Source organism: Centruroides vittatus, unplaced genomic scaffold (genome assembly GCF_030686945.1).
Source record: "Centruroides vittatus isolate TY-2023 unplaced genomic scaffold, ASM3068694v2 contig_3131, whole genome shotgun sequence".
Classification (NCBI taxonomy): domain Eukaryota; kingdom Metazoa; phylum Arthropoda; class Arachnida; order Scorpiones; family Buthidae; genus Centruroides; species Centruroides vittatus.
Window position 1 is genome coordinate 86272 of NW_027122018.1, and position 72089 is coordinate 158360.

Below are 72089 nucleotides of genomic sequence, written 5' to 3' on the forward strand. Positions count from 1 at the left end.
TGTAGTTTCACTGTATTTTATTTCGCATTAAATCTTTTAATTAACAAACTTCATCTGACAATGTGTCATTGACACAGAGTTATTTAAAACCCACCAAACTTATTCCCTTTATCCATCGCGAATCAATCAAACAGTACAAAACATCGAGTTCAATAATCTTCTTATCACTTCAGTATTCTGTAAGTTATCCGTTTTCTAAAATGATTTGAATTTATTTGTTTTTAAAGCAAAATAATAAGCTTAAGTGAAACTAAAAGATTAAATTGAAATTCCTCGGAAATAATAACTTTTAAACGTTTAAATTCAGCTATTTTGTATGGCATCTCGAAAGCGGAGCATGCATTCGCCAGAAGGACCCGAGGGGTTATTTCTCGGGTTAGTCTCCTAAGTAATTTCAGGATAAAAGGAAGAAAAAAATAAAATAAATTTGAAGAGATGAAAAAAAACGCATGAAAAATATATATTTTATTGTTTACGTACTTTCACCGTAAACGATGTTTCTGGAAAAAGTAATGAAAATAATATTTTTGCTTTAAGTATTTTACCGAGACAATAAAAATCATTCAAGTGAATAATTATAAAATTTGAATAAAATGCTGTATAATTCCTATTCTAATTTATTATACAATTAAATTATTAGATTTTTTTAAAAAGCTTTAAATATTTATATAAACGATGCATAAATGGTAAGTTTTTTTTATAATTTTCTACACAAAATGTCGAGTGATAATTAATTTTTATTATTATGAATAAACTTTATAGTGGCGCCCTCTAATGATGATAATTCAAATTAATGAATAATTTATGTTTAAACTTTTTCATTCGAATAATAAATATTTAATTACAACGTTTAATTTAATTCATAAGTATAATCTTAGTTACATGCTATTATTATATCGAAATTAACCGAAATGATTAAATATTCATATTATTCATATATATTAGAATATTAATATGTTAATAGATTATAGATTAAAATAAATTCATTGAAGAGCTATGATAGAATTTTTCAACCTGTTGTAAACTGAATTACTATTAATAGAATACGTTTAAATCAAATTAGAATTTAATTAAGGTCTAATTCTGCAGAACGCGATTTGTTTTTGGTTTTTTTAGAATAAAACATAATTTGGCACATGATGAAATGATGATTCACAGCTTGATAAACTGAGAATATCAAAATTTGCACATAATTCATTGATAAAAATGTAGATTGTAAGCATTATATACTTCCTTTGTTTTGATACTTAATGGCGAATATTTCGTATTGAATGACGTAAATAATCATGATGAAAATTTAAAATTATGGTTAATGTTACCTATGGTTCCAAGATGGCGGCTCGTCTCTGATTCCAGCAAATATAAGAAGGGAAACAGTGGAGACGCACGTTCTAACCTAACCTATTCTAATAAATTACCATAATTATTACCAATAAAATTATTAGAATAGGTTAGGTTAGGTTAGAACGTGCGTCCGCACTGTTTCCTTGCTAGAATCAGACGAGCCGCCATCTTGGAACCATAGGTAACATTAACCGAAATGATCTATCCCTCATTGAATTTCTGTATAAATACATAATTAAACAGTGAAAATATTTAACTAAAAGCACTACATAAAATCTTATTTCTCAAAAATAAACTGTATCTAAATCAATAATTTTAATCAATTTTTTTTTTTAATTCACTTATAGTCAAACAATTTCTATTCTTATTGATAATTTTTTAAAATTAGCTCTAGGAGAATGTTTTCTGTATGAGGAATTTTAGTTCGATATTTCTTTTATTCGATCAATACATTGCATTTTCAAATGTTTCATTTTAAAATTATATTTTAAAAATTTGATTTGGATAAAAGAAATTTGAATAATACGTCGTTTGAAATCAAAATGTATATGTCAAAATAAATTATAAGTTCACGAATTTCTTAAATTTTATAAAATAAGAATATTAATAAATTCTGAGATGTATTATTTTTTAAATTAAAAAATAAAATTTAATTTTAAATACTTTTATAGTTGAAAAAACAAAGAATTAAATGCATATATTTTAAATTGATTTTTTAAATACACGTACAGTAGCTTACAACATAATTTTATTAATTATTCCTTCAGATAAGTAAATTATTCAATTATTATACATTCAAAAACAATTATATTTTTCTTTACATCCATCATATAACATGCTTTGGTAGTCGTGTTTTTACCAATTATGTTGCTTAGTAATATTAAGAGGTTCCAAGTTTAAGCATATTTTAGTATTAAAAAAAAAAAAAAAAAAGGTTTGAACTTTGTGCTACTTCATAGAAAAACATTGAAAAATAATATATAAATCTACGTGGATCCTTCGAAAATCTGGAATGATTTGCGAAATCTGACAAAAACAGCTGTTGTTGAAGGACAAATTCTGGAGTCAAAAAGAATTAAAACATGAGATTGTAGCAAAGAATTGGTCACATTTATGAACATGCTTCATTGCAAAATTAAAACAATGGCATACAGTCACTAATTAAATCAGTCAAAATATAATCTAAGTCAAATCGTCAAATTATATACCTGAAATGGAAAAAAAATATAGGCTACAATGTATTTGTAAGTATATTCGAAACGAATTAAATTTAATATTAAAAGAATTGACTGTTAATGTTACTCTAGGTATACAAAATGGCGGCTCGTCTCTGACTCCAGCATACAGAAGCGAGGAAACAGTGGGGAATTCTAATAATTTAGTTGCTAATAATTATGATAATTTATTAGAATAGGTTAGGTTTAGAAAACGTGAGACAAAGAAACAAAGAAATTAAAAATTCCCAAAAATGAAATTTTATATTTCATTTCATTTCTGGGAATTTAATAACGTTTTCAGTTTCCAGAATTATCTGATTCTATAAAAGTTGTATCAATTAACTTTTTACGGAGTTCCAATTCTATTTCGTCCATAAAAAAACATTTATTTTCTTAAAAAAATAAAACTTTTCGACTGTATCTTGTCTAATCTTAATTTATAATCTATCTATAATTAAACAAACGCTTTTTTTTATTATTAAGTTCAGATAATTAAAGAAGAGAAAAGGAGAACATTTATTATCGAAGTGAAAAATAAAATGTTTGTATCATTTGGCAAAACGATTTGTCAGCGATGCAAACTTGAAATAGTACAGAGAAATAAATTTTTCAACAATGAAACTGGATTTGATATTCCAAAATTTATTTCTTAATTATTCACAATGATATTTCTTAATGATTTGGTAAAGGTATTGTAAAATAAATATAAATAAATAGGATTTTACTGTTATGAAATTTGTTCCAGGAACATAAAACTATAATTGATCAATTACTACTTCAACTGGAATCTTTATCATTTCAATCTTCATGTTGATCTGGAAATATTTAAAATTTTTAACAACTCAGATCTGCATAGAGCTTAAATGAAAAAGGACTGAGCATTCAATAAGGTGTTAGTCTATTACAGTATAAATCCAGGTTCGAATCATTCAGACATCCGTAATTTGTCCAAATAGTATGGGCTTCGCTTGTCCTGGCTGACCGAATTACTGATCGTCTTAAGTTTAATTAATCAATCAAAATAACCATTTAATTCATCATTAAAAATACACGCAACTTTATAGTATTAGATAGTCAAGAGCAAGAAAAATTTTCACTGAACCTAACGATTACATATGTTTCATCCGAAATGTCGTGATCCTATTGGGACATACATTGAATTATGAAGTACATAATTGTATCTCGTCCTATGAATCTACTATATATATTCGAACCAAAAACAAACAAAAAAAAAACAATTTTTCGGCATTTTATTCGTAAAAATGCTTTATTAAACTAAAAAAAATCGTCATTTCTTAATGTAAACCCATTGACCACGTGATGACAGTCGACAGAACATGGCGGTGATGACTCGATTGTCGCTACTCTGATATCTAGGTACTCTAGTAGTAGCCTATCTGTGTACGCGATTTTTTTCCCTTGCGAAAAGACTATATTTAGCACTGATTACTAATGAGAAGAAGTACAGCTCTTTTTGACTAGGTCTGGTGATCTACCTTGTGTCTACCTCTGGGAGTGGTGACGATCACTTGTTAAAGAAATCCCGTGGGAGTGTCTTGGTGGATCGGCCACGTATCTGCATTAGACATTCTGCGGATGCAGCACTGGGATGCAGCATTCGGAGAATGGATGCCTCATGGGCCGATGATAATTGTTCTTCCCAATGCTTTCGTATTCCCTAAAAATAAATTATGCAATTATTTTCATTTGTGATTCTGTACAAGTTTGAATGTCTTAAAATCCGCCGGTGGATGTCCGTATAACGTGATATGTGTAACCAAATGTATATGCATACTACATCTGTAAGACACCCATAAGAAGGCCACACGGGACAGTACTGAGACATTTCTACGGCCGGGGGACATGTGATGAATGAATTCGAATACGAAAGAATATACGGATATCTATGAAAACGTTATTAAAATATCCAATAGTTATTAGGGAAGATTCCACCATAACAGATAATTTTACTCCTTACTGGTCAAAGAAGACAAGTATTAAATGAGTCTACAAGCATGCTAGAGGAAGCTTGTAAGCATAAAGGACGGCCGACATTCTAAGAAACCTTTGATTGCTGATTTTTGCTAATTTTCATTTTATGCAAAGTTATCATAGCATTATCATAAGACGTGAGAAAAAATTGAATTTAGCAATTGCAAAAGATACTGGTTAATGTTACCTATGGTTTCAAGATGGCGGCTCGTCTCTGATTCCAGCAAATAGAAGAAGGGAAACAGTGGGGACGCACGTTCTAACCTAACCTAACCTATTATAATAAATGACCATAATTATTACCAACAAAATTATTAGAATAGGTTAGGTTAGGTTAGAACGAGCGTCCCTATTGTTTCCTTGCTGGAATCAGACGAGCCGCCATCTTGGAATCATAGGTAACATTAACCAAAATGCTTAACATATTGTGGGAAAAATTGCTGAAACTTTCTTGAAGAAAATTTGAAACCAGCATTATTGTCAATCAGTGTAAAATGAGTAATTATTAGTCTTTTAAAACATAATGTTAAATTTATTATTATTATTTTTTTGTTTATTATTAAACGCAGAAAACCTATCTTATTTTTCCATTAATTTTACCATATATTTTTTCACATTACAAGTATTTATTATATAGCCGGCTAGATGGCCTAGGCGGTAAGGCATCAGCCTACCGCTCTGAAGACTCAAGATGGATCCGGGAGTGTCGAAAAACTTCAAGTAATTCCAGCGGATGATTTGTCTTAAATATATCATGTCTTATTCTTCAGCACTCAACGCCCCATTGTAAGCTTAACTAACCCACGAAGAGCTTAAAAAAAGTTATTTTGGTGCCCATAGGGCGAAAAGAGTGAAAAAAAGCAAAAAGTATTTTTTATTATCTACCGATTTACACCTATATTCCTGTCTCGTAAAAATTGATTTGTCCAATTTACGACTTGTTGTCACAGCGAAAGAACATCAAGTTATGATCTGTCATAATCTTCAACGGGCATTTCAGACTGGGTTAAAAATTACTACTCGAACCTTTTCTTAAAATTTTTCTAGTTCTGTGGACTCTAAGAATGCTTTTGTTTTATATTTATCACCAGGTTCGTGAACGGAACCAGCATGTCCTAATCATTAATTTTTCAGCTTATTTCTGTAAATTTTCTGACAAGACTGACTCCAATTATATTCCCCTTAAAACTTCTGGCTGGTACCTTTACTACATTGATCACCAGGCTGTCTCTCCAATTGAAATGAGTTTTAAGTACTGTACCTTGACTCTCACTATATTATTTGAGTTAGAGATACTGATCAAAATTCTCATTGTCAAATATACAAACGTAAGAATTGTACTGTTACAATACAATGTAAATTATAGAAGTAGAGATTGTACTAATTATAAATATTTGGCTACTTCTCAAGTAATTTTCGGGAAAAAGCATATTTAGCTTCTTTAAATTAATCATTTGGTAATTCCGAATCAAGTTCTCGATCTGTTGAATCCATCTACAGGTGTGTTGAATTCTTTTATGGTCTTAAAAACAAAGCTCTTTACTAAAATAGTTTTTCGTGTAAAAATTCGCTCGATTATATTTGACTAAATACATTTCAATTCCGTTCGATATTTCTTTTCCTGTATCTTATGCGAATTTTAGACATTTACTTTTTATATCTATCAGGATCTAAATATTAAATATTCAAGATTCTTCATATTAGTACGTTATTTAATATATTATAATGTTTACTCCTTTTTATAAATAATTAATTTTATTTTTGTTATTAAACTTTTTTTATTTGCATAAGAAAATTGGTAAAATTATTTTATTTGTAAATAAAGTACTAGAAGCATATTTATTATAAAGATACAGAATATACTAAAGTAAATTGTAAAAACACTGTATGTAGGAAAACGAAATCAAATTATTTCAGCCAGGTTTCTACTCTAGATCAAGTGAACTTGTTTTAATATAATTTTGAAGAATAATAATTAAAAGATAAAAATATTATATTAGCTTTTAAGGGTTTAAAAAGTAATTAAAATTTAAAATATTTATTATAACTTTCACATAATCATTGAGATTATGTGACAATCTGACGGACAATATCGCTACTTTTTATTACGTTTCATTTTTAAGGTATTTTTCACATTTTTCACGGTCAAAGAGAAAAAAATGCGAGTCGCAATAAATTCTGTGCAATAACTAGCAGGATGGCCAATGCAATTAGAATCCATATTCTGGGGAATCCGGAATCGAATCTGGGGTTCTACTCTACTATACTTGCAATATACGACGGGATAGGTATGTCGTCATTCCGCTAGAACTTCTCACCGTAGCTAAGTCTGCAAGTATAAAGTTTTTCTTCATAAAACTGATTATTAAAGCCAAACGAATTGCCGATTTATCGGGCTATGAGCGCGATGCCGCTATTAAAGCAGTCGAAGCAGACAAATCAAGAATACTAGAGAGTAAAAGAAGTACTATAACGCATTTCGAAAACGAACTAGAAATCTTTGAGGCTACGGGTGAATAAACACATAACGTCTTCTCTTAAATGCATTGAAGACGATTCCAGCCACATCAATTGAATCGGAAAGAACATTCTCGGTAACAGGACTTTTCATTACTAAAATAAGAACCAGATCGAGTGATTGGAGTATTGACCACCTTTGCTTTCTAAATATTATTATAAAAATTTACAATAATATTTTGTATTATGTTTTATTTAAATGTATTATACATTAATTCATCGTGGAAATGGAAAATATATAAACACTGAGAGAAACTTTCGATCGTATAAACATATAGATAAGTATACGTATTAATAAACTAAAACTGAGTTTAAAAATGTGTCGGCAAGGGTGGTTGCGACGGCTTAGCTTCGGTTTGCCACTCTGAGGAATCCGCGCTACGAAACTGCTTGGATTTTTCAAAGCGCTAGTGAACTTCGGGATTTCAACTAAAAATGACGCGCCCGTCCTCTCAGGATTGTGCGTTGTGTGGTGATTGCTGGACCCGATTGAAGAAGCTGCGATTTCTTCCGTAGATATTGAAGTGGTCGGGGTGACTATCAGCTTTTGGTCCCTGCACAATGTGCCTTTCAGGCCTGAGTGCTGAGTAAAGTTAGATATACAAAAAATCATCTTACGGGCCGCAGTTTCCCCAATAATAGTCTAAATATTATAGATCTTTTTTAAAATTATTATTATTTTAACTCTTTCCGTCCTGTAGACACTAAGAAGGCCTCTTTTAGCAAGCCCATTATGGGTTTAGCCAGGCCCACAATGGAGAAGCCGGGTTGAGAGTGACGGGGTTCGACATATCCGGACGGACCACTCCCCTGAAAAAATTTCTGGGGATTTATCGACCCAGCCAGATTCGAACCCAGAGCGATAGGCTGCCACTTTGACCGCTCGGCCATCCGGCCTAAATATTATAGGTCTACATATAATAAGTCTTTTTAATTCGATAAAAAAAAAAATTGGCCGGATGGCCGGATGGCCGAGCGGTCAAGGTGGCAGCCTACCGCTCTGGGGGACCCGGGATCGAATCCGAACGGGTCGAGAAATCCCCAGGAATTTTTCGGGGGGTGGTCCGTTCGAATATATCGGGCCCCGTCCCTCACCACCCGGCCGCCCGATTGTGGGCCTGGCCGAACCCATAATGGGCCTACTAAAAGAGGCCCTCTTAGTGCCCACAGGGCGGAAAGAGTTTTAAAAAAAAATTCGATAAAATTAATATTATTGTATATTAAATTTTTTATGTTGTACAGTCAAAAAATTATTAAACTATAGTATATTCATTACATAGAAGCGATGTATTAAACGATTTTCAAAATATTAAGTATTTAATGTTTGATCAATATTTCTAAATTTATATATGTAATTAAATTTGATAAAAAAATTAATATTAATTCTGTTTGTAATATTAAAATTCTATTCTTCAGTTGCAATAATAATTCTACCGTTTCGTATCTTTATTTAAATTTTTTTTCTGTATAACACGTAACCAAATATATGTAAACAAACGACGATGCTGCTGCCATCTTTACTTTATTAAAGAAAATATTTCAATTAGTTAAAATGTTAATGTTTTTCTCTTTATATAAATAATTCATGCTTAATAGAATATAAAAATTTGAGTTAATTATAAATAATTATTATTTATTTTGCATAAAAATAAAAACCTACGAAAATCACGTGATAAACGTCATAACTAACCCAACCTAACTCGTAACTGACCTTCGGGAATAGCGAGTATAATAACGTAACTGATTATGAATTAATGTCAACAAAAATGTCTTAAACGATTACGTATTTATTAAAAACACTATTGAATAACGTATTTATTGTAATTGAGACGAAACACTTATTTAAATAAATCGATTTTACGGAGATACAACATGTTATTTTAAGATACGGTTTAGAAATTTCTATTAATTCTCGAACTCGCAACATTAGTAATCGCTATTGGCACGATAATTATAATTTGTTTTAATACACGTTAGATAAAAATATTCTTTTCTACCAGTGGCTCCATCTAGTGCTTTTGAAAAGTGGTATTTGCTGCTTCATTGTTCGTAGAGGAAACGTTCTTTAGTGTAGAGTGACGATGGCAGATCCTAGTGATACGAGTTTATCATTCTACACCAAAGCCACTCCTGCCCAATGGTCATATGTTTTATCGAAATATCAGGAAGTGTTGAAATTAAAAGCCGCTCAAAGAAGGAAGAAAGGAGGTCCCGAAGAGCTCATCCGGTTGGATGCATGGTAAGAAGGACATTCACCCTCAGGCTTCCTTTCCTATTTGTTTGTCGATTTTTCATAGTATAAACATTTTTTAACACGTTTTTCTATTGTTTCCTTTTCCTACTCTTCACCACTTTTCATGTAAATATATTCTCTTCAGATTATAAATTTTAATTCATAAATGGAAATTTTATACATTTTTCTCCTTTCTCTAAATCTTCCTCTTATTCTTTACTGCTTTCTTTTACTTTAAAGAATGTCAACATTTTCCAATTTTGTTTTACTCTATAAAACTTAATATATATATTTGTTTTATTTATTTTATTCTTAAATCTATATTTTACATTGACATAAAAATATTATTATCATTATTATTATTTTCTTTTTCTTTATAATATTTTTGACTTTTTAAAGATGTTGAACAATTTTTAGTGTTTTTTTTATTAAAGTTAAAACTGGTGTAATGTCAGATAAACATCATTTTTTAAGAATTGTTAAACATTTTTTTTTTACATAATTATCACAATTTAATTATCACGCATTCATTTTTCTTAATTTGTTCAAGTTTTAATATTTTAATTGACGACAGAGAAGTGTAAAACTTTTATATTTACGCGCACAAACTTTACTTTGCATTCGAGCGATGTGTTTTACTCTAAAATTGTTTATTAAGTAATTTCTCGATAATAATTGATTACCGCCGAACGGCTATAAAGCATATTTACTATTGCTTTTAAATAAAGGAAGCAAGATGTAAATCTCGTGATTACTGAACAAGAGCAAAACATAATACTACTTCTCGAAAATACATTAATTTCGAGTAGTAAATTTATTATGACGTAAAATAAAATTATTTACAATTCGTTATCATCTGATGATTAATTAAATAGCAAAGATTTTGTATTCAAATATTCATAATTTTTTATTTTGTTTAAATTTTAAATTATTAGGATCTTCTTCTATTTAGGAATTTTATTTGCATTATATCATTATTTTTAAATTAGTGTATATTTGGGTTTAGGCTACTATTATTGTTGTAATTTTTTAAATTTTTTATTTTTAGTATTGGAAAAAATAGAGCTAAAATTTTAACTTTACTTTTTAAATTAATATGCACTATTTTTTCTTTTTTTATTATGATGTTTTATACAATGATTTGGAATTACTGCAGTAGAATGATTTAATGCTAATTTATGTATTTCAATCTACTAATAATAATGCATAATCTGGCTACTACTAAATTATTTTATAATATAATTTTTTAATTCATTCATAGTTATTCAATTTGATTATATTTTCATTTTCTTTCTGAAGTTTTTTCTTTTTTGTTTTTTGTTTTTTTTTTTTTTGTATCACATTCTACTTTAATGTTTGGACTTTATTAAAATAACTGGAAAATCTAATATTATGCCTAAATATTGTAACAAAGAAAGGAAGTAGAACTGTATTCTGAAGGAAAAAATATTGATATTTATAGCCTGATATTTACAAATATATAAAATGTACACTACGATCTGTAATTTGATTAAAACATTTTTAACTCTGTATTTTGTATAAATCTCTATATTATAATAATCTGCAGTTAAATATATATATTTATATATATCTCAAAATATTTTCTCAAGGTTGTTTGTATTGCATTTATTTTTAGTTTTGTTAATATAAAGAATTCATAACAAAAAGATGTGCATTAGAAAATCATATTCAATAAAGCTCTTAAGTGAATCTATTTTAAAAGTAACATATGAAATTACTTATCTAATGTTTAAGACATTAAATAAGCCGATATTTATAATTTTTTTAAGAATATTTGTAGTATTATTGATTTTTTTCATTCCATGTTCTTTAAATAAAGATATAGGCTACAAAAATCTTTATTTTCAAAAAATTGTTGTTCAATGTAAAGCAAATAAAAATGCTTAAGTATTTTTATTAATAGTATGTTTATAAGTATAGAACTTAAATTAATGCTATTCTTATATATATATTTATCTACTGTCTTTCATTACATAATATTTAAACACAACTTAGAGATTAAAGTTACAAAGAAAACTTAATTGTTATTGATAATTTTTAAATTATATTAATGTTTTATTATTTTTTTTTATTTTGGAAATATATTTGTCTTTAATTTTGATTCACTTTAACTAGCTTATAAATATACAGAGATGAGATATCTACAATAACATAATAGATAAAAATTGGATACAAACATACATTGGAATAAGACTTGAAAATGCATTAACACAGAAAACATTTGATAATCTATAATTTGTTTCATTCAATAGTTTTAAATTTCTCAATAAATATTTCACAAAAGATTTTAAAATATTAGAGTTTTTATCTATTTGGAATAAATACGTAAACTAGTAGAATATAATCTGAGTCCAACTGTTAGGAATTTTCTTTTTATGCGGCACTCAAGCCATAACAAGTCTTTAGAGTAATGCATAGGTTATATAATAATATAACACTTTCAGATTGTTTTGAATTATATTTTGTTTGAATTCACTAAATTGTAGATTATATACTCTCTTCTTTACAACCTTGGTATTTTACTATTTAAATGATGTAGAGGTACTTTTTCTTTATATATATGTAATTTTTCTTAATAAATATTGATTTAGATTAGGGTAAACAAAATTAAATCTATAAATCAATTTTTTATTTTCTTTTGAAGTATTCAATATAAAAAAGATACATTAATCATTTACTAATGGATTTTAAAACTGTTAACAGGAATATGGTAACTAATTTTATCAATTATATTGTAGTAAGTAATTAAGTAGCTAATCCTATATATATATTTGGCATTTATAAATAAAATTCACAAAGACTGATTGCAAATTTAAAGAATATATTTCTTTTAAGGATTACATTTATATTGAAATAATATATTAGTCAGAAAATTATTCTTTAATAAGTAGGTACAATACATGCATATGATAGAAATTTCTGCATTTACAGATACATTGCATTCATTTATAAAAGACATTTTTAAAATTATTTATTAGTGTTACATAACAGTAATAAATAATAATAAAATAAAATGTGATAAGTATTTTTTATGTTCACTAGTAATTGGGTAAATATTTATTGCATCTTTTCAGTATAATTTAAATTTTTTTTAAAGTGTGTACATTTTTAAAATTTTGTTTAGATCTAATGTCATACAATGTAGGAAAATCAATAATTCATATAAAATAATTTTAAATGTATTATTTTCTTTCATCTAACATCAACTGTAATTGTTAATCAGTTTGTCTAAAAGAGATATTTTCACAGTAATCATTTTGCTTTTTAATTCACCAATAATGTAGATTATTTCTTTATGATTATTTTCTATGCAGATTTATAAAACATCTGCAAGATGTAATTGCATAGAATGGCCAGTTTTATCCAAATCTTGAACAATTTCATGTTTAATAATTAAAATAACTCTTTAAGCTGTGTTTGAATTATTAGCGTCTACAATAAAAACTGCATTTTTATCATTTATTTATGTACAACATTCACTCAAAGTTGGCCAAAATTTAAAATCAAAGATGTGGCAATTAGCTGACCAATCAGCACTAGCCTCCATGATATTTCTAGAAATTATTCCAATGGTCTCCAACAGTATGGATAAAAGATTAATACAATAGTAAGGAAGAATGCAGCATTATGATATGTTGAGAAAAGATTGCCCAGATTTAAATAGTGCATCAGATTATTAGACAAAGGGATCAAAGAACATGTATGGTACAGTACACGCTACATACCGAAATAGAGATATAACAACTGTTATAGGAGTACTGCCTCCTGGAGTGTAGAGTTTGACAATAATAAAAGAAAGACTTTTCTTTACACATAGTGTGTTTGTTCTTTCAATTAGAAGAGCTTTTTGTTACAATGTATGGAGAGAAGTCATAAATAAGTTGAAAGGTAGAATTATTCTGGATCCATGGATGTAAAAATTACCATATGGTAACCTAATTGACCTATATTTTTTTAAACTTATTTGAGCAAGAATTTAGATTTTTGGCAGGTTTCCAGCTTTTTGAAGATTTGTCAATTTTGACTTTAATACTTCTTTTTAAAGTTTTAAGTGATAAGATATTCAAAGCCATTTAGACACTGTTAAATTTAGAATTTTTTAAATGACTTATTGGTTTAAACTTACATATAAATAAAATATTAATTGAAACACTTTTTTTTTTTTTTTATTGAGATTTGGAAGCAGTTAAAAAGAAACTTCATATTGTGATTTGAGAATTCATTTAAATTAAATGAACTGCTGAATCAGAATATGAATTCTTAAAACTAAATTAAAATACATTTGAGAAAAAATTTCCTTGTATTTCTCTTGTAGTATTGATTTTTAATAATTTCTTTTATATTGATTTATATACTGTATATGAATTTTTTTAATACCAAGGATGGATAATTTTATATAACATATGAAATTGTCTTTAGTATTTTACATGATTACATCTTTGTATTTAATGTTTTTATCCTCAGTTCCATTTTATAACATTTACAGAGTACAAGAATTTATTGTACAAAGTATATTGTAGAAATCAACAGTGTGAAATATTGTAGTCTTATTGAGAGCATTCTTTAATGATACACAAATATAGTATTAAATCTCATAAACTATGGATTAAGTTATAATATTGATTAATCCAAAAATACTTCATAAATTTAAAAAACTAAATAGTGTATTTTCCAATTCCATATGTAAATAGTCACATTTCTTCTGAATGACAAAGACTAAGCAAATGAGGATGTCATCCAATATGTTTTATAATTCTTATGTATATACAATTGTAATAAAATATATTAGATGATATCCTCATCTGCTTAATCTTTATCATTCAGAAGAATTGTGAATGTTTACATCAGGAATTGAAAAATTAGTTCTTCACTTTTCTGAATTTAAGAAGTATTTTGAATTAACAGATATCACAGTTAGCATATTTATCAATTAGTATCCATTTGTCATTGCTCAATAATGTAAAGCAAGTCTTAATATGTTCTTCATGTATGACACTAAGAACACTTGCTATATATGGTCCTATAAAATATTTTTTTAAAAGATGAGATGTTTCTTCCTGTACTTTAGAATGTTGCAAAATAAAATTATAGTTCATCTAGTTTAATGTATAAAAATTATTATTGTGTTTAGGAAGATCAGATGTATAATTCTGAACAATAAAAAGGCTGTCAATTCTCAACAACCTAAATATGCTTCTCTAATTAGGTATTCAATCAGTTTGAAATTATTTTTGTTAAATAACAATACAGTTATTAAACAGAATAATGACAAAATGAATCATAAGAAATAACACTTCTATTTTGTCGATATAAAGTTAAATGCTTTTGAGATGATCATTACAATGACTTGATTTGTGTATACACTACACTACAATAGTGGACCGGACACCAGCAGTGGTGGGTTTCTTGTTTGGGGGGTGTTTTTTGTGGTATGGCCTAGGACCTTTTCATGTTGTTCTTGGTAAATTGAACGCCTATGCCTACATGAACATTTTGGACAATCAGGTTCTTCCTATGCTCTGCCAATTTTATGGGATGGATGAATGTTACTTCCAGGACGACAATGCTCCATGTCATGTTGCAGCCTCTGTCAAGCAGTGGTATCAAGATATGGATGTCAACTGCCTTCCCTGGCCTGCTCAGAGTCTCGACATAAACCCATTAGAACATTTGTGGGACAAGTTAGAGCAATGCTTACGGACCAGGTAACCATGTCCGAAATCTATAGCTGAGCTGGCAACATTCTTGAAGCAGGAATGGACAAAAATGCCCATAGCTGTGTATCAAAACCTTGTTGAAAGTATGCCCAGAAGGATTGTTAGTGTAATTGCAGCACATGGGAGACCCTCCTCCTATTAAAGCATGTATTCTTTACCTTATGCCATCACATCTTGCTGTCCGGTCCATTATTGTAGGGTAGTGTACATAAGTTATCTTATACAGCTTAACTTAATAATGTTTATTCAATAATTTTTTACCACTGAATAAACTTCTTCAAGCATCTATACTAATATCTTGATGATAATTTTTAAAAATCCTGGAAGCAAACAGAAAAATACTATAAAATTTAATTATTTTACTAAATGTAAAGTGATGCTGAAGATTTAATAAACTTTTCCAAGAAATTATTGATCTTTTGGGGAACCAGCTTGAAACTCAGTTGAATCAATCTGAGCTAAGCAATTATTGACAATTTTGTTAATTTTATGATATTGTGACTCAATGTTTCCATTGTTTATAATGTAAATAAATTGTTGGAAATTGGTAGATCAGCATTGCTCAACTAGCAAAGTTTTGGGCTTTAGATTAGCAGTCACAATCTATTATGTAGTCATTACTCTTTTTTCTAATGTATTGATTGACACAATAATTTAGATTATTGTGGAATTTTTCTTTTTGTTATTGTTAAATGAATTATTCAGGCCTCTAGTTTTCTTAGTATGCTTTATTATGAATTAGATAAAGATAAAACCAATAAATTTCATTATTTAAATAACATAACAAAGTTCGATCCTACAGAATGCCGTTCTTTGCTGGAAGAGAACAAGATCACATTAGATCACACATACAACTTGGTGTGCTTCCTGACTGTAATTATGCACTGACATCCTATGAATTTCCAAGTCTCAACAATTATAATATCATTTTCAATTTAAACAGAATCAAAATAGCATTAAACATGTTGGTAAACGTATCATGCTTATTAACTGTTATCAACAAATTATCTAATGGAACTTAATGAATGCTCCATTAGATAATTTGTGAAACTATGTAATTAGTTTTGATTTGGTCTTTGATACTAAATTCATTATGTGGTAATGTATTATCTAAGCAATATACTGTGGAGGATGCATTTCAGGAAGACTTTCTACGAGAAACTAGTCTCTATTGAACAGTTACAAACATGAAGAAAACCCTGAAAACTCCATGGCTAGCTCTTAGGTGAGGTGTTTTGGTGATTTTTATCTACTCATTCACTGGTAGGCATGTAGTTCGTATCATCAATGTGCTTGTGTGTGCCAATGGCAATAAGTAAAAATATTTATTCAGTTTTGAGTGAAAATAAAAATAAAATGTGCCTGTTGGGTGCAGCACTCATTTCTAATAATAATTTTGTAGTATGGTATAAAAAATATTTTGGAAAGGGGACAGTTTTCTGGTACAAAAATATTGAGGGGCTATGTCTCCTCTGCCACTAATGGATTTACATCCAACATTCATACATCTATAATTTAATAAGTAATTTAACAGCATACAATTTTAAGTTTCTTTACACATTAATTCTTAGTACAATTAATTATATTTAAAAACTTATATTTTTGTAAAAATTGTTCTATAGATTTAAACAATTCTTATTATCATTAGTCTAACGATTTATATTAGTGTGAAATCTGTTTATATTAAAGCAACTTCATATTTTTAGTAGATTAAACCCAAAACAAGAACTTGAAATATTATAGGAGTTGAAAACACATTACCCATATGTATATTTAAGATCTGTTATCTAAGCTAGAGATGAAAGGGCTTAAATCACAGATTGAGTTAAGGTAGTATTGCTAAGATGATATGCTTTGTTTCTAGAATATGTAAGTAAAATTATTTCCTAAAGTTTTGGACTGTTGCAATAAAAACAATCTTACTTTTTGTGGTACCGGAAATGTAAAATGTTGCATTTTATCATTCAAATAATTGAAAATTAAGGAGTTAGCTTTGTACCCTACAATTGTATAGTCATGGCAATGACTCTGCATCAAGTGAAAGTCACTGACTGATTATATATACAGGAATTAGAGTTATCAATTTTTGGCAGTCAGTTTTTTTGCCCCCAAATGCCTATGGTAATTCTGAATATCTCATTTGAAAGATATATTTTTTTAGGTAGTATGTACAATTTCAGGTTTTTCTATAAAGAAGTTGCCAAAATATAAGCAATTGAAAAGTCCAAAAATAGACAAAAAAGCAGTTTTTTTTTATTCTTTTACTTCATAAGCAAGAAACGAGAAAATTCACATCCAGGCGTTAAGTGTTAACGAATATTGCTATAATCACTAGCGCTTTCGAAGAAACTATTTTCGTCGAAAGCGCTAGTGATTATAATCCCTTTAATCACTGCTACAGCACTCCAGCCACAGCATTATGTTAATGCAGCTATCGCCCCATTAATTAGAAGGGCTTTTTTGTTATCTTCCAGTCAAACAGCTGTCGACATTGAACTTAATGCCATTCGCTCAGCAGTAAACGCAGCGGGGTACACTAATGCCAAGTACAGGTACCTCCTAAACAAGGTCAAAAGATTGCTCTTTCCTCCCACGGCTTTACATGTTCCAAACGAATGCACGGTAGTCCTTCCCGCATTACCGTACTGTGGCCGAGTCACCATACGTATTTGCCGTGTTTTTAGGCAACGCGCTCTTTCTTCCAGTCTCCCCACGGCCAAATCTTAGGAGGCTACTGTGCAACGACAGGGATGCTACCTCCGTACTAGAGAGGTCTGGAGTTTACTCCATCCCATTGGAAAATACTGCTTCCGGTATTCGCACCCACTATGTTGGCGCGACAACCAGAATGTTGGCCTGTCGTATTTCCGAACACCAACTTTCCATCAGGGCAGGCAAAGCAGACACCGAACTAGCAAGAATGGTGTTACAGCACCCATACACCCCGCTATGGGACCAGGTGATGATGCTCAGGCATTGTAATAACAGGAGCGTCGTGTTTATTTGGGAGGCCTTTCTTACCACTGCACTAAATCCGTGCAACACGCCCACGCTTGATTTGCCTGTTATATGGGTTAACTTATATAACAGATTAAAACAACACCTCTAGCTCCACATTTCAGTAATTTATAGCGCATGCGCTACGTCACCACGCGCGCACATTTAAATTTCTTCTCGCTCTGTTCCATCGGTGAGTGTGTTCCAAAGTTCTAAAGCGGTTTTTGCATTTCGAAAATTTTTTGATTTGAAAGAGGATTTTATCCGTTTTTATCCACCTGAGGAAGTGACTGATATACTGGCCAAGAAGAGGGCTTCCTATTCTTTTGTAGGAACCTAAATCAGTTTTTTCTATTTCTTCCAATACTTAATATGCTCTTTGCAAACTTTGGACTTTTTGGCTTTTGGCAAAAATTGTTTGCGTCTTGGTCAACATTGTGATTAATTTTGGACTCTTTCATAAACATTTGTCACTCAATCTTTTACTACTTGAAGCTCTGTTGGGGAGATTTTACTACGTCTCATTTGCAAATGTGTAGACCTTTCCTTTAGCAGACTTTTTTTCCCAGCGTTCCTTCAGAATTTTTTTATCTTTACTTCAAACTTCAAATCTCTTTAAAGAATGTCTCATGGAGTTCACAATGGATCTTTTAGGTTGAAATGAGTTTGGCTTTGCCCTCACCTCCACAATCTACAAGATTACATTTGTACTCAGAAACAAACAGTAAGAATGTAAATTTTTAAAAATGTAGAATTCTTACTACATCAAAAGTGAAACCAAAATGCTGGAAAACCTTTGAGCTAATTAAGACTTATTTGTATAGCTGATTTTATTTTTTCTTATTTTAATTTTAAATTGAAAATCTACATTGTTGAGCTATTTGTAATGACCAAATAGCTCAACAATGTAGGAAGAATTTACATTATCTTGTTTTGTGTTGACACACATGACATTATAGGGACCTTGACACAATAATTGTTATAAACAAATTGAAATGTTAGTATGAGTAAATTTTAGTATTTATTTGCTTGTTTTTGGTCATAAAAACACTGTAAATCATAAATTCCATTACTATAGTTTAGTTGTTGCTATGTACTGTATTATCCTTCTTATATATACTATAATTTAGACACTATAACAACAAGTCAACTATGTAGACATGTCAAAATACTACAGATGTGGACATATGTAAATAAAGTAAAACATATTAAGAACATTCCAAATAACAAACTGCAAAATTTGGTCTCCTAAAATTCATTAGAAAGTTTACCGTATTTACTTTTATTAAAACACATGTTAAAATTTAAAATTTCTACTACTGTCCCAATTAAGCATTTATATTATGTATTAGTTTATTAGTTTGGTTTCCGTTCTTTGATATTTGGTCCAAAAAAGTGGTTGCCCCAACTAACCAGTGGCCCAATTAAACAGAATTGACCATACTTGGTTGTTAATACAGTGGGTGATCAGTTAAAGAACAAATCGGATAACGAACACTTTCATGAAGATTTTTATGTTTGTACAATGAACACCTCACAGAACAAACAGAAGAAGAAGTGATGTAAAATAGTGAATACCCCTTGTCTTCAGGCAATAATTCAAAACTTTTCAGAGTGTAGGAGACGTAGACATAGCTGCTCAACTCGGTATATACTGATTGGATTGTATTTGTGAGACTGTCAGGCGGGCACTCATTAAGTTTTGTGTCTGTTTTTATTTTCGAAAGGTGAGAGTATAATATCAAAGGTAGAGAGTGGGCAGAAGGTGTCTGATGTTGCTGGGCAGTATGGCTTGAACAGGTGTACAGTAGGCTGCAGCTAAGAAAGATACAATATAATCAAGAAGACTCAAGCAGCTAAAGGAGTAACAAAAATCACATCCGAGAAATAAAGAACATTGAAGAGCTCATACTGGAACCTGAAATGGATCTGACGACAGTAGAAAGCCAAGAAACTCTGTAAGATATGTTTTCTTCTGAAAGAGAGTATTAATGCCAATATCTGCTATTAAAGATCTTATGAAGAAGAGGGAGGATGTCAGAAGAACAGTCTTAGAATGGCATCCAAACCAGGTTGAGGTTAATAGGCTTGGGGATGTCTACAATTACAATGCTATTAATTACTTCTGAAAAATCCTGAAGAAGAGAGAAAAGCAATCAACATTAGACAGATTCTTTAAACCACACAAACAAAAAAAAACATAACTGATAAAAATGCAAGACTGTGTATATATGTATTTTTATTATTACATATAAATAAACATAGTAAGAAAGTATATATTTTTTAATATATTATATAGTATATTAAATAAACATTTAAAATAAAAAAAGGCTCTTGAACAGGATTACAATCTGCTATGGTCGCAAGCACATATGCTCAAGTGCTGCAATGATAGAAAAATAGTTTTAATCTGGGAATCCCTCCTTACCACCACGCTAGAAGCATGCAACACTCCCACTCTTGATCTGCCCAATATTTGGGTCATGTTATTCAAGCATTTAAGCGCGTTTAGCGTTATCTAATATACGATTAGCGTGAGTGCGGGTCTGCGCATGCGCGGCCTCGCTAGTAGTGGAGCCAGATGCTCGATTGGCTTTTAAACGTTTTGAACTTTCGCTTTACGTTCATAATGGCTTTGGTAAAGCTTTATGCGTTCTATTCTGCATCTGATTTGTTCCTTTTTAAAGTTTTTTGGCAAATTTATGCACTCTCCTGAAGACGGCGACAGTAAGGTTCGTCGAAAGTACTTGTGGCAAGCAAATGTAGATATAACGCTGAATTCAGTGAACTTTTCGCAACGTTTATACTGTATTTGGCATGAAAATTGTCATACCGATATTTAAGAGATGGAAACTGCGAAAAGCCTCTTTTACAACTTTCTGAAACTAAAGAAACAGTGGCACAAGCAACTTGCACAACTTCACTTCTTGCTAAGCTGCAGAATGCAAAGAGTGGTACCTAAGTCTATTTCCCTAAATTACAAGACGTTTCCACCATGCCTACGGCGGTACCTTCCAAGTGTGGAAAGATCTCTACTCATAAAGTTGATCAGGAGTAAACTGAAGTGTCTCACAGAAACAGAGCTCAACCTCTACGCAGCACACCTTCAGTTCACCGAGGTGTGTCACCCAACTTTACTCTACGAGCAGCTGGGTAAACTCCACAGTATAGCTTCTTATTCCGCCCAGATGTTAGAAAAGAAATTAAGCAGCAAGCTCGTATGGTTAGAACGTTCGGCGCGCAAGCAGAACAAGGTGGAGACAAGTACCCATATTACAACTATACGGATGAAAACATGCCCAACGATGTGCACAGAGTTCTACAGCGGGGACCTAAGTGCATTCCTCCCCCCAGCAATAATCTTTCCCGGTTGATCCCGGCCACATTAACAGTGCTTAAGTCCTGCCAAATGGATGCTGCATGTCCACAAATGGAGCTGTCTATACTCTCGAGTCTTGCTACGGCAAAGCAAAGCTCTGGTAAACCCAATGGCGTCGTGGACTATCGAGCGGTGGAGCGTTTTCTTGACAGAGCCAGCCTGAGACTTCTCATCTCCGACAAGGACAAGAGGTTTGTCTTGTGCAGAGAAAGTGACTTTCTCACCAGGGCCAATGAATTTCTAACGCAGTTGCACTCCTCGGAATTGAGTGAGGACCCAACTCCAATGACACTACAGAAAGCAAGAAGAATCATCGCACTACCAGGAGTTTCCACAACCCTAACTGGGCCTCTTGATCCTCCTCCCAACGTTGCATGTCCTAGGTTGTTCTTCCAACCAAAAACCCATAAAGCAAATTGGCTGCTACGCCTGCTAGTAAACAAACTGTCTCATCCCACCTACTATTTAGAGAAAGTGCTCGCTAAATTTCTGCACGCCATAGTTCCAAATAAACATTTAAATATTAAACTCAAAAATTGCCAAAGGTCAAAAAAGGTTGAGAAACACTGCCCTAATACATAGTATATTTATTCCTGTACCCTTCCATGCAACTAGTTGACAAAGAATTAAAGTTTGTTAGCATTTTGTTTTGGAATGCAGGTACATTAGGAAACTTCAACCAGACCAAAATGAGGGTTACAAAAATATTATTCCCAATCTCCACCATGACAGTTAAGCCTGATAGCATATGGATATCTATCCCTTTCCTTGGGCATGTAACATTATGCCTTCCCCATCTCTAGCAAGCACTGCTGCTTCCTTTCACCAGACTCAACTACATGTTATGCAATAACAAGGACCACTATTCCATGCTTGAGGAGTCAGGCTTATTCACGCTTATAAACTTCCTTAAAACAGGACTCTACTTATAGGGGTAACCTCCAGAATGATTGGAAATAGAATAGCTGAACCCCAAGACAACATCCAACATGATAGTCATTCTACAGAGTTAGCCAATGGATTCCTAGAATATAACTGGGAGCCCCTATTGGCAGAAACTACATGATTCCATCCATGCATGAATCAAAACTCTCTATTTGAAAAACCTTATATATTCTAACTAACAATATCTGTATAACCATATCACCTTGAACTTCTAGATTTGTGGATTTCACTTTTCAAGGCTGTTAAAAAAAAGTAATAGTAGTTAAATGTCTCCTTTGTGTGCTGCTTCACCCTGCTGTTGTGGTTTGAAATTAGTCTACATGCGGTATAACTTATCTTCTTGCTTTTCATCCCTATACAGTGGAACCTAGTTAACTCAAACCAGGATAACTCAGTTATTTTCTTTCCTGGATTATAATCATGTACAGTACATATCAAATCAAGAGGGAAAAAAATGTTTTTGCTATTTCAGTTGTCATTTTCAGTACATAATTTAAAGATATTTAATTTCTTAAACATGAAAACTGGATTTCATGTTTAAGAAATTAAATAAAAGTTTACAAGTTATGTATGTGAAAGATTATCTGTATAATTAACCCAAACTGAATGAAAATCTAATGCTTTAATAATTCAAAAATATTCATAGAATTTGATATGAACTGTTTCATTTCTCTTTTCTGCTTTAATGTTATCTTTTAAATGATGACTTTTTTATTGTTTATTTATTTCTATTTTATTTTATAATTTTAAAATTATATTCACTGTTTATAGGACTTCTTTTGTGAATAATAATAGCCATTATCATTAAACAATTAGGTAAAATTTTATGGCATTATATACATAATTCTCTAAATTGATTTGAGGCATGACTTCATAAACAATGAACTTGTGAAACAAGTTTAGTATTTAAAAACAAAATAATATGTACTATATTACTTAAATTATATCGGGAGTCCACTGTATAACTATAATGCGCATGTCGGGTGGGAAACAACACCTGCGTTATACTGAGCGGTGCGGGGGCGACACAATAAATTTACTCAGGATGATTTGAGCTATATACTGAAACATCCCATCAACTACATACATATTATGGTATTCTAATAAAAAAACCAATTTATTTATTAAGTGTTTTATTAAAATTCACATAACATAGTTATACATCTTAATAAGTACATACTGTATATGTATTATTTTATTTATGTACATAAGGTATGCTTGAAAATACAGTACTGTATGTAAAAACAAACACTATCTATAACTTGACTAAAATCTATGTATTCGACATCATTTCAATTACAAAACATCACTTAAAAAAGTGAGTAATTTTTGTTTGTTTGCTTTTTTATAACTTCTGTATCATTTCCCTTTTGAAAAATGCTAATTGAAACAATCTGACACAGCTAATATTTTCTTGTGATTTAGCCCATTTTATAATAGTTTCCATGCCTGTTATTGCTTTCTTGGTTGTTGGCGGTATATCAGCTATCCCACTGGCACTTTCTTCATCATCTGTTTCTTGACAATCTTCGTCACTGCAAATGGATTCGATAATCATTTCATCAGTCATATTCTGACAAATATCTTCTCTGGCATCCACATCTAACCAATCAGTCAAAGAATCATTAGTTATTTCTGGCTCATTCAATATTTCCCAGATACGAGAAATTTCAGCCTCAGTGAAGATATTATCTGAAGCTGAATCTGAATCTGTTATGGTTTGATTGAGATCAACTTGATTATTAGATTCATTTAATTTTTTCCAACAGTTTCTAATTGTCTATGATGTGATTGCCTGCCAGGCAAGTCCAATACTGTAAGACACGTCTTTGAGATCCATTTTTTTTTAAATATGTTGACGTCAATGTCTGATGCTAATAATGACTTCATCATTTCTCTTCGGTAATTTGTTTTCAAAGCATTAATGATGCCTTGTATAAGAGCAGTAGTATTTTCTGGAAGATTTATTACTTTTATTTTACCATCGTCAGACACAAGGTTATCAGCCGGTGGATGAGCTGGGCAATTATCTAAGAGAAGCAAAACTTTTGGATCTAGACTCAATCCTCTCGGAAATTTTCGCACGGAGGGAACAAAGGAATTGTGAAACCAGTCATGAAATATGTTAGAAGTCATTCAAGCTGTCATGCTGTTTTTATAAACAACTGGCAGAGATTTTATATTGGATGACTTGAAACATCGTGGGTTTTGACTTTTACCTATAATGAGTGGTGTCAACTTGTGATTACCAGCTTTATTTACACAAAATAAAGCTGTTATCCTTTCCTTGCTTAGTTTTAATCCAGCCTTTTGTGGGTTACTTTTTAGATCTAAGGTTTTACTTGGCAACATTCTGTAATATAATGTAGTCTCATCACAGTTATAAACTTGTGCATCAGTATACCCTTATTTCTTAATGGAAATTGTGAACTGTTTGAAAAATTCTGCAGTGCCTTCAATATCACTAGACTTTGCTTCACCAAAAATGGAAATCTGGAAGATGCCATGTCGTTTTTACCAACGCCACAACCAACCATCAGAAGCCTTAAAATTTCCTTCTGCTTTTAAGCTTACATGGAATTTTTCAGCCTGCAACATTAAAGCAGTTCCAGATATGGGAATACCTTCACTTCTTTTTTACACAAACCATGCATAGAGGCAATCGTCAACATTTTGATTTTTTCCAAGTCTTTTCTTTTTTCGAGTAAGCCCAGCATCTTGGTCAAGCTTATCAACAAATGATTTCAGTTTTGTTTCCTCTGCCATCCAACCCCTTACAGTTCCTTCAGGTATGCTGTATTCTCTTCTTATGTTTGCTTTCGAAACTCCGCTCTTTAGTTTAGCAATAATGTCAAGCTTTTCTTTTACTCATCATGCATACAATAATTAAACACTATTCAAAATACATGCAGGAACTCAATATATACACAATTACTCAATATGCAGTAACAATAAAATGCGCTACTCGCTAACGCCACACGACGTGTATAAACGTGTTTGAGCTTATCGCGTCGCAAACATTGCCCTTGCCATAAAGTGTGCAGTATAGCGAGCAGCGCTATAATGAAGGTCCACTGTATTGTTACTGATATAAACTGCTGGTAATTATGAACAATTTCATAATAATAATAATTAAAATTTTCTAGAAAGCAGGTTTATTTATTAAAAAGAAATGTGCAAGTGTATAAATCTTAATTCAGAAGTCCTTCCAGATCCTTAATAATAATTTTTATTTTCATCCAACTAGTTGTCAATTCATCTTCAAAACAAATTTTCGTAATTTAGAAAAAAAAGCACCTAATACTTATTTATAAGAAACTTGAGTTTAATTTCAAATTTATTTTGAAAGTAATTAATTTGTTCAATCTCTTGCAACACTATATTTTCCTTTCAGATTATGAGCATATGATTCTGAAGCTAGAATTGATCTATTTTGAAAATTTTTGAATTAGTAATTTTCATCAGTAATGGATCCAGAAATACCCAAAGGAATGAAATACTTAAAAATTAAAAAGTATTTCAATAAGTAATAAGTACTTTTTATTAATATGTGCATGATGATTGTATTGTAGAAGGTCTGATAAATCATATTTGCCAAAAGAACTTAAAACACTTCATGCCAAAATCACACACAAAAAGTAAAGAAAACGCAACTGACTTTAATTTCAGTTTAACTGAACAAAATTCGGACAAGTACTTCAACAATATTACTATCATTCTTAGGTGAAAGTTCTGACACTGAACACAAAAAACTCAATTGCTTTGAATCTTATAAATGGTATACATGTCACAAATTTGAAAGGATGACATTATTTAAACATTTATAAGAAAAATTTTATAACAGAACAAGAATAATTTTTTAAATTTTAAATATATTAAAACTTTTTACTATAATTGTAGAGAATGAATGATCTATTTAAATTTAATATTTTACACACTATTACTATTTTTAAAGATTTACTGATAATTACAGTGGAATTGGGGAAAAAATTGGCCAAAGGAGAATTAATTGCTGGTTATAGGTAATTACTTTTATTTATTGAATTCTACACCAGTAATATAGTGATTGTATGAAAAAATTTGGATTGGGTTAAAAGTTTTGAGTATGGAGATTTGGTTAAAAATAAAGATTTTGTACATTGATTTATTGGCAACTCATAATAAACTATCCATACAATATTTTTGTGAGTCTTCTTACGTAGAATCATTGTGTCAATGTAAACCTCTGTATATATTCTCTCAACACACCGGATTGTTAAAAAACAGTACTCACAATGAAGTCAATAACTGGTGCGAAAAATTTCCAAAATCAAACGTTTTCGACTCCCCTTCTGGGATCTTCATCAGGCTTATTTATGTTTTCTGTTAAAACCAGATTCAAAGGTTTTTTTAAAACTACAGCGTGCTTTGCTTCCAAATAATTCGTAAAAAGGAAGCAATTCACGAGCTGTTATGAAAAAATATAATCGGCCGATAGGATCGCGTCGAGTGCACATCATAAAATAACTTTTACTTATGAGTCTATTATTGCGTCATTCCCGATTAGTCCTCCAATAAGCATTGCCATGCTGTGGAGAGGTTTTTTTCTTCTTTAAAATTAATGCATCCTGCATTGTGATCTGCCTTAAAAATTTTGATCGCTTCTAATATTCTCAGATGCTCTTGATGTTGGGTGGTTCATATAATTTGTGTTTCTTCAAAAAACGGTATTATGTTAGGGTTCGTGGCATATGTGGACAAAGCTGTTGTATACTTGTTACGTGCGATGTCAGACTTGTGCTCTTTTATTCTAATATTTAATGGCCGCTTGGTGGAACTGATGTAAAGTAAATTCCTATCCCATCTTTCGTCTTTCAAAGGAATGCTATATACACCCGGGAGTGTAATTGGGTCAGAGCTGTCTTTCCCATTCCTTAATATATCATATATGGAAGGGTTTCTTCTGTATATAATCTTTAATCATTTTTTCTTAGCCATTGTGTTGTATACTCCTTTTAGCTGCAGGTTATATGATATCGGGATTTTCTTAGTGGTTTCCTCATTGCTATGCCTCTTAGGTTCTTCCTCAACTTCCGTAGTGTTTTGTTGTTGACTGTATCAGTGTATTTGGAAGCGAAGCATGCTGTAGTTTTAAGAAAACCTTTGAATCCGGTTTCAACGGAAAACATAAATAAGCCTGACGAAGATCCCAGAAGGAGAGTCGAAAACATTCGTTTTTTGGAAATTTTTTGCACCAGTTATTGGTTTCGTTGTGAGTACTGTTTTGTAAACCTCTGTGTTGTCCAGAAACTCGGAACACTTAACCAAATAGTAAATAAGATACTGAGAAATGATTTTCTTGAATTATGTCAGCTAGTCAAAGAAATTCATCAGCAATCAAATAAAACAAAAACAAAAGCAGGTTTAAATGTCAGTTACAGTATTTAATATTACACATATTGTATGGAAGCCACCATCCACTACCTACCATCATATGACACTATATTTTTTTTAGTCATACATGGTTCCTACACTTTATAGAGAGTATCTGATCAGTTTATTCGCATGATAAATGTTAATTATTTTATTTAACAGAAAATTAAAATTCTGGAGAGATTTTGAAAATACTGTATCAAACAAAACCCATTTGAGTTAAATGGTTTGACAAATTCAAGTTAATCAGTTTGATTTAACCCTATGCTACACATGAAAAAAATTAACACTGAGAACACTGTCTTTTCAACATTTAATGACAACAATGATGGACAATTTTTCCATATTAGAGAAGCCGAGCATTTTTCAGATATCACTGCTACATCAAAACAGTAATACAAAAACACACTATATAGGGCCCACAACTAGAAAGTTGATTAGCCACATATGGGAACATTGGGGAGACATGTGAGGACCCGAACGGGGGTCAACTGGGAGGTCCGAATGGAGGTGTTAACAAGATCTTAAAAATCTCCCTTTACAATGCAAAGGGACGAAATTAAAGATCTAAATTACACAATGGAAGTTTTTTTTGAAATATTTAAAACAATGGAAAGGAATAAAGTCGAGGAACGCGATGAGAGAGGAATCATATTCAGTCGTGACGTTGACCTCTCCTGCGCCCTCCATTGGGTTTCAAATTAGCACCAGGTGACAATGAGAAACCAATGGAGAGGTGACTTGGGGGAAACACATTATAAAACCATCGTTTTCAAGAACATTTTTAGGTTCTTGGATGCGTGAGTTTCCTCTCTTGGTCGTGTGTGCTCCCGAAACATTGGAAAAAAGGATCCTTTTTGGACCCGGAAGAAGCATCATCAATTGCTGTCTTCTAGCTATCTCCAGATCGTCAGTTTGCCTGGAGAGAAGCAGCCGAAGGACGTGCTATATGCCCCGGGGCCCATGGATATTTCACCGTCCATGTCGAACTACAAGTCACGTAGACACGAACTTTTGTCAAACTCTTTTTTTGGACAATTATTCTCGCGCTTTGTGTGGTTCTACCTCATCAAACAAGAGCAAATTGTAAGGAAATTTCTATGTTTATTAAATGGTTTTTGATGGTAACCTGTCTTAGTGAGTCCTGTATAAACCATTAACAAGGTAATATATAAAGTAGATCACTACTACTACAATTTAATCCTTTTCATATGGCAAAGTAATGCTAATCTAGATTCTGCGTAGTTGGCTATCTATGTAGCATTCAATTTATCATTATATTCAAATTTAAATATTGTAATCGTGTTCCATCTAGAATGAGCCAATGTTAAAAATTATTAATTTTATAACAACATTTGAACAATGTTCTTTTGCCATTTGCATGAAGAAAACATTTTTGAAATGGTCAAAAGTACTTGTGAAAACATTTTTTTTTTTTTTCATTAAACACAATCAACATTTTTCCCCACTTCCAGTGTAATTATCAGTAAATCTTTAAAAATAGTAAAATTCTAGTGTATAAAATGTAAATTTTAAATAGATCATTCATTCTCTACAATTATAGTTTAAATTTTAAATATATTAAAATTTTTTAAAAAGTTACTCTTGTTCTGTTATAAAATTTTTCTTATAAATGTTTAAATGTCATCCTTTCAAATTTGTAACATGTATAAGAAAAGACAGTATTCTCAGTGTTAATTTATTTCATGAACATTTCAACACGATTATATTATAATTTGTATAATTTATGATTGCACTGTATGTGAACATTTATTTATTTCAAAAAACAGCACACATCTGAACCTTGTAAGAATTTCCATGATATTTAATTCAAACACAAATGTTTTTGATCTGCACCTAAACATAAAGACCATATCAAGACACTGGAAGTGTCCTGATATGGTCGTTATGTTTAGGTTGTCGTATAATGGAAGCTTTGTCCAGATAGGCTTGAACGTCATTGTCCATGGCATACCTGGATAGGGCAGTGTTGTATTTTCTTTTATCAATTTCATCTCGAGAGCAGGAAGCTCTTGAGATATATAAATCACAAAAGAGAGGTCATTGCATTAATTTCAAGGAAGAGAGACAATTATCTTATGCCTGGTAATCTTTCTACCAACAGGAGCAGTAGAATTTAAAAATTATTTTTTAAAAAATTTAAAATATTCTTTTTAAATAAAATAGCAAAATAGGACAGAAAGGAAAAGGCAATGACAAAGCTTTTATCCTTTGTGAATACTCTGTATTTTACATTTATTAAATGTAAAATATTCTTGTTTATACATTTTTTCGAATGATCTTAAAAACGTTCCATTTCTGCTTTCCATTTTGTAACCTGAAGATGATCTCCTGTGCAGATCGAAAACGTTTGTGTTTGCATTAAATATCCTGGAAATTCTTACAAGGTTCAGATGTGTGCTGTTTTTTTGTGATAATATATTCCAAGCTTACTGTGTTTGAGCTATTTATTTATTTTATACACAGAAGGAAATGTGAGATGACAATTGATCTCCACTCTCTATTAACAATTAAAATGAAAACTCCATTAAAAACATGTAACATAACAGCTAAAACATGTAAAAAAGAATTAAAATTTTGGTTATTCTAATTTTGAAATAATGCAATATTATATAATATATAAGTAGTTAACACGTTGACTGCCACGTGACTTTTTAGGATTCTGTTGTAAAACGCCAACTTAATTTAATTATATTATATTATTAAAAACTCTAATCAGAGTATATAGTAATAATCAAATAGCATATAGAATGTGTTTTTCTTAAAATAAAGGTATTACGAATTATCTCGTAGTTGGCTTATGTAACAGAAAGCTCTTTGCTAAAGCCAAACTACGAGTTAATTCGTGCACAGACACGATTCGTCCTGTCACTTCGCTACAGCCAATCGGAGATGTGTGTCTAAATTCATTAGTAATAAATCGGATATAGAGGCGAGCACATCACATTTACGTCTTTTTTGAGTGTGTTATTTTTTATTTATTTTTATAATCAAATTATAAATATCCCAAAATGGATAAGAAAAGACCACTGACTAAAAAACAACTTGATTACTACACTAATCTAAGTGATTCAGAATCTGACAAAATTTTTGGTGAGGATGGGGGAGTTTATTTGGCAGCGAAATGGTCCTGTTACTGTATGTAAATGGAAAGACAAACGAGAAGTCCTTACCATTTCAAACATGCACGTTGTTGAAATGGTAGAGTTGTTCAATCGCAATGGAAAATGTTCGATGAAACCGAATATAATTCGAGATTATAATCATGGAATGTCTGGCATTGACGATCAGATCAAATGCTATCGTACTACACAGCTCTAAGAAAGACTATTAGATGGCCCAAAAAGGTTGCATTACATATTATAGAAATATATATACATAATGCGCACAAACTCTTTCAAAAAGCAACTTCTTCTAAAATAAAACTTATAAAGTTTAGAGAAGCATTCGTCAAAGCGTTGATCGGAGAAGAAATTCAACCAGTTTCAAAAAAAATTAAATTTCAGAAGCTCCACTATTTACAGAGTATCCCATCTACTCAGAAAAAACAACATCTGACAAAGCCATGTCGAATTTGTACCAAAGCTAAAAAACGCCGAGAAACGCGTTATTTTTGTCTAATCTGTCTTGAGAAGCCAGCCCTTTGCGTAGAAGATTGTTTTAAAAATTATCAGAAACAATAAAAATATCGTTTTGCTTTTGATTTTGAATAAACATTTTATAATATTTTCTGTTCGTTTAAATTTATATTTCTGTTTTATAAATTATCACAAACAATAAAAATATTGTTTTGCTTTCGATTTTGAATAAACTTTTTATGATCATATTTTCCGTTCATTTATTAATAAATGTTCTGTTCATGTAAGCCAAACTTGATTTTTTGTTCTTGCCCCTGAAGCTATCTATTCATATTTACACTGATATACTACGAATTACATCGTAGCTGCACAAATATGGCAAGGAAACAAACTACGATATAACTCGTAGGTGGCGTCCTAGGCAGAAACGGTAACTACGAGTCATCTCGTAGATGGCAGTCAACGTGTTAACTAGTAATACAGGTACTCCTCACTTTACGACCGAGTTCCGTTCCGACGACTACATCATTAAACGAATTGGTTGATAAGCGAGGAGCTTGCGCCGGGAATATAGAATCATTGTAAAATTATACAAATTATGCAACAAACTTCAAATTTATTCATAAAAAGACTATTATAGTACACTATTAGCCTATTATAGTATGCTTAGTGTGCATGTCACCATTCGCCACTAACCAACACTCAAGCTGAGAAAGGGGATTCCCTGAATTGCAGGTCGAAACTTGATTGGTTGTAAGTGCGAGTGGTCGTTAAGCAGATAGGTCGTAAAGTGAGGAGTACCGTAAATAACATTGTTATAAGAGTTAATAGAAGTGCTATGCAATACTAGATAATGAATGCATAAAGTTGCAATAAGATATTAAAGTAATAATAATACTAAACAGAAATATTTACTTATTTTAATTAGCATTTATAAGTGCTGTACTTAGTTTTGAGTAATGTGACTTTTTAATCACTCTCTATAAGTACATTTTTGTTGTAAATTTCATTTAATTTTATCTGCTTATATTGAATTAAATTGAGACACTTTTTTTTATAATTCTCAGCATAAAATAAGTCAAGAAATTATGTTGACTAGTTGTGCATTTATGGAATATTTACGGGATAATTTGTTGCGCTGAAATTTAAAAAAATAGTAGAACTATAAATTCCCACTGTCATTTATCCACCTGTCTTTCCTTAATCTCGAGAATGGCATTAGTTAGCTGAAAGATGAGACCAGATATGGAAACCTTGGGTAGGAGGCCCAATTAACTATATGCAAACTTTCAATGCAAGCTGAAAGTTGTGTTATTTCAATTCAAAAATTTCTCCTGAAAATAGTTAGATAGATGACTGGTACAACTCAATTGCTAAAGGAAAAGTATGATGTACAGGGGCAAGACATTGCTAATTTGAAGGTAGAGAGCATATACATTAAATTAAATAAATTAAAAATTATGATTGTTGCAATGTCGGGCTGCAGTTTTTAATGTCACAAAAAATAATTGCTTGTTTTATTTGAATTTTTATTTTTGCAGACTTTCAGAGTGCTACTCTTATGTAATTTCCAATTATACTGTATGTATACAGTTGTCTTTTAGTTCTAAGATATACCATATTTAATTCTAAGAAGCCTTAGTGTGGTCTGCCCAGATGCTTTTTTATTCCTATATTTGGAATTACATTTCCTGCATATGGAATTACACTATTACCACATACTTCTGAACTGTGTATGCAAATGGTTCTTTGATTATTCTGATACTAAATTGAATGATATATTCAAATGCTAGAATAAGTCATCTTGTGAAGTTTTTCTTGAAAGAGTTTTATTCAGTTGATGTTCACTAATGATGGCTGATGATGGCAGCTGAAGTTTGTTGTTAGAGAGATTAAATTGCTGGAGAAATTAAAGGTAGTATACTATATTAACTTGATTCTGAGTTGCACTGTATTATATATATCTTAGAATCAATGATGTCTTACTTTCATTTATTTAAACAACAATCAGAAGTCATTGCAAGAAGACTATGTGATGCATTAAGAAACAATTACAGACATTTTGGCTACATTGTTCAATAGTTTTATTGATTTATTATTAATTTTCTTTGATTTATTTAAGAAAAGTGAGAGAGAGAAGATATGTACACTTAAGAAACAAGATTTTGTGAATAAACATTTTACATCTGGAAGTTAAAATTGATTTGTAAACAGTGAAGTTAGGGTGCTAGTTGTCCACTATCTGACATTATCCAAGCAACAGTTTTTTTAGAATTTCTTTTTATGTTTTTAATATATATATTATATTTTATATAAGTGTACAATAAACACTTATTGTAAAATTTCATTACTTGTTTTTAGAAGTGAGAAAAGCAAACTAGCAAACTTTTATGATGCTCATGAAAGAGGTCAGCATATATATTGTTGCAGTGTAGACTCTCCAAAACATCAGCAGCAGTGAATGTGCTAATCATGTCAGTTTAGTCCTCTAAGTATCGTCTTTCACTAATATCTCCAAATTTCATTCCTTCATTACACAACCAGTTGGATTTTTTGAGCTGGAAAATTAAAATCATTGTGTATAGTTTGTCTTATTTAGTTAGTTCTCTCCCACTTGGATTCTTATAAATGGTTTTTGACAATTGTGATCACTTTTTATTCACCATAATGCAATTTTACTATCACTCGAAAGAAATATCAGATAGTTGTGCACTAAATTCAGCAAATGAAAAGACAGTCTAACACTTGTTGTTGTATTTCTAGTGGAGCTACTAAAGCAGTTAGTAGCTCCATTTTCAGTAAGTTAGGCATTTTTTAGGAGAGAGAGACTGGTTTTTGTCATAATCAGAGTAACATGACATTTTTCCTTCATCAAATCTTTTCAAATAAGTTACTGCTTTGTGTACTAGAAGACTTATCTCCAAAGATAGAAAGTGAGATTCATATCATATACCCAATATATTGTTGTTTTTGAATATTTCTCAAAAATGGAGTCTTTGAGAGCCATTGTTTCCATTCTCTAAGAAGCTAATCTTTAATTTCTTCATTCTATGAAATTTTTGAACAACATTTTACCACACAGTGAATGGAGCAATAAATTCTAGGAGGATCATAAATAGCAGCAAATGTTTATTGCTGCTATTTATGTCATTATTGCTCTCTTTGTATTTATTGGAGTAAATTTTTTTAGGATTACATAGGATTAAGTTAATTTAAACAGTGTTGCTATTTTAATTTCAAAGCATCTAATATTTTTGTATTAGTTGAACTTCCTACTTCATCATATGAGTAATTCCTTTTATATAATTAATATAACTGTATTAGATTGCCACTTGTTTAAGTTCTTTGCTTCATTTTTAAATATTACAATGACTTTCCATTTGTTCTTAGAGCTTTCTTTTCATCATCTACACTAGAAATAAAATTATCCATGTACATCTGTCTAATTTTGTCAATTATCTGGATATCTGGCCAGATACTCAAGTGGTTAAGGTGTCAGCATATTGCTCTAGAGACTGGAATGAATCCAGATAAGTCAAAAGGCTTTAGGAATTTTTTTGAGAGTAGTCCACTCCAGATATTTCAGGCCTGTCCCTCACCACCCAGCCTCCCCATTGTGGGCTAGGCCAGAATGGGCATCATAAAAAAAGGCCCTCTTGACACCCTCTCATCCACCAAGCAAAAAAATTGTCTGGATATATATTCTTATTAAAAGTTATTTCAATTTATTGTTTGTTAATATAATAGAACTTTATGTAAGTGGTTGCAATATGTTCAATTTTTTTCAGTTATGTGAAAAAAGACAATATGGCCACTTGCTGATCTATAAAAAGGTTTAATAATAGAATAATGTAATGTTCTATAATTAATATGGTATAATTGGTTACCTAAATTTATCACTGACACTTTAAACTTAGTGGTGATGATAAAACATTGAAATTACTGGCTGTTGGGCCAAAAGGTTTATTGTTTATTATGTCTAGAACAGAAGAAGAAAAGTTGGTTAAATCATCAGTGATTGTATAGCAGAGATTGATAGAACAACAGCTAAAGAGGAAAAATAAGAGAAATTCTTACATTAATGGAACAATAGAGTTAAGTTTTATCATAATTCAGTAAAACTAAATAATGCTGGAACAATTATTTTGTTGGCTCCAAAATGTTGATCAAAAAGGCAATGTTGCAGAAGACCAAAAATGGGCATATTTTTTATCATAGTACAAAAATGTTTGCTTTATTGCATCCATAAAGAAATTTCAAAAGAAAATTGTAGTGTAAAAGATATTCACAACATTGGAAGAAACAATAACTGACTTCATATTCTGTTGTTCTTAACACCTCAGAAATATAAGTCTACAGTAGAGTCAACCTTTTATTTGAGACTACTCATCTGTCTCATTATGCAAAAATGTTAAAAAAAAAATTCCATAGTGACAGCACAATTATAAAAGTATATTAATTAACTCTGCTGTAAAGACTGTTGTCTTCCTGAGGTGTTGAAAAGAACAAAATATGAAGGCAGTTGTTATTGTTTCTGATTTTGTGAATATTTTTATTTTATTTATTAAAATTATACTGCTTTGATAAGCTATTCACAAGTTTATTTTAAAGCAGAGATTTGTGCTTTGGCACACAGATATACATTTGAGAATTAAAATGAACCCAGGACCATGGGAATAGCTACAGGTTGCTTAGAAAACCGAGAATGAAGATTGTGAATATCCATATGCAGATAGTCTAATTAGAGATAGTTATCTTCCAAGATAAAATAATATACTGAAATGCTGAATTTCTTATTTCTTCACTGGATGAGGTTCCAAAATAGTAAAAGATTGAGCCTACAGAATGCATTATCTTAACAATGAAAGGAGATTTAAAAAATAACTTGTTACTAATTTGAAATATTTCTTAACTATAAAGTTGGTTCTTTCCAAAGAAGTCAGTTGAGGAACCAACAGTCTTTTTTCAAATACTAATCATATCCTAACTGGAATAAATCACAATCAAAACAATTGCATATTTAGACATTTTGCATCACTTGTAGAAGATAGGGAGTCTGATCTCAACTATCCATACTTTCGATAATACTGAAGTTTTGGTATCCAAGGGCAATGGGAGATTTATATGGCATATTTGAAGCCATACTACTAATAAATATAATGGATGTTAATCTCTTAAGCACTTACTTGTAGTTTTTACATTCAAATTTGCAACATAAGCTTCCTATCACTGTTAGATACCAAAGCTTCAATATTACTGAAAGTAGTTAAGACTAAGCTCCCAGGACACTGAGCATCTGTATGTTTATCAAAAACTGATTGGGCTTTAAATTTACATTAATTTTTTGTCCACAGACAAAAAAAAACATTGTGGATTCAGTGGAAGTATCATCATTCAAACAGTTTATCCAAGTTTTGGCAAATGGAAATGAATCCAATTTTTTTTTATACCAATTGAAGTGAATGGTCAGCTTATGGAATTAGACAAAGGAGCCACCAACTTTCATTAGTTAGGACACTTATATTAAATTATTGGTTCACAAGGAGGTAATTCTGTCAGAAAATTAAGTGCTTATGTCAGTATCCCAGTCCAAATGAAAGGACCCTACAGGTGATTGTCAAATACAAAAATGTTACCCAAACATTATCTTTGATAGTAACAAATAAAGATTAATAATTTATTTGGCATGGACTGATTCAATGCTCTCAATTTTAATTTTTATAACAATGTGTTTGTAACTTCTTAAGTTTAGTGATAATGCAGAGTATTGTGTGATTTTCAACTGGAGATTGTTTTTGTTTTATTTAGTTTCTGAAACTAATAATTTTTTTTTTAACTCCACCAAAACTGTTTGTCATTGTTAGGTAATATATTTGAAATAGAAGACTGATTTTAAATTTTGGATGCATGTAGAATATATTCAAAAATAGTTATTAGGTCTATTTACATTCTGTTCGTTATAATAATATATAATGTATATATTAAAACTAAACTTTTTTATATAAGATAATATAAATAATACCTTTTTAACAGTCCAGCAAAAAATGTTTAATTCGATAAAACGTTTTCGACCGATTTTTCTAAACTTTTTTATAAACATGAACAAAATCACATTTTTTCATTCTCATTTTTTTAGTACTTATAAATCATTTCTTAATGCATTGGAAAATAATGTATATCAAAGAAAGACTAATTTTATTAAAAAGAATAATTTGTAATAAACCAGTTTTATTTTTAATGACTAAAGAATCATTTGATGAGAAGGAACTTGCATTCTATAGAACAGTCGAATAAATGATTCCTTTTTTAATATAATTGTTTGTATTTTCTAGATGTAAAAAGTTCTCATTGCTTAATATACCGTAATTATTATGTCTATTTTTTAAATATAAATTAACGTATTGATTATTTTGCTCCCATTCTTTTGTAATTTCGTTTTTGATCAAATTTTGAATTATATAAGGTAACCATTTCATTGCTATTCCACCTTTTTATTTTTCTGTATTTTTTAGTGTTGAAATTGCTAGAACAAGAGATATGTCATTATCATAAAGTTTTCCAGTTCATTAGTAGTAATTTTTCAAAATAGTTGTTATATTTTATAATATAAAAAAAAAAAAACTAAACTTAAATTACACTAATAATCAAATGATAAAGTAAGTTATAGTCTGAGAATGAATCCAGCTTTATCATTTGATTATTTCTCTATATTGAAAATACACTGTACTTTTCTTTATTTTTACTTTAACTTTTATAGTTTGATATATAAATATATATATATTAATCTGAATATATTTATATTTACTTCTGTAGTAATTTAAATATACATTTTACAATAAATCTGATAGTATAAAATTACTTTATAATATAAACAAGTAAATTTGTATTTATAATTTTGGAATGACATTCATGTGATTTTTATTACTTCTAAAATATAAAATTTCAATAGAAATAATATTGTTTATTGAATTTTATTACTGCATTAAAAACATTTTTTGAAATGATTTTCATATTCGTAAAAGTTTTTTATATTAATATTTCCACAAATTAAATTTTATAAAGATTTCATTTCATTATTTCAAAAACATCATTTTTTCTGTCTGTCTGTCTTTCTGGAATGTGCTGCTGCTAGGAAAAGTTTCAAAAAGAAGGGTTGATATTGATTTTTCTTCAAGTGCCGAGATATTGATTACAGAATGTGCCATGAGATATTTAAAACAACTGCAGCTGCACTAATGCAGTTTTTATCTTTTCCATTTAAAGCAAATAGACAGATTGATATTTATAAATTTCTTATCAAGTTAATTTTAATTGCTTGCTCAGCTTTTTTTACTAATTAAAAATACATTAACAGATTATTAATAAATTTTTTTCATCTTATTAAATATTAATTAAAACCTGTAATTTCAGTTTTAATCATTTTTTCACTTTATCAGTTATTATTAAGGATTTAATTTAATTAAAAGCTTTAAAGATAATGTTCAAAGTATTTAGATAATTAGATAATTAAGAATAAGTTTTAAACTTAATGAAATTTCACTGTCTCTATTATAATTTTTAAAATATCTAAAATTTCTTGAAGTTTTTAATGTTTTGATAAACGAAAACTGATTTCTTAAATGCACGTGTCTGAAATTTATCTAAACAAATTGAGTTTTATGTATGAAAAAGTTTGACAAAACCATTAAAAGTCTATTTAATTCTTCAATGGTATGAAATTTTTAAGTTGATTTTTCAATTGAGCATATATAAAAAAAAATTGTGTAGTTTTAACTTTTAATTCATCAAAATGTAATATTTCTAATTCTTTAAATTAAATTCAAATTGACAATATAACATTTATTTTCATTATCATCAAAATAATACAAAATTAACTCTGCTTCATCACAGAATATTTAGGAAAAAGTATTATTAAAAAAACAAAAACCGTAATGTTTCCAGCAATAAAAACTATTTAATAATAATGTTTTCGACTGTTTTAAACAGCCATCATCAGTTACAACGAACTTAAACAAAAAAGAATTATTTAATTATTGCACTTCATTATTGCACTAATTATTGCAAATAGTGAGCGGTGCGTTGAAAGTTTTTTGCTCCTACGAGAGCTGCTCCCGGAGTCACCATTTGTCACTCCCTTCTCCATAGACGCCAAGACCACCATCGAAGCCAACGTCACAAGAGCAAACATCAACACCTGCACCTTTTACAAAATGGACGTGATATCTCTATACCCTTCCGTCCCCACCTTTGAAGCCGTAATGCTAGCCAATGCTATGCTCCTTAAGAAAGGTCTCACAGTTCAGCAGGTACTAGATATTCGTGAAGCGTTGATCTTCGTCACTGAAAACAATTATTTCTGCTTCAACCAGAAAATCTATCTCCAGAAACAGGGTGTCCCTATGGGCACCCCTCTCTCTGCAGTCTTGGCCGAGCTCGTCATGAGGGACGTGTAGCAAAAAACTTTCAACGCACCGCTCACTATTTGCTACCCTCTATTATACCTACGCTATGTTGACGACATCCTAGTAGTATGGAGAAATTCAGAGGAAGAATTCATCCGATTTATGCAGCGATTATCAAGCGTTTATCCCACCATCAAATTCACTTGGGAAAAGGAGCGGAACCAGACAACAACATTTCTGGATATGCGGATACAGAAATCGCCGGAAGGACCACGGTTTGCGGTATACCACAAGTCCGACATGATTCCCCACATCACTCCAGCTGACGCCTTCCAACCATCGCGGTATATCAATGTCACCATAGCAGCTCTCATCAGAAGGGCGATACTGCTTCCCTCATCGCAGGACCTAATAAACGATGAATTGGAAATCATACGAACGGCAGTACATCACGCTGGGTTTACAGGCGCCAAATTTACGCATGTACTGCATAGAGTGAACGACTCCATCCACCCGTTCACCACGCTACACAACAAAAAAGAAATGGCAATAGTACCATCAACATTACCATATCTAGGAGCACAGTCCATACTCATTAGCCGTATATTCCAGCGGTACGGCTTCGTGCTCCCCTTGACCCCTCTACCCAACCTACGCAGAAGCATATGCAACGACCGAGACAAAATCAGCGCATTAGAAAAATTGGGGGTCTACGCGGTGCCACTAGAAAATCCAACAACAGGAGAAATAGAGAAATATATAGGGGCAACAGCAAGAATGATCGCCTGCCGTATTGCGGAACACCAGGATGATATAAATAAAGGAAGGCAAACAACAGAGCTGACCAGAAAAGTTCTACAACAAGGTTACACTCCGCTTTGGTCAGAAACAGCGCTCCTAAAAAGCTCCAACAATAGAAAAATAATATTCATCTGGGAAGCGATCCTCACAATAACAGCAGAGGCATGCAACGTCCCCACCCTGGACTTGCCCGAAATTTGGGTCACACTTTACAAGCGCATAAACACTCAAACACGCCGACAAGCGCACACGTAGCGTGTGTGCTTTTCAGCGCATGCACCATCAATCGTGCCGATTTAAAATCTCCTTCGAACCGGCGAAGTTACCGAACGCTAAAAGAATACATTATTTTTAAAAATTCGCCAACGAAAATCTTCCGTTATCGGTTTGGAATGTTCAGCACGTGCCTCTTTCAAATTTGTTCTTTCCACATTCGCCTGAAGACGACGATCGTAATTTTTCGTCGAAAGTACTTGCAATAAAAAGAAGAATCTACGTTAACGCTGAACTCAGTGCTACTTATCAGAAGTATATGTAGTAATCTCATATTGTATCACATTTTGTGGCATAGAAGAAGCATTCTATTTCAACACAGAATATTTATAAAAAGTATTTAGTGAATTTAAGCCATGCTTTGGCATTGGATTCACCCCAAAATATTTTTACTGTATTTTTGTTAAAAAAATAAAATAAAACTAGAATACATACTCTTATTTATTGCAGAAAAAGTGGCATTTGAAAGAAGTCATTTTCAACTAAATTCACTGTTTATTGATAAAATATTCTAGATTAATACTTGCAAAATCTGCTTAGCTATATCAAAAACAAAATAAAACTTTACAATTAAAAGTCATGCATAATCATGAATGTCAGTATATGCATATCTAGCATACCAGTAACATAACATAACTTAAATGCTAGTTTATTTAAGAGTTGATATTATAGATGTTCTCAAATATAAAAATTTAGTTTTTTTTTCCAGTTTTAATGTGATTTTAAAATAGAGACCAGCTTGATGCATAAATTTAAAGTTTTATAAATTGGATTTTAAATAAATTGAGTTAGGAAAAGTTGAGTCCAAATCAAACTTAAGATAGAAATTCGAATTTATATAGATCAATGATGAATAATCTGCAGTCTGTGGGCTGCACATAGCATGTGAGGTCCTAATATACAGCCTTTAGAGCTTTGGCAATATAATTTTATTTTATTTTTTTTCTTCTTCTTCATTATGTAATCCTAATTAGGTTGGTATCTCTATAGAATTTATTAAATGAAAATGGTATTAAGAAAATTGCCAGGCTTTGCAACATGATCTATGATATACAGCAGGTGTGGCCAAACATTTAGCTTTTAGGGGCTACTTTTTCCATAAAATATAGTCTGCGGTCAACTATGGATATGGGCAAATAATTTTAAAATTTTAGAAGATAATTAAAGAAGTCATTATATCACCGATTTAAATTGCAAACCTCCACTTTTGGTCAAAAATTACATTTTCACACTATTAGAAAGAGAAAAACACCTTACATTGGCTATGAAACACCGCTATTATGCACCTATTTCATTGAAATCACGTGACAAGCAAAAAATTTATGCGTTTTAAGAAAGTTGTGCAAGATATGCTGAATATGAGTTAGCAGGTTTGCAATCTAAGCCTACGATATATTTTTTATTTTATGAATTCCAACAATATTTATTAAAATTTAAAAAAAAACAATGTCAAGAAATAAATACGAACAAAACAAATTTTAAGCATACAATTTTTATTTGGATGAAACCTGGCATTGCATAAGAGCAGCAAGTTTCTCAAAATTTGGCTCATATGAACTTAAAGCAATTCTTAAGCATGACTCTAAATGTAGATCCGTTATTTGTGATCGCTGTTTTGTTTTGATCGCATTCATATAAGAAAATGCGGATTCACATAAATATGTGGAGCCAAAGAAGGCATTGAAACGAGCAACAATTGTCCAAATATTTGGATATTTATCTTTGCTTATTAGTTTCCAAAAATTGCTATCTGAAACCATTGATTTTAGATTTATATCGCATTTAATATTTAGTATTTCTTCTTCTAATTCTGCTATATTTGTAGTATTAAGAAAATTGTGAAGTTTCTGAGCAAGACTTTCAATGTCGATGTCATTAAATGGGTAAGATAAAAAACAGGCAATATCTTCAAGTTCACTTAGTTTGAGAAATCTTCTATCAAATTCATTTAGAAGCATTCCAATAACATCAGCATATTTGTCGTAAGCAACAGTCTTGTTATTTTTAGATTCATCTGCCAGATTTTGATAGTGTTTTAAATCACGACGCTTTAGTTGCATTGCATGCATATTTAATTTTTCCTTAAATGACTTCAAAATGCTAATCATATGTATTATTGTTTTACCTTTACCCTGTAGTTGCTGATTTAATTGGTTTAATTTTTCAGTAACATCACAGAAAAAAGCAAGATCGAGAAGCCATTCTTGATCATTTAATTGCGGATATGAATCACCTTTAGATTGTAAATATGAGGTTATTTGTGGCAGAAGTTCTCTAAATCTTGCTAAAAATGTAGCACGACTTAACCATCTTACATCAGTATGAAGTAACAGTTCATTGTGTTCTTCACCGCATTCATTCAGCAAAGCGCGAAACTGACGACGTGACAAACTTTTAGATCTTATGGAATTTACAATTTTAAATGCAACATCCATAACATGATTGAATTTTAACACTTTTGAACATAATATTTGAGTATGTATGATACAATGATAGTCAATAAAATTTGGAATGTCATCATCACCTTTACACAAAGCAACGAAGCCACTTTTGTTGCCAATCATTGCTGGAGCCCCGTCAGTGGTTATTGATACCAACTTGCAGATTGGAAAATTTGTTCGTGCAATATAATTTTTAAATAAATCAAAGATATCTTGACCTCTTGTGCGATCATGCATTGGAATAATAGTTAATAATTCTTCTGTAACCAACATATCATCGAAAACCATTCGAATAAAAACACATAATTGTGCAGTACCGATATAGTCCGTAGATTCGTCAAACTGCAGTGATAATACAACGCATTTATTAATGTTTTCATGTAAAATGTCTTCAAGATTTCGGCTCATTCCTTCTGTTCTACGCATAACTGTATTTCGCGATAACGACATATTTTTGATTGATGTCATTATTTCAGATTTATTTTTAAAATTCTGAAACAATTCTTCTCCAGCTTTAATGAATGCCTCTTTCCACATTTCCCCATCTTGAAACGGTTTGTTGTGTTTAATCAAAGTTTCAGCAACTTTGAATGAAGCAATCGTAGCTGTCTTCGAATTTGTATTGTATTTTAAAAAACTATTTTGTTGTGCAGTTATTTGTGCCTTCAGTTGTTGCACTTTTGTTTTTCTTAACGCAGTGCCACGTGGATAATCTTCTTCGTAATTTTTATGATTTGTTAGATAATGTCTTTTAACGTTTTCTTTCTTAGACAAAGCTACTGTTGCATTGCAAATAAAACAGATACATTTATCTTTCATCATAGTAAAGAAATAATCTTCTTCCCATCTACTGTGATAATGATACGTTTTTTTCCGGCTTGTACTTGGATTATTCATTCTAAAATAATAGGGTTAAATATTATTTTAGAATTTACCTACTAAAGATATTATTACGGAATATTTAAAACAATAACTAACATACTTACTTCTGTTCGCTATCACTGACTGTCACTTCACTGGCTGTCACTTTACTATCTAACTCTGTAACACACACTGATACTGATATGCGCCCTGTCTATGTTCGCTACAGAGAAAAAGCAAGTTGAGACACGCGGCCACACAGCTACCAACTAGCGCCGACAGAGCGCGTTCAGTATTACTACATTGTTTATCTTATCAGGATAAATATAAACAGTATGTGTATGTTTCACAAATAATTTATTATTGTAAGATTAAATTATAGAATTAAGAATTTCAAACATTTATTTAAGTTAGAACAAATTGTTCAACTTTGGCTTCGCGGGCTACTTTTAAAGCCTTTGCGGTTGACCGGTCGACCGCGGTCGACTTGTTGGCCACCCCTGATATACAGGTACTGTAGGTACTTGGTCCGACATCTTTCTGAAGAATATTTTATTTTTCATACCCCAAAAATCCTTCTAAGAATATTAGAGAAAGGCTTCTTAAAGAAAACTGAACCCATTCATAAGGGAAGAACAGTTTGGGTTCAGAAAGGGAAGAGGCACTAGAGAAGCAATAGAAATGCTGATAACCATAGGAGAATGATACATTGTTTTTTAGATTTTGAGAAAGCATTTGACAAAATTGACTGGGAAAGGTTGATGGACATTTTGAGGAAGAAAGGAGTAGATTGGAAGGACAGGAGATTAATACTAAACTTTACAAATATCAGAGAGCAGTAGTTAAAGTAGATGATCAATACAGTGAGGAAATCAAGATTGAAAAGGATGTTAGGCAGGGGTGTTACTTCTCACCATTTCTTTTCAACATATACTTGGAAGAGATGATTATGGAGTATCTAGAGGAAGAGTAATGCATTAAAATTGGGGAATGACAGATTCAGTGCTTAAGGTATGGCAATTCTGGCAGAGAGGGAGGGTAAAATGAAAAAGATTCTGAGTGGGCTAGAGAGGGAGGTGTGATGCTTTCAAAATGAAAATTAATATTAGCAAAACCAAAGTGCTATGAATTGGAGAAAAGGAAAGAAAGGTCAACAACATCCATATAAATTGTGACAAAGTAGAGCAAGTAAATGGGTTTAGATACTTGGGTGTTTGGCTTGACTCCGAATGCAGAAGTGGGAAGAAATCAAGAGGAAAATTGAAATGATGAAAGAGGCATTTATCAAAATGAAAACAATTTTGTGTGGATATCTGAAATTAGAATTGAGAAAAAAACTGGTCAAATACTACATCTGGAGTGTTTTCCTCTATGATGCTGAAATTTGGACCTTGAGACAATGTGCCATTAGGAGAATAGAGACTCTAGAGATGTGGTGAAGAATAAAGAAAGTCAGATGGAGCGATAAGATGAGAAATGAGAAGTCCTAAGAAGAATGGGTGAAAAAGTACATATTAGAGACAATAAAGAGGTGAAAAGCTAATTGGATGGGTCACATGATTTGAGAAGAAGGCTTATGGAATGACATTATGGAAGGAATGGTTGCAGGCAAAAAGAAATGAGGGAGAAGGAGACTTAAAAGAGGGTTGTTATAAGAAGCTAAAACAACAGCACAGCTAGACTAGCATGAAAAGAAACTGGTGCTTACTGGACCTGCTAAAACCAGCAGAAAACTAAAGAAGAATTAGACTGGTATTTGTGATGATGAACATTCAAACTAAACTCAACAAGTAAAAAGATGAGAATAAACTATAATGTTACTAGTTTGCATATCATTAGTACATAGTATACTAGTGGTTACAGAGTATGTTGGTACTCAACAGGCTTAAAGCTTATAACTTCATAAGAGAAACTGCATGTGATTCACAGAAGCCTATGAAGTTCTGTTTGTGGCCTACATCTATAAAAAGTTGTTCATCGCTGATGTAGATCATCAACTCTATACATTTTATATCTGAAGTTAAACAAGTAATCTTGAAAAGTTTCACAAATTAAAATTTTCTTTTATTTACCGTTGTATAAAATATATTAATGTATGCTATTCATAATAATTTTATTAAATATAATAATTGCTTTTTAATGATACATTTGTATTTCTAACAAATGTAGTATTTGTAATACTACATTTGTTAATTTCAGATTGTTATATCTACTTGATCATTATAATAATAATTTTGTTGTTTAATTATTTTTTGAAAAGGTATCATGAACAACTACCTACAATCATTCACTCAAGGAAACAACCTCATATTACTCATGAAGAATTGATTCAAATAACAAAATGGAAACTAATAGTGAGTATTAATTTGACTATAAATAAATTTTTATGATTTTCTTCTATTTATCCATGTTTAATTAGTATGCTTAGTTATTATTTTGTACTGGATATAAAAGATATTGATGAAATCAGTATGAGATTTGAGTACCATTTTTCAAGTTAATTATTTGACAATCTATAACACATTTACTTCTGAGTGCTAAATAATTTTTGAATATTAACTATCAGTACAACTAAAAAAAAGCTATTTAATAATTGACAGTTTAATTTTATAAAATTTTAATTTAAAACTTTAAGTTCTACACATTAGCAAATAGAGATTTATTAATGTATAAAAGGAAAAAACAACTTTGTTGTAGGATACTGAGAACATTAACTAAAATTAAATTTATATATATTGACAAAAAATCCTTTCGTTATATGTACATTAGAGATTTTTAAATGATTATTACAAGTCTAAGTATTAAAAATTCCTTAATTATGTTTACTACATTTTATAATGGAGTAATGGAATGGAATTAATGGAGCAATATTTATTTTAGAAACAAATTCTTTTGACTTATTCATTCATTTTCAATGTTTACAATATTTGAGCAAATGAAGGAAGATTTGTCATTATTCTTTTTTTTTTTTTTTATATTTAAGTTGGAAATAGTATACATGATAAAACTGAGTGGAGATAAATAAATTTTCTTAATACTTTTAAATTCTTAATTTTTTTAAATACTATTCTTAAATAAAATCTGATAACATGCCAAAAATTGATTCTAATAGTTGAGATTTATGAAGAATTGTTTACCCTCTATAGTTTTAGAAATAAATCAACTAAATTTTTGAACTTTAATCACTTTGTTTATTTCATTATAATAATTAAAATCAAAGAATGTTATGAATTTGTAGATATTTTTTGTCTTTTTATATTAATACAAAGTTTTTCATTAATATATTATCTATTATAGAGCTACTAAGTCTACTCACTTTTGATGTAACATGTGAGGCATATTGAGTGACACTAGTTCTTTTCGGAGGTGAGGAAAATTTTCAGGCCTAAAACTTTCCAAGAACATACACACAATTTCCTCGAAAATTATTGCCCACAAAATAAAACAATTTACTAATGAATTAATAATTACCGTATTTTACGGACTATAAGACGCACTTTTTTCTTGGAAAAATTGCCTCCAAAATTCAGGTGCGTCTTATAGTCCGTAAAATATGGTATTACTATGTAGTTTAGGAAATTTAAATTAAATCTTATAAATAATTCTATAGGCTTACTTTGTGATTTGCCGTAAACACTAAACACACATTATTGTAAAACTTTTAATTAAAAGAACACATTAAACATGCTCTTTAAGCATAGTTCATCATCATAGGTTAACATATGCAATTATGTAAACTTGACATAATACATTGATTAATCCATTACATCATCAACTGCCATAAATAATCGGGCTATAAACGATTAAAGATTATAAATAAATTTGGCACTTGAGGTAGATGTTAGGTGCCAACTCTTATTAAATTTAATATAAATTTATTTAAATTATTATAATTATTAATTTTAATAAGAGATGGCGCCTAACGCCTACCTCAAGTGCCAAATTTATTTATAATCTTTAATCGTTTATAGCCCGATTATTTACGGCAGTTGATGATGTAATGGATTAATATTATCAGGTTTGATGAGTGTTTATTTGTACATTGATTAATAGAAATAAAATTGAAATCATCACTGATGCCACAAATGACCTATTTTTAGCATGAGATGATAATGGACTTTTTGACATCCAAAAACACACAATTGATTTATGACGACAATGGTCATGCAGTTTTTTCTGAAAAATTATTTAAGAAATGTAACAATTTTTTGCAGAAAGATAGTCAAAAAATTTTTTTTAAAGTTTGACTTTATCATTATTATTAATTATTTCTTTTTAATTCAATTATATTTTTATGTTTATGAATGCAAACTGATATTGTAACGAGAGTTCAAGACACCATAAAACCATTAAAAATATTTTAATGAACTATATTTTCAAATTTTTTAAATATTATCTTCCAATTTGAGACAAGCAAATCTTGAATGGAATGGATTTCAGAGTTTGAACCATACAAAAATTTCTGTGATGCAAAGTAATCTCATAGGAGCTGTTTGAGCATAGCAAAATGACATGTGACTTCAATGGACACAAGAATTAAAATAAAACAAATAACACAAAATAAAAATACACTGATGACACATGACATGATTTGTTACTATTCAATTAGTATGCTCCTGATCAAACTGCTATGGGACTTCTCAACACACTTCTAAATCTCTCACCCTTCCTTGTCTTAAACTGCCAATGCAATAAGAAGGTTTTATGATTTTAGCCACTTTCAAGTTACCTCTATTTTCGGCTCCAATGCATAAACAGCTATTGCCATGGCCATTTGCCATTCTTTGGACCAGTGTTCTTTGATTCTTGCCATAACTGATTATAATATTTCATCTACATACTCCATCTGTCCATCTGTTCAACCTTTTCTCAATTATTGGTATTTGGTTTACTCCTGACCTTTTCGTGGGGTTTATTTCACCTTTATTATTCTTCAAGAGATTATATATGGAAAGATTTTGTCTGAAATAAATTTGCTGGATATATGCTCTAGTGACTTCCATATGAATTTCTCTTAGGTATCTGTACAGCTTAACTTTCTATATGAGCTGACAGTCTCTGTTGTTTTCCTTTGCAGCTGTTGCTGTAATATTGATTTTCTATCACAAATTTTCCCAAGACTGTTTTAATTTCTCTCAAAACCCCATTTGAGCAGTTGGACATATTCTGCACTTATAGTTCTGTTATGATCCTTTTTGATAAAATGATGAGATGAATGTTGACAAACTTATTTTCTGTTCTCTTGTGTTGAGAGTTGTGTATTTTGTAGTGTTTTTAATTAATTGGTTTTTATATAAGACTAAATTGTGAAGTATACAATGCTCAAGATTACATTTTAGCTACAATACACAAATTCTGAATGTAAAAGACTAAAACACATTTTAAATATCAAAATAAGTGCATGCACAATAGCAAATAGTTATGATCTAAATTTATTATATTTATAATTATGTAAATGTTAGCATTAGTATTATACTTATATAAATTTAATAACATTAAATAACTTATTAAAAATATCATCACAGCTGAATAAAATAAATTTTACTTAAAAGTTTACCTAGATTTCATTGTCAGAAGCCACAAGATTTTGGGCTGTTCAGAACAACTTTAAATAATGTATTTCAAATCTAATAAATTTATGTCATTGTAATAATTTTGTATATTTTAATACTTTTATGTCTTCCAAAAGAGAGAGAGAGGGACATTTTTTATTTTCATTTTACCAAATGATATAAAATATACATTGTTTTTTCTCACTATTTTCATTGTTAACTCTTAATATTTAATGATATATGAGATTTAAGAAGTTATAGCAAACTGCTGATGATAACATACATAATAAATTTGAAGATACAAAAATGAAAATATATAGTAATTCCTTTAATCATACTATTAAACCACTGTTCACTGTTATGAGTAACCTATGCTGCTTTTGATCCTTAGTAAAATTTTAGAATGTTACCACATTTATTGTACTGTTGTACAATGATTAAGGATAAGTGTTCTCATATTTAAATATTTATTACTGTGGAAAACATGAACATATTTAAAAAGTATAATTTATATAAACTAAAATTTTATATTGAATTAAAATATAAATAATTTAATAGACGTTTCCAGTTTATAGTGTCAGACATTCTAGAAAATTTATCACATCAAAGGTTAAAATAATTTTTTAAATTGTTAAATGAAAGTTTTCATCAGTTATGAGATTTATATTTTTGATAGGAAAATTAAACTAAACACAGTTAAAACTATATTAGGATAATATTTAAAATATGAATTTTAAAATTGATTTTAATTACTGTAAACTGAATTTCTAAATTTATATAAATTTTTTGATTAAAATGGCTGACAGTGTTTTACACATTAAAAAATACATGTGAAGACAAATTTAGTTCCTTCAATCTCCATCACTTATAATCTCCAGGAACAGTATACTCCTTGCTACTCAGTATGGTATTTATTTGATTTTTTTATATGCTGTTGATATTCAAAATTCTAATAGAACTAAAATGTTATACAATGTAAGATTGTTTGGTACTTTGAAATCCTAGTGCACCATAGACACAGTTTTGAAAATATTTGAAAATAAATTCTTGATAAACATTCAATATTATGGAATGATAATTTTTCTTTGTCACTTAGGATGATTTTAAAAGTTAATTGTATCCCAGATAAAATACATGAATACATTGAATTAGGTATAAACTAACAAATCCACAAAGTTTATTATTATTTAAAGTGAAACCAAACAAATCATGTACTGTTGGGATACAATAAGGCTAATTTCAAGAATTAGATATGAAGTAATTTGACAAGAGGTAGGCAGTTATGCCACCATCTCATAATTTTAATAATTATAATAAATTTAATTTAGAATTTTTGGAAGAAAAGGATTATTTAGAGTAGAACTTGAAACCAAATTCCTCCTTACTGTATAGATGAATGATTTTATATAATATATATATACAGTAGAGAGTCATTAATCCGAATCGCCGGTTATCCAAACGATTTTCAGTCGGACTGTGTCGTACTGAATTGAACGTTTTTGATACTAGATTTACTTTTAAAGTATAATTTTCATGTTTTTATATTTTTCAATATATTTATTTTGTTTGTACAAAACAAAGAAATAATTTTTAACGATACAGTAGCCTCGATTATTATTATAAAAATTTTCGTTAGGCTTAAAATCGACGAAAATTCAACACGAAGCGACACGCAATGGAGAAAAATTTGAACATCGGACAGGTTAATATTTTTTTTTCGTGCATAATTGGTTATCCGAACAAATCACTAATCCGAACAACCCCAGTTCCCAATTGATTCGGATTTATGACTCTCTTGTGTGTGTGTATGTGTGTGTGTGTTTGTGTGTGTTTGTGTATGTATATAAAATCATTCATTTATTCAGAGTTAAACCATGTTTTGTATAACTGGTGATACAAATGGAAAGGTGGTGATTCTACTTGAAATACTGAATTGAAAACAGAATAACATTTTTTTCTTGCGAGGATTTGTTTCTAAGAAAAATGACTTTGAAAGTTTATCATGTACAGTACATGTGCACTTGATAAAGATTCAATTCACCAGATTTCATATAAATTCTGTCTACTAACATTTTAAGTTAAGTCATCAGATGCAACTCCCATATTAATAAATTGATTCAAAAGAACCGCATTCTATGAGAGTTCATTTTGCTCTCTGAATAACTCTCCTAATGAGATAGTGAAGATTAGGATATCTGTGTTTGTAATAATTAGCAGCAGTAGAAGCATTGCTGCCACATGCACTCAACATAAGAATCATGTCTATATACTCTTGATTGCTGTATATAGTCATATTGGCACTTTGATAGAAACTAAGAATTTGATTGAATAAGCATAAGAGAAGAATAAGAATGATATAAAAAAAAATATAACATCAACAATGTTTGCAAATACAGTAAACCTCCCTATAACACAGAACTTATCTACCATGTTATAGGGGAGAGTCTACTGTACATCAAGTAATGGAATTGCTTTCAAAACACTCAATAATAAAAATAGCATATAGCAACATCCATTAAGTTGAATCTTGATCATTTATACTTGATAAACTTTCAGAGCTAATTTTCTTGGAAACAAAGCCTCATATGAAATATTTTATTCTACATTTTTAATTCAGTATTTCATTTAGAATTACCACCTGCCCATTTATACCACCAATTACATGACATCCTGTGTATGTATGTGTCACCGTAAAAGACTGAAATTAGTGAATGTTGATATTCTCTGGTGAATGTCAACACATACAAAATATGTCTGTGTAAGACTGAAATTTCATTATATAATTATACATTCAAACAATTGCCGGTGTATGTCGACAAGCACAGATAAGCTTTGATGGCGGTCAAAATGAAAACCCACATCTATTTGTTATACTCTCGAACACTACTGCTTATCAGTCTTATGCAAGGTTTGTTGGTGCGTGCAATGTTAGGTTAGGTTGGTTAGGTTAGGTAAGATTTGTTCCTGAGAGAAGCAGCTGCAACTAATTCGAGAAGTGGAAGGCAAGGCTATACATGCTGTGATTGCAAAAAGAAGTGTTCCACGACTAAATGCAATTGTAAAAATATTTTTATTGAACATTCACCATTGGTGCATGTTGAGTGTCGACATTTACCAGTGTAAATGAGAAATAATGATATTTACCAAATGTTTCGTGTATGTACGAAATGACTGTGAATGCTGACATTCGCCGGAGAATCTCGACATTTGCCACATATTGGTCTTTCACAGTAACATATGTATATCATATTTTTGTGTATTATTTTATGGGTTTAAAATTAACTATTAAACTGTACTTAATTATTATATTAGAGAGGAAAATTCCGTCCTTGTCTCATGGACTTGGTGCGCATAAATACAGAAACTGCAGTATTGAAGGCAAGCAAGAAAGCTTTCAGAAAAGTTCCAAATATCACTAAAGCTATAAATGCACTTACTTGTTTAAAAGGTATTGGTCCTGCATCTGCATCAGGTAAGTTTTTCATTACAAATTATTTAAAAAATAATTGAAATTTACATTACACTTTCAGTTATGAAAAAAAAAATTAATTTTTATATTGAACTTTTTTCCCTCCATACATTAGCAATTCTAGCAGCTGGTTATCCGGAACATGCTCCATTCATGGCTGATGAAAGTATGTTGTCTACCCCAGGAATTGAAACTACAGATTATACTTTAGCAGAATATGTGAACTATACTGCACAAATAAAAGCATGTAGTGATCGTTTAAACGAGCATGGTATAAATATTCAAAATTGTTCTCTTAAACAAAAATAGATTTATTTGAAATCTAATTTTATTTAATTTCCAGATAAAGAAACCAAGTGGACTCCTCATAAAGTAGAATTGGCACTGTGGACACATTTCTTGGCAAGAGAGCTGAAACCATCTATTCTCGATGATTTACCTAAATATGATGAAGATGCAACTCCAAACGGAAAGTCAAGCAGCAATCATTCAGATAAAGACAAATCTGTACGTGATGCATTGAAACAATTGGATCAAGATGATTCTTCAAATGAACCCGTTGATAAAAACATCTACAATGCACACTTGAATATTGGCGAAGATAGTGAGGTATCCAATAGTAGTTTGGAGGCCACTGATGAACCCCCAAGTAAAAAGCCTTGCATTTAGCCTTAATTGTAGCCTCTGTACCCTCTTCACTTTTTATCAAGGTACATAAAATTCATGTAAAGGAAAACGAAACAAACTCCTATTTTTCTATCTTATTCATCTTTATTTTATTGCAGGTATTTGAATTTACATACCATTGCTATAGAACAATGATTCATATCGTTCACAATATTTAGGAATTTTTGTCATGCAACAAGTGAAGGTGCAGATTTCATATAGTGTATCTTATTTCTTTTTTTGCACAAAATCCTCTTAGCTATTGATGCAAAAAGAAAAAAAAAAATTATATCTATATCTATATACACAGACACACACACCACACTAGCATGCATTCCTCTGAAATGTCATATTAAAAAGTACATTCCTTGTGAATTTTTGTTTCTAATTTGTGCTTGTCCTTGATATTGTTTTGTATAAGGTGATCAGATTTTTTGAAATTAATTATTATTTTTATTTAGATAGTTATAAGAAATTAAATTGGATAGTTTTTTATAGGAAAAAAATGGTAAATGTAAATATATTATATGCACTTTCTAAGATTAAATGTGAATGTAGCAGTTGAAATTACAAAACAGCATTAGATGTTTGCTGGTTTTTTTTATTATGCTAATCTAAACTTTTGTACTTAAAAAAATTAACTATGTGAATAAACATTATTGATAAATGTTCAATAAATAGCACATTGTTTTTATAATTGCAAAATTGACAATATTGATCTTTACAGTTTATTAGATGATAAATAACAGATATGCAGCCTATTCAAATGTTGTTTTATATGACTAATTTGATTATTAAGTTTTATTCTTGCTGATTTGAATATATTTTTGCAAAAATATTTTGTTTTAAAGATCAATATTTAATAGAAAATATTATCACTATTTCATATAGCTTTGAATCAACGAGCTGCTGCATTTTCACATTCATACATAATTATTATAGTTATAATCATTGTTTAAATTTTGTCTATTAAATTTACACTCATAGAACAAATTAAATTTTTGTTTAGACATAGTAAAATTTTTATTGCATATTTATTGTCTGTTACTTCAGTACAAATTAGATTTCTGATTAAAATTAAAAATTTCGGATTAATTTTTTAATTTTTCAGTCAGAAATTTTAATTTATAAATAATGGATTAAGTTATTTGTTAAACAACTAGATTCTTCCATGAATGAATGAGATTTTAGAAATGAAGATAGTTTTTTCATATCTTTTTACAGTAATAATTACAAAAGGTCATTTTAAATATTTTTAAGAATATGTTTATTATGCAGTTTATATTTGTTAATATCTGTATAATGATATAAATCTGATCACCTTCCATAAATATATGCTATAGACATTTAATTAGTAAATTCAATTATAGAATTTTTTGATATTACTAAGAAAAGTGATTTTTATTTTATATACTATCCATTTTCATCAACAGAAAAGCTTACAGTTTAATTCATAATATCTTAGAATGTAATTGATTCAGAGGAGTACATAATTAGTTGAAAATTAAAAAAAAAATTGTAGGAAAGTCGTTCATGGAGAATCAATTAAAATATTATATGAATGATATTTCAATCATATTATGGTATCATTCAAAGCAACATATTTTTCCCCCTTAAGAAAATTTTGAAATTATTATAATTATAGAAAAGTACAGAATTTTTATATTTAGAAATGAATTTTTTTCCTGGATGAAATTTAACTTAATTATATAATAAAATCAGAAAGAATTGAATTTTGTCACACTACAGTAAGTTTAGTGTAAATATAACTTTGTCAGGTTATATAAGCAAAAACAAAATGCTAACTGTGTTATTTTTAAAATAATTTTAAGTTATAAAGCTTTCTTAATGGTTAGTAAATGGTTATATACATTGCAATTGGGTGTAATGACATTAACTGTGTAACTAGTTTGGAAACTATTAAATGTTGCTTTTAGAAACTGAATGATGAATTTCCATTGTTGATATACTGTAGTATGATCAATAAATTGAATTTGCCTTTTAATTTTATGTTAATCACTATAATTTCATTATAATTTTCAAGATTTTACAAATATTTTATTTTTATAGAGATAAGTTCACATTAAAATCTAGAGTACATTCTATTTGAAATACTGTATATTTCTGCAGATAAGACGAGGCATAAATTTCGTCAAAGTTTCATAGTTTTAGCATATATCTGTCTTATAAGACGACCCCCAAACTATTAATGGCCCATGAATTTAGTTTAGATAAATGATCATCATCTGGATAATAATATTGTATAGCGTTGTCCTACTTGATCATCATCTGGATAATAATATTGTATAGCAGAATTATGTCCTATTTGTAATTTTTCGAATGAACAAATTTTATTTTCTGCCTTGCTATTGCTGCAAACGTTTGCACTGATTCGGGCATTCGGGTAATGATCTTGACTATTCACAAAAACGTTGTATGGGCTATTCTATTTTGTGGACATGCCATACTCTCTACTAGTAAATAATTATGGTTTGTCTGTTTTTTATAATGGTTTTAACTTACAAAAAAATTAGATTGAAATTTATATATCTGTCCTATAAGACGACCCTGGATTTTGGGGGCCATTTTTTATGATTCAATTATTGCCTTATCGGCAGAAATATATGGTATGTTAGCTAAGTAATCAATTGGACTGAGAATAATCTTTAAGACAACAATCATTTCTGATGGTATAGGATTCACTTAACAAATGAATTAAATTTTATATAACAATTGGAATTTGCAGTTATCATCCGCCATTTATTTTCAGATAATCATTTATCTTTTTCTTGTGTTTAATAAATTTTTCAAAACAAACTTTGATTGATGTTATGTTCCATCAATTAACTTTGTAGATCCTGCCATAGTAAAAAATCAAATTAGACTTGAACTAATATGACAAGTATAAAATTTTATTCTCTACATATTCAATTGTAGATTTAGTTTGACATTTGCAATTTTTATTTACTAAATTTTATATGCTTACAAATTATATATTACTGTCAATTAATGAACAATTTCGCATTTGAATGAGTTTTTAAAATAGAAAATGTTCTTATTAAAACGAGCAAAACTAAATCCAGGTAAGCATAAAATGTGGAATGATTGTCATATTTTTTCCTTTATGAAGAATGGACAGAAAACAAATTACAAAAGAAAACAATTATCAAATTTTTTTTTTGTTTATAGTAGTGTCATATGTCTGATTATAAAACTGTGAATTTATTATATTAAATGTTGTCATCCTGAAGGTTAGTACAGTATTTTTTTGTTCACAAAACAAAATATAATTCTTATTTCTCATGTTTGTTTCCAAATAGATATTTTTTAATAGCTATTAAAGCTGCGCAACAGTTTTCAAATGATATAATATATTGAAGAGAATAAAAAAGATACATTTTAAAGCTTGTGACGACAACACATGATACTTGATTCTTTAAAGAATCTATGTATATTTTAAGAATATGATGATAAAAGAATAAAATCATCAAAATATTATTTCATAGAATTACTCTCTACTTCATAACAAATTATCTATTTATTAGATATTTTCAATTCAGTATTTTTTGCCAAAAAATATTTGAAGTTTCTCATTTTTAGATGGGTTGTAATTGAATTTGAAAAAGCTAGTGATTTAAAGGTAAGAAAATATAGAGTAAGTAGTAATAAATCTTCAGGGTAGTTTAAAATATTCTGAAAATATATTTTCTAAAACTCATTTCAAATACAACAAATGAAAATTAATATCCAGAGATTATTTAAATATTTATAAAAATTCTTAGAAAAGATTGCCATATTAATGATTATTATTAATCTATTTTAGACAATTACAAAGAAAGGACTGTTTTATATACAGTGAAATTCTGTTACCCCGCATCATCAGGACTGACAATGCTGGATTATCAAATATTCCACCTTATCAGACAGTGGAAGTTTTTTCAATCCCTGGACACAATTTTACATAGATTTCTACAGTTTTACAAGTTAAGATGTTTTTTATGATCATTTAACATGCCATCTTTCAATTTTTCCAGGCTATTCTTATCTTCTAGTTGATGTGAAACAAGAGTACACTATTCTTGCTTTGTACATTGTTATTGCATATAAATATAGACGTACTGAAATTACAAAATACCTCTATTATCAAAGTACATGAACAGTAATGTACTATAGTTGTTTCCATAATAATAATTGTTTCTAAATGTGTTAAATATTTATTGCTTTTCATATCAAATCTGTGCACTAATGTCTTTGGAATTCTTTAGAAAAATCATGAACAAACTAACTGGTTTTATCTAGCACAGCATCATGTCGTCATGTCTTCCACTGTTTCCACAATGTTTTTATCAGAATCAATAAAAATTAAAATGTTTAAAATACTTAAACACAGCGAGTCCAAATACTCAATTTTCTCTGACTTCGAAGCAGTTGACACAAGATAAGCAGAAATACTCAAAGACAACAATACCTTTTATTAAACAATTATCACCATATGCATTATGCTACAAATAGCCTCAGTGTTTTTATCAGAAGTTGATGAAGATGGTAAAGAACAATGTACCAATAACCTCCCAACTACAAGCCTGATATGCTGGCTTGTCAGGTTAATGGAATTTCACTGTATATATAAATATATATATATACACAATAGGTAAAAATTTACCCAGATTTTCAGAAATTTAGTCATTAGTTTATAAAAAAAATAACTTGATCCTAATTTGAAAATAATTTTTTGTTAATTTAACACATTGGATGCCATGTGACATCCCACTGAGTCACACTTTATTATTCACCATGTATATGGCCAGCACATCACACTACTAATTAGTTTATATTACACTATTTTGCCAATGAGAGAAATTTTATCTTATATTGATGGATACGTGGCACCTCAGGAATGTCTGTCTTATTTTTACCATCATGAAAAAATTTTTGATATGAATGATGGAAAGAATAATAAAGATTAACTTTTTTTATTTAAAATAGAGAAAATTGTTGAATCAACTTACTACTGAAGCATTACAGTGAACGTAACCTATTTTTTTTTATCACAAAATGAAAAAAGATGTGGCTGCTGGTGGATCATGAAGCATTGAGGTAAAATAAGATAAAGCCAGTGCTGTATGACCATGACAAGTCGGTAGTCATGGGCATACATATGCCAACTTTGTGGTGTGACCCAATGTTATATATAATATTTGGTCATAACTTAAGTTTCTGAACATCTATCTTGTTTATTCTTCCCCTAAATAATACAGTAATCTGAATATGATACTGATCTTTGATACGATAGGAAAAAAATACTATTCTGCAAACAATGGTTCTCATGCTACAAGTAGCATGAGTACTATTGGTATTTGGACTTTTATATTAACTGAATTCTTAGACTTTGAATAGTTCACAAATGTATATGTTGGTTATGTTTATCATCTCTGTTGGGAGCAAAGTCCATTCTTGAATAAGAGAATTTTGAAGCTCGTGGAATGTTCTTGGTGAAAGCTGATGAGATGCAACTAAGAACATTGGAATGATGTGCATGAGAGACTTAGGTCTAAAGATTTTGCTGACCGTTCTTTGTAATGAATATCTTCACTATCAAGAAAGTCATTGACAAGCGCAACCCTTATGCACAGGCACTATTATCTATGAAAATGAAATCTATCCATAGCATCTTGAAATGCTCTCATATGCAAAAAGAGAGAGAAAAGATTTTAAAGCAAAGTCAATTTACCTTTTGCAGTAATGGCATCCTTTGTAAAAACTCAGTGAGTCCAAATACTCAATTTGAACTCGCTGAGTTGTGACTATCAAGCATGATGGCTTCCCCAGACCATATCACACTTTCAAACTGTTTCTTTCCACAATATTCATAGGCTAAATAAGGTTAAAAGACATTGTGTTTTGAGTAGTGCCAATGATCTTGGAGGAGGGCATGCTTCTCTGGAGACCATTATGGATCATCTGTTAAATCACTTCTGTCCTCCAGACAATCCAGAGAAGGATTCCTTGCAGCAAAGCAACATCAGGGCATTTGTTTCAGTGAGAATACTTACCGACAATGACCCTCCATTCACCTTTTTTGAGGTTAATGACATTATTAATAAGCTTAATGAGAAGAAAGCTCCCAGTCCAGATCGCATATCATCAAAATCGTCAAGGAGATTTGGAAGATTCATCCTGACATGCTGCTGAATACATACAAGCTGTGCCTTGATTTTGGTATCTTTCCAAAGTCCTGGAAGAGGGCTCAGCTGGTGGTGATTCTCAAAAAACTGAATGAACCATCTACCTTGGACAACATGAGAAACATCTCGCTACTCTTTTCCTTGGAAAAGGTGCTTGACAGGCTCCTTTATGACAGACTTAACTGGCATCTGGAAGGTAACAGGGTTTTTCATCCTGCTCAATATAGCTTTTGTCAGCAGAGGAGCACGACAGATGCCCTAGTTGATCTCACTAATAATATACGGCAGCTGCTTGAGCACAATAACTGTTTTTGGGATCAGTCTCAATCTTCAAAATGCATTCAATACTGCTTGGTGGCCACAGATCCTCCATAGTCTGGCGCAAGGTGGCTGCCCTGCAAACCTCTTTCACCTTGCAGAGAACTTCCTCTCCGATAGAGAAGCCACCATGTCATAGGGCCACAATACGTTTACCCGCCAACTTCAGAGGGTCTGTCTGTGGGCCCCTTTTTTTGGAACATTCTTTTTGATACCTTCTTAAGAATGGATTTTGGTTTCAATAGCTGCATCTTTGCTTATGCAGATGATGCGCTCATCATCTTCCCTGCGAACTCCAGGCAGACCATTGAGACTGCAGCTTCCAATATTCTTTTAGTGGTGTGTGACTGGGGCAAGTGTAACAAACTTGTTTTTAATAACTCAAAAACAAGAGGTATTTTTTTTCTCAAGGCTATGCAACACAGACTTATATCAAAGGACTCTGTGTATCAAGATGGAAGGGAGGTCTGTTAAAATCGTTAGAGCTCAAATTTCTGGGCATAATTTTGGACAAACGACTTACCTGGCAGGTGCATATTAAGCATGTTACAGATAATGTTTGTTTTATCTTCAACAGTCTACAAAGAGCTGTCAAGAATAAGTGGGATCTGGGTTTCAATGCTCTTAATCCAATTTACAATTGTGTGTTCACACCAATAATCACTATGTATGTGCCGTTTGGAGTGGGCCTACAACCACTTGCTCTACAGGCACAGAGCGAATGGTTGTAGGTCCACTCCTTGATCCGGCTCACCCGTACATAACTCTACTGCCTCCAATCAGTCCCTGCAGGTCATTGCTAAAAAGCTTCCCATCCACCTACAGCTTCAGCAGGCTGCTAAGCGATATTTTATCTCCAGAGGGTTTGAGATTGATATTGGAAGCTTCTTCTTTTCTACAGTACGAGGTTAACAAGAAAGTAGACAAACTTCCACACCCTGCTCACAGGAGGGGGGCTATATGCAAGACAAGATTACTTGATAGACATGGAAGTTTTCACCGATGGATCGAGGACTGGTAATGGCACTGGATGTGCCTTTTCTGTGATTTCAGGAGGAAAAGAAATTTTCTTTGACACGTGTTTTTCACCTGGAGTGCTCAGTCTTCCAGGCTGAGGTCATTGCCATTCTTTTGGCAATTTGTTGGTGTGAGGAGAACCTTGTTGGAAGGGCGATTAACATCATCACCAACAGCTCTGCAGCTGTGCATTCCCTGAAAAACAAGGACAGTCTTCATCCACTGTGCAGGGACATTCTCAGCATCATCTCAATTAGTTCCAACAATTTTTCTATTGAGTGGACCAGAGGGCACTGTAGTGCTCCAGGGAACAAAAGAGCTGACCAGCAGGCACAGGCTGCTGCTGATTGTTATGACAACTTTCCTGATTACTGTATTCTTCCAGCCTTGAGACTAAATCTTTTCCTTCGCAAAAAAACGATTGAGATTTGGCAGCACGAGTGGGAATCTATTCCCCCAGATCACATCTCCAGGAACTTCTTTCCAAGCATCGAGCCACATCTTCACAGTCAGTGGTTTAGTCCAAACTTTCAGGTGACTCAGTTTCTCAGGGGACACAGGCAGTTCAACACGTATCTGTCGATTCCCTAAGTCAAGTTCAAAGCTGTGCAGTTATTGTGGAGAAGAGGATGGGGTTCAATACTATATCTATGCCTGCCCAATGATTCATGACATAAGGCAAATTGTAAAACTTAATTTGCATGCTAAAAATGTGAATTGGCCCTGTGATCTGAGCCTGTTTCTTGAGAACAAAGACAACTACCTCCTCCTGAAAGATCTTATCAAGTGGTATTTTGAAAGGACTTGCATCCAGTAACTTTTGTGTCACAATGTTGTAATATGCATCTGGTGATTGTTTTGTGTCTTCTGTCCTTCTGTTCATGTGCGATGTACCAACTGTCAAATTTGCTGTACCTGTTGGGTTATGACTTAACATGGTTCACAACCCAGGTTCTGTAAGTTGTTTGTTTGCCACAAGAATGTGGCATTATACCTGATTGTTTCTATCTTAATTTTGGAATCGTGCCATTTATAAGCCAAAAAGCCACTCTGTACTTTACCCGACTGTGCCTTGCGGTGTCGGGAAAGAAATAAAGATTAAGAAGAAGAATATTCATGGGCTGTATCAGATTCTCCACTCTAGATTTAAATCCAAGAATAATTATTTTTTAGACTGTACCTGACTCTTATTTATGGGTAGGATGATTATGCTTATTTTTGGATGAGTATAAATTGCAAAATTTAATTACTTCAACATAAATGTTTAAATTTTTAATAAGACTTTAAAATAAAAGCTTTAAATTTGAACAAAATACAATCAAGTTCCATTCTATTATGCATTAATATTTTTGAAACTAGTTTGAAGCTTTAAGTTGAATCTTCATTAGACCCATAATACACTGGCAATATGTGTACTTGTACCAACAGTTTAAACACTGGAGTTACATGTATGTACAGTAACAACCTTTTATAGGAGTGGTGTTGTCATTGTTCATTCCACCTTAAACGATCAATACACTACTAACTGAATACAAATGGCACAAGACTGAAACTCTGATGTATTGCTTAAAGCAGGGACGGGCAACCTGCGGCCCGCGACGCATAAAATCTGAATAAATATATCAATTTTCCAGCTTAAGGAAGTATGCAGCAAAAATTCAAACGTTATTTTTACAACTTATGTATGTGAATAGTTTTTCCTGCAATGAATTTAGTAAAAATTAAAACAAGAAACCGGCTAACAGATACATTGAAACTAATTTAAAACTAGCAGTGACGAATATTTAACCAAATATTTCCAATATATTATGTTTACATCAGTTCCAGAAGCTGAATTAAGTATACCTATGCTAATTTATAATTATATATGAATAAATATTCCGATTTACCAACATTTTTTTTTTCCTCTCTCTCTTGTATGTGGCCCGCATCAGTTCAAAAGTCTTAAAATGCGGCCCTTACATAGAAAAAGGTTGCCCATCCCTGGCTTAAAGAATGGTTCTCCACAAGGAAATCCAGCTAAATTGCTATACAACAACAATTGAGAAAATATCATTTTTGCATCTTGGATGCTCTAACTCAAAAACTACCCATTTTTGACTTTGTTCCTATGGAGACTTTTGATTAGGACCATTAGAAATACAAAATATCGAGAGATTCAACATCCAAATCCATCAGAACATATTTTCCATAAGGTTTGTATAAGGTCATTTGAATATTTTTTGTTTAATGTATTAATGTAATATTTTATTAATACTAGTTGTAAGTACAGGTATCCCTTATATAACATGATACAGCAGTTTTTTTGGAATGTATCTATCATGTGAATCAATACAAAACAGAGAACTAATGCAAAACATGGGGTTACATTCCAGAAGTTAACAAAAGTATAGTATTCTTTTCTATCCCTAAGAGAAATATGTTTATTAAAGCAATCGATAATTTATTTCCAATCAATAATTAACTAACAAGCACAATTAAAAGTACTGTTAATATTAATTTTAGTTAAATGAAAGCTTTTTTCTTTTTTTTTTTTTTTTTTTCTACATATTGTTGTCATCTGAACCTTTGCTGATATTTCTGATCAAGATCAACAAAACGTCTTCATTTTTTTATCATCATATTTTTATATGGTTGACAAAATAAAAATATGTTATTAATCAATAATTTGTTCTAGAACAGGCCTGGCCAACCAAATTGTTTGTCGGGCCACTTTGATCGTGCGTAACGTTACGGTTGACCACAATTTAGGCAAACATGCCTTTAAAAATGTAAAACAATGAAATCTTATTCATTTTGTATTTGTTATACCAAGAGTTCATACTTGCATTTGCGCATTATAACAATGACACGTGCAAATTTTCATCTATTTAATTATTTTGGTATACACACAACGGTAAACAAAAGTTTTAACAGATATGTAATATCTCTTAGTGGGCCAGACAATTTAACGTGACGGGCCGTGGGTTGGCCAGGCCTGTTCTAGAAGGTAGTGTTTGTTCAGTTGAGTACCAAGCAATTTTTTCTCAAAATTTTTGTTCGAATACAGAATTGTTCTAGTTCAGTGTTTTTCGACCTGTGGGTCGCGACCTCCAGGGTGGTCACAGCCTTACACGGGGGGTCGCAAGTAAAAGAAAAAGACAAGTGTTTGTAGGTCCTACACTACAATAAAAAGAGAAAACGTTACTATTTGCAGGGCTCTTGTGACTTCTTTGCACAGTACAATTGGTTTTTCGATCAATAGTTAAGTCTCAACAGAAAGAAAATTAAATACGTAGTTTTTAAAATCACCGACATAGTTTTAATATGGCCCTAGGGGGTTGCCAGAATTTTTTAAGTTATAAAGGGGTCACGTATTCAAGAAGGTTGAAAAACACTGTTCTAGTTCAACAGTTTGAATACCGAGATACTGCTGTATTTTGTCTGTCATTTTTCAAATGATTATTAACATATGGTTAAAAAAAGTATAACAACACATACCTAAAAGTGTTGAAATAAACTTTACTAAATACAAAGTTTAATCTATAAGACTGTCACTATGTTTTGTTTTAAAAACTAAAATTTGAAAGCAATGACGACACCGATACCTGGTTAATACAAAAGCTAGGACAAAGAAGAGAAAATTTTATCACCAGTTTTCATTAAACCTGACAAGACACAAAACAAATTGAAAACTTCAATATTTTTTAATCTGGGCAAATTTGAAACATCACACATGCTTACTGAATAAAACAAATATAGAGTAACAAAGTTTACACTCGAAAATTGTGAAATTTTGTATGAAGGATTTCCAAAACCATGTTAGAACAAAACAGAAGTCTTGTGGTACAGGTGATATCCCCAATTTTCAAATCATGTTATGGAAGTATTGTGTTGTATGAGGGATACCTGTACAGCATTAGCAAATATATATTTCATTCAAAATTTACAAATTAAATCATTTCAATAATTAATCAAGAAAACAAGAGAATTTGCTCTACTTAAGATAACAGAAGTTTTGCTGTCAAAATAAAATAGCCATTTATACCATATTCTATTTTTTTCCCTTTCCCTCTTTTTCAAGGACTGATTTTTATAATAAAGTTTTAAATTTTTAATAATCCAGACTGGTCCATAAATTTATTCTTTCATTTATTTCCTTCTTTTGATATATGTACCAATAGGATAAAATTTAATTTTATAAAATAAAATTAATATTTCTTGTCATAACTCTTCCTTTAATTAGTTTTCACACACTTCAAATAGAAAAGAAAAAAGGAAATAGAGATCGAAACAAATACAACAATGATATCGCCTACACAAAAAATGACAATGAATAAAAAAGTTTGTGAAGGGGTAAAAAGATACCTGAAATGTATTTCCCAGAATAAAAGGGATGTAATATAGTTGGAGTATGGCTTTCTTCAAAGAACCCACTGTATGAATTTATAAAAACAATACAAGAAAAAAAAATGAGTGAGAAATATAAACTTTAAATGCTTAGAAGATGAATATTAAACTGGCTTTGAACCAGCCCATCAGTTTAATGATCAAAATGCATAACATGAAAAAAGTGATCTACAATTTGAAAATTTAAGATATTCAAATATCTTTGTTGTAAATGTCTTTTCCATTTTAAATTTGATATAAAAAGTTTCTTGTTTTTTTATTTATTTATTAAATGTGGTGGATCTTCCTTCTCCTATTTTGTAAAATACTGATATCAAGATAGCAAAAGTCCATTACGGCTGATCAGAACACTCATTTGGAATTGGAATGAAGGTTAGTATCTCGTATTCAAAAAAATATCTCTCTGAACTGTCTAAAGGTCAAGACAAAAATTTTACATATAATTGAAAGTCCTTAGCCTTAGCCATAAAAAGTTTGTTTGCAGCTTGAATTTTTAATCTAAAAACATTTCAGATTATCATAATGTTTCACTTCCTAATAGTTGATCAATTCAAGAATTAAAAATGCTCAGAATCAGAACAATTAAGATACCATTTTCATTTCTGTTTGTTTATAGCTAGCTAATATAATGAAAATACCCAGACTATTATAATTTTGATAGTTTAACTGCTATGTTATGTATTTATATCAATTTACATTGATAAATGTATCTCACACTGCATAGCAGAGATGTCCGAGACTTCAAAATAGCATTGTTATTGAGGACGACGTTTAAGTCTATAATTTTACATTCTAGATAACGATTTCTGGTATGCATTTGGTCCTTAAGACCCTCTTCGTAGTAGTTGATACTAGTAAAGGTATAAGCTAGGGCTAAATTGACAAACCTAATGAACAGCTATCGATATGCTTTGTTGACTCGCATTTTTTTTTTTTTTTTGCGGGGCTCCTCAAACTTTAAATAACAAAATTAACTGTTATAACGTATTTCAATATGTAATTTATTTTTTAATAGTAATATACCTAGATATTTATTTTTGTAACATGTACTACTTTTAAATATATAAATTTTGATGTGCTGCGTTGCCCGATTGGCGCATATTGCTCCAATCGCCTCAAATCCGGTTGTGTACAGTGCTGTTATATAGAAAACCGTTTAAATCATTTCTTGAAATTTAATAAATTTTAAGCTGATTTATTGTTTGTAGTAAGGAATCAATTTTCTAAAATAATAAGATAAGCCGAGCCATACTTCTTTTTTGTAACATTTGAAATACTAAACATTTTGCTTAACGTTTTAAACGCGCACCAATACTAGTGTTCTGAAAACATTATTTGATGTACTGTACATTTATATGACCAAAATAATATATTTTTCAATATAGTAGCTTTTTTCCCGACAAATTTAATTGTTTTTAATTACGACAATGAGATTTTCTCAAAAAAAGTTACGAAAACGAGATAGTTACCGACTTACGGTGACGCAATGAAATTGTTATAGCAGCTTTTAGAAGTTTCGGACAAATTTTTGATTTTTTTACTTTATATATAACAGAAGGAAAGTATGGGGATCGGTCAAAAATGACCCACCCCCAAGATTTTTACATTTTTGGACTCGGGACACCTTGAAACGTGTGTGAGGTTTGCCGAACGACTACGTTAGTCAGAATGTCGCGCGGTCACGATCCACGTGTGGGAGTGAAAGAAACTCTGAGACAGGCTTTCATTCGTAACCCGTTTATATAACAAAAGGTGCTTACAACTACGATACACTTTTATCAGCGGCGGCGTTCGAGTCTTCTGGGCCCCCTCTCGGAATCGAAGGTCCACAAGAAAAGTTCTCCGATGTTTTCGCAGGAGTATGATGGCCCGGGGCGCACTGTTCAGTTTCTCGAGGGAAAGTTCCGGAAGCAGAGACGATTCAGATAACAGGTGACAAATCCAAGGGAGTGGGCGACCTTCCAAAAGAGATGTAATCCAACTGCCGAAGATCACGGAAAAACCCCGTCGTAAAATCGCGAGACAAAGCTCCAAGAACCGAGAACGTCACATCCTTTTTTCTCAGGGTTTTTATAACTTTCTTTTGAGTCCCAGATCGAACATTCCGATAGGTCGATGTCGACTTGCCTCCGTTTTCCAATTGGTCCCTCCCTTCGTTACGCATTGTAACGAGATCGGAACCCAGGTCGTTGGATGAGTCAACGTCGACGGACAATTCGATTCCTATCGAAGACGTTCGATCCAAGTACTCAAATTCATCTATTGTTTCAACCTGAGAAGTCCCACTTTCTCGGAAATTTCTACAGACATGTCCTTTTATGGACATGTAATATTCATTTTTCGTTTTTGCTATTTTTTTCTTGTTTGACGGTTTCTTTTTACAACGTTAATTTATAATAACAACAATTATTATTATTTGCTTCTATACAAAAATTAGAGAAAATTTTCTTATTTGCACAAATAGTAGGTCCACTTCCGAAGCTTCACACGTAGAAGAAAATAGGGCAATTTTTAGGTATGGATGTTATCCCCAGGAATTTTTCGGGGGGTGGTCTGTTCGGATATGTCGGGCCCCGTCCCTCACCACCCGGTCGCCCCATTGTGGGCCTGGCCGAACCCATAATGGGCCTACTAAAAGAGGCCCTCTTAGTGCCCACAGGGCGGAAAGAGTTTAAAAAAAAAAAAAAAGTATGGATGTTTGTGTGGGAGTACAATTTCATTCAGCCGTTTCGAAGCTTGATAACTGTGCTTTTTGTCAAAAACCTCCTGAAATTTTGCAGGGAGGTTTGTTTATTAGGGGGATTGATACTAGTAAATGTGTGTGATTAAAGGTCAAGGCGTGGGGAGATAAAGGGGGTCGTGTGTATCTCCAATAGGGCAGGACTTAATAGCGAGTAAAATCGTCATTATCGTTTATAATTTTTTATAAAACTCATCCCTTCCCTCAAAATTAAGCTTTTTGTCATTTTATAATAATTATATCATTAAAACCTTTTTATATTTTTATCATAACAGATGGCACCACACACGAAGTTTCAAAATGTTGCCTGGAAAGTAAAGCAACTCTCCCGGCAACATCCAAAAAAAAAAAAAAATTGTTTTAACTTGTAAAAGATTTTAATTCAATTTAAATTTAATTTTGCCATCATTTTTAACAGATTATCGCTTTATAATAAATTTTTATTTAAAACAATGAATTATATGAAAAAAAATTGAATGGTATGAAAAAGCTTGCATAATCATGATTACTAGATAAACTGATTGGGGAGCAGAGCACGATTTTTTGCCTAGAGCCACTTTTGCTCACTAGGAACGCTGCGGTTAGGATTCAGACCAAGATCTATAAACCTTGTTCAAAGTGGTTCGATTATATACAAAACTAAAACGTATATAAAATTATGTAACCCGACTTCTAAATATTGAAGTCGTTTTTTTTTTTTTTTAAATTGCAGGGATACGCTTCCGAATAAATGACAAATAGTTACTACTTTAAAAATTATTTTTTATGCTTTTAAATCATATTAATGCTTTTAAATAAAAATTTAAAAATTAATCGTGGAATTTTAGTCTTCATTACTTTAAAAATGCACGCATTTTATCCTTTTCCAAGAATAATTAACCAATTTTTTTACTACTAGAAAAAGAAAGAGAAACAATGATCTGAAATTTTATTTAGAAACCGTTATACCAGTGTAATATTCAACTTTCTAGGCCCTCCGCGCACTATATGTAAAGTTTTCTTGCGCATATCTACGTACAATTTTTTTTTTCTAATACACTTTTATTCATAATAGTCGTGATGCTCTTAACTCTTCAGACTCACTGCTTGAGAACCAGAGTTAAGTTGTCAGCCATAGTTGCCAGAGCGATAAGCTGAACCAACGAGCAGCTAAAAAATCCAGCAGAGAGTTGTTTAACTTTCCTGGCAACATTTGGTGGCACCATCTGTTATTAGAAGTGTAAAAAGTATTTAACAAAATAATATAAAATGGTAAAAAGCTTAATTTTGAGGATAGGGATGAATTTTATAAATTGTAAACTCCGATTTTACTCATTAGCATTAAGTCTAGACGCATGTATCTCCAATAGGGTAGTTTATACCTTTTCAAAATTGCTGACCCGGATAGGGCAGTGTTCCGCAACCTTTTTCTACTCGCTGCACACCTATGACTCAATACGGCGCACCAAAATGTTATGCTCCTCAAAAACGTATGATATGAGTACTATTGATAGAATTTCGTAATGGCATAACCTATTAATAGTAATAATAATATGTTGGGTTTCGTGGGTTATACGCGGTTGACTCCGATGGCTGTGTACTATGCTGGATCAGAGTAACTTCAAAACAAGACAAAAATTAAATAAGGAAATTCCTGAATACAGACACACTAACAATATGACGTGTATTCAATATAGTGGCCTTCTGTAGTGTGATGTATGTGTATTTGTAGTATGGTTCGTGGTGTCTAATAATTTGTATTTCTTTGCAAGCTATTGATGTATTTGCTACTTGATTATGTCTGTGTAAATTATCTGTCTGTGCTGAAAGCTTTTTATTTTAGAATCAGAACAACTCTAAAATACAAATACGCAAGATATATATGATAAGTATGTGATAGTAATGGAGGAAAACAACATGCAAACAGTTTACCGCAGCATAAAAGGAATGATTAAATTCATTAATCTCTCCAAGATGGCCAACGATCTGGAATTGTCCGATAATAATCCAGTATGCTAGTATTCCGCGAATTAGAATTTGTTTGAATCTATGGTATGCTAAAGATCCTGGGTGGAAATAAAAGTGGTGGGGTGTGATCGTGCACATTGCTATATACATGGAGGTTGACCATTGGATCAAGAAAAATGACTGGTTTTGTTACTTCTTTGTTATGACAACTATGTATCTTACCAGAGTCTTGTGAGAGGAAGACAATGTTGACGGAACTGCTTATTTGTCTGGATTGTTTCAACAACAATGAGATCCTCCTATTCTTGAGACAAACTCCTATTCCAGATAAGCTGGTAGACATCTTGGGAAATTTTGCTTGGTTCCAAACATGATTACTTGAAAATAGAGATTTGTTCTCATTGTTTCAAGGAACTTAACAGATGAGAAATATGTACAATTTTGTCAGCAGAGACAAGTACTGTACACTTATTCTACAAAGAATGATTACTAGCAATGAAATATGGTGTTTCTTGTATTACTGTTAGGCAAACATGTCTCATTGACATGGGAATTAGCTTTACCAAATAGAAAATATTTAATTTCAATAGATCCTAGAGCAAGTTAATGTATGACTTTTTAGGCAAGAGACAAGAAAATTAACACCTGGATGTTAATTTTCTCGTCTCTTGCCTATTCAGTGATCAACCTGAAGTCCACTATTGTTACAATTAACATATGACTTTTTATGTGAACTATCTGGTACATTACAGGTTTGTTCTTGACAGTAAACTCATTAACAAGAAGTCCTACTAAAATATTCTAAAAGCATAATCAGTTTCAATATCATCACTTGGATAATTTTATGAATAATTTATATATATCATCGAGACGAGTTGATGATGATATTATTATTATTATAATCAGCGCAGAGCCAAAACGGTTAAGAGTTGAAATTTGGTACAGTTAGTGTGCGTTCTCCTGACGTACCCTAAGAAGGGATTTTTTGAAATACCTCCCCACGGGGGAGAGGGACAGGATTAAGGCTTAACACTTCCATCAACAATGGAAGTGTTAAGTAACAATGGCGAATTGTAAGAGAAAATGACGTGCAAGACGCAGATGCAGTTTTTGCGGGAAATCGAACATATTTTTAGACCCATCTAAAAATTCTAATTAGTCTGAAAACAGGGGGACCCAATTCTTGCATTCTGTGAAAACGGGTAAGGTTGACTATAACGTAATAATCTTAATCTTCACTATTGTTACTTTTGCCCGAGCAACGCCAGGCCTACCTGCAAGTTTATTCATAATTTTCTCTTGCTGATAACTTCCAATGTAACTTTAAGCAAAATAAAAAATTATGATTGATATCATAGTGAAAATCTCATGTTTAAGAATAATTTTCTTATCTAAAACTGAATGTTGCTGGATCAATAATAATTTTAACAAATTTTTGATATACAAGGACTTTTTCTGAACAGGGAACAGCACAGGAATTGGCCATAATCTGGCAAATTACCAAAATCCCACCAAATATTTTTTCTTGAGTGTTTAAGTGAAACAAAAATGTATCCTTGCATATATAAATATTTCACAATGTTTCCTAGTCAGGACAAGGGAAACACTGTTTAGGTAATAAAATAACAGTTTTATCAAAATTCAAGTTGCACATA

General features: G+C 31.0%; 1 protein-coding gene across 2 annotated transcripts; it reads left to right on the plus strand.

Moving 5' to 3' along the window:
• Positions 1–9064: 9064 nt before the first annotated feature.
• On the plus strand, positions 9065–55843 carry LOC136973320 (uncharacterized). Of its 2 annotated transcripts, XM_067268053.1 has the most exons (6): positions 9065–9309; positions 46412–46505; positions 53016–53175; positions 53288–53443; positions 53516–53882; positions 53958–55843. In XM_067268053.1, exons 1-5 carry the CDS (start codon positions 9152–9154, stop codon positions 53839–53841), a joined length of 894 nt encoding a protein of 297 aa, XP_067124154.1. In that variant the 5' UTR covers positions 9065–9151; the 3' UTR covers positions 53842–53882; positions 53958–55843. The 2 variants fall into 2 exon arrangements, with proteins under 2 accessions (XP_067124154.1, XP_067124153.1); XM_067268052.1 differs by having other exon boundaries at positions 53516–55843.
• Positions 55844–72089: the final 16246 nt, after the last annotated feature.

Coding starts and splice junctions, on each gene's coding strand:
- LOC136973320 (XM_067268052.1), top strand. CDS start 9,152: ATGGCAGATCCTAGTGATACGAGTTTATCATTCTACACCAAAGCCACT. Junction 9,310..46,411: donor CTCATCCGGTTGGATGCATG/GTAAGAAGGACA, acceptor TTTTTTGAAAAG/GTATCATGAACAACTACCTA. Junction 46,506..53,015: donor TAACAAAATGGAAACTAATA/GTGAGTATTAAT, acceptor TTATTATATTAG/AGAGGAAAATTCCGTCCTTG.